The following is a 72089-nucleotide window of genomic DNA, read 5'->3' on the forward strand; positions in this document are numbered from 1 at the left end:
TTGCCTTATTGACCCTGTGATGACCCATTCTTGGTGAGGAGATTCTTTAGTGCATTGACATCTACAGGTGTGTAGATGTTGCATCATGGGAATTTGGGAATGGAGAGTTTGTGTAACAAATTGATCTATTGATTGTTTCATATTAGATACATTTAAATTTAAGTTTGGTTTGAAGTTAAAGTTAACAATGTTGTTTGGTTTTAAAGTTATTATGATTATATTTCAATTCTTAAGTTTAGTTATATGTTTTCCGCTGCAAAATTCTGTATAAGCCGATACGTTATCACATGGGCGATAATGCTTTGATGATTCTGTAAGTTTTATATTTGAAAATTATTTTTGGAAAAGAGAGAATTATCTACACAGACGTAGGATAGAACATGAAGATGTCTCCAAAATGTGTGAATTAAGTTAGAAACAATGGAACATTTATTCAAGGATTGCGAGTCTAAAAGAGTATGGGCCTTCTCAAATCTGGGACTGAGAGTGGAAATGCAACAACATATTCCATTACGATCCTGGGTAGCAAATAATATTTGCTACTTGAATGCGCAAAGGCAAGGCCCTTTCAAAGGTCATATAGCTAATTGTCATACTATGGGAAATATGGCATCAACACAATGATATAAGCTTCAAGAGAAGAGAGTGCAAGCTATGGTGGATTCTTCATCAACGGAATCATAGTATGAATAGATGAAGCGAAGGGAGGTGCCAAGGAAAAGACTCGGAAGGGAATACTAACAAAAGCCACGGACGCTTGGATACACTGAAGCAACGTGTCTGGCAATGTGGAGACGATAACAGGGCACGATATGCATTCAGGTAGATGGAGCGTGGAAAAAGGGAAAAATGGAAACACAACATGTCCACATTGAAGCCGCAAGAGGATGGTTAATTAGAGATAAGGGGACCACAATAACGGGAGGGGAAAAAGTTCTTGTGAATTCACCTGCGCAATCGAAGGTATGTGCAATTTTGGAAGGAATAAAATAAGCATGCAAACAAGGACCAAACATCCTCATTATCACGGATTCAAACTTATCTATCTCCTGGCTGGAAAAATCTCGCATAGCACCGAAGAATGTTTGAGGGATACTTGAAGATGTTAAATTTTGGGCAACTCTATGTTCACAATAAGTGAAGATAAGATAGGTGAATGAAGCACACATGATAGCAGTAGCCAGTAGGTTAAAGGAGGGGAGGGGTTAATAGCAGATAAAATTTAGTGATATATGTAAATGTTTTCAACTTTTACTCAATGTAAAATTAAAATAAAAAAAGCTTTATCTCTTGGTTTAATTTGTAGCTAATTGGGTAGGAAAAGTGGGTCGTTGGTTCCACTTTCCTACATTTACTTCCTAGTTTTTTGTTTGTTTTTGGGCCAACTTGTGTAGGAATGTTTTGTTGCACAATTAATTGGTTGACCTTGCAAACAAGTCAATACATACCCAATAGTTAGATACTGAGCATTATGGGAGTATTAGTCCCTTGAGCTTACCGGTTTTAATTAGTTAAAACCTTGCTAACGTACTTTGTTGTAATCTAAATTAATTAAACTATAACGCCGAATAAATTCAGGCGATAAGTATTAAATAGAATAAAAGACGCAATAATTAATCTATTAATTAGAGCTGAACATTCCCACTTATATCACAAACTTCTAGAAAGATTCTCTATAACACACATGGAGATAAACTAGGCTGGATAATTAAAGGGAAAACACGAAGATGAATACCTCCATGAGTTCCGGCTAAAACTAGAGATGAACAAACTTGTCACTTAGTACATGCTCTAAGTCTAGGAACTAAACTATAAACCCAGAAGGAGGTTGGCTAATCTAGGTTAAAGCTATGCTACAAAGGAAGTAAATTGCATGTTGTTGTGTGCTGTGTTTTGTCTTTCAATTGATCTTTCTTCTTGTATTTATACTTCATCACTATGCATAACTTCCTTGCCTCTTTGGAAGGAAATGATTTGAATCATTTATGATTCAAATCTTAACTGCTTTCTTCTGGCGCTAGAGTGACCATGTCTTAATACCCACGTAATTTGTCTGCTCCATGATCAGATTGATAGTTACCCGCGTCTTTGTCCGCGTCTTTGTCCACGTCTTTATGTTGTTTGGCTTCCATCTCCCGGTCATTCTTGACTTCTATAGACTTCCTTTTATGGGTTCTGGTCATTAACATTCGTTGACTCTTTATTATGGGCCTCTTAATATGATTAGGCTTTCATATCAACATAAACACTAAACCTTTTGGGACTTAATACAATGTATCGTAATAAATGTTAGCCACCATATAAAAATGGTAGTAACAAAATGGAACATGCAATGACATTTGAAGGTGCAACACTCGAAAGGAAGCAAAGAGCAAGAATGAACCAAGGATAAACCTGGTATCGATTTCAAAAGCATCAAGAGAAGCAAAGGACTTAAAAGGATAAAGAAGAGAAGCTCCAGGTGAAGAAGTGAAGAACAAAGCCTTCTCGAGGGCTCAGATTATATCACACCCAGGTAATTTGTGTTGAACAAATATTAGAGTTTTCTAGTAGTTAGCTTACCCGCCTTAGTATTTGTCAACACGAGCGCTCAAGTCGGGTGACTCGTCCAAGCGGCCTTTCTCCGGAAGAACCCTTTACACCTTATCTAAAATTGTACAGGACCTCTATGTAATTACAATTAGCTTTTGTAAGTAGTATGTAAGGAAATGTTTTGTCATTATAAGATATGAAATTTGCAAGGGTATATAATGCGAAAACTGTTTAATAATTAAAAAAGTAAAATCATACAAAAAGAAGATCAAAATTTTTGTGATTATGTAATCCTTTGTCGCGTATATATTAAAGATGCAATAGAAATTTAAATAGAAACATAAACTAACGCTATATATTACTTTCTTTGTATGGCTTATCTTGGTGAGACATGCGAAACACATGAAATGAAATATACACAAGTAAACACGTCGATCCAAGATAATCTCAACTCTGGTGATAGTCTACACTTATAAATAATTAACATTGTTGATGATTAAACTTATACGTTGGCAAATATGAACCAAAATATTACATCCTTTAAAAAGCGAAGGAATTAAATCAAAATCCTCACTGCCCCCAAAACACATGTAAGCCCTTTAGAACTAATAGTCCTCATTAGCACTCAACAAGATAAGCTATAATAACAAATTCTATATAATGCGTAATTCAAAGCCAAGGGCTTAACGCAGAACAAACTTATGAACCGTGACACAAGATCGACAAGCAAAAATCCATACAAAATCCAAAAACACCGAGCCACATGACACATGCCTCTACGAGAAAACTCAGATTATCGTGGATCATCAAGAACCCCACCAACAGACCAATTATCAATATAAGCAATCAACTTAGGGATAAATGTAACTTCCCAACAACCACATGTAATACTCAAATGTAACCATACAATTACATCTCAGACGAAACCAAGCAAAACCAACAAAGTGCTCCAACAAAATTAAGGCCGAAAACTGAACCTCAATGCAATCTCATGTACCTTGTAGACGAGAAATAGAGGACAAGCAAACCCTCCGCCTTTCACAAAACCAAACCCAAAACTTGTTACTTCCACCATGAGGTAAAACACAACAGAAACAATGAAATAAGGCCTCACCACCAAATGGTGAAGTGGAAAATCACTAACATCGACTAACAGTGAGAAGACAAGAATTGGATGGAAGGGGCGGGGAATAGTGGTAATAGAAAGCATGATTAGTCTGCCTCAAAACCTTCCTGTCACAAATAATACGAATACAGGAAAAAAATTGAAAACATCCACACATATTAATTCAATATACGCAACATGACGACCATAATCGCAAAAACATGAAGAAAATTGAACTTATAAATATACATATCAACTAACTATTTTCTGCTCAAGTGATTCACTTAGATCACAAACTTGTCAGCAAAATATTACCACTATATACCTTCAATCAATCATGTGTAGATTAATCTAAAGCGCATTTCACTCCAACATGATTATGAAAAAGAAAAATCGCTGCTAAAACTGTCCTTTCTAACCAGCCTCTGACCTCTTTTGTATATTAAGCCATCCCACATGGGACACTGCACTCTCGGGGCTATACGCTAGTAGACCAACAGTCAGCTCTAGCAATAACAGGAGAGTTCAGCCTGCTTCTTCCTATAATAGCAATTGAGATAAACAAATCACCATCACTAATAACCTCAATTTCAGATATTTCCTGATTTAGACAAATTGCTATGGTGATTTGTACAGACATTCTGTAAACAGTTCAGTTATGATATCAATTACAACACGATCATATCAAAGATCAAAGTTCACCTACATTTGGGTCAAAATAGAATATAGAACATTGGACAAAATTCTGAAACATCAGAGGAAATAATCCAGCAGAATATTTTACTCTTGCTACATAGCCAAAACAGGTTCATGCTACGCACTAAGCAACACGCTGAAACACACATCTTCTATTGCCTGATAAATCATTTCCTGTGTCGGCGTTTTGCTTCAACTCTCTGTCTTTTCTCATCATCCCAGTCACGTTCATATATTCTGACACATGATCATCAAGGAAAGGCAATTTGACCAGGTTGAGATAGTGTACATCATGAAAAAGTTAAAAGTCATTCAAGTATACAAAGCAACAGCATAATAACCATGCAAGCCATCTTGATAGTTGTCATTGAACTTTTTTTTTTTGGACAATGTTATGAAGTAACAATAATTATTTTCTGAACACAGTAGTTCAAAGTCAGATGTGACTGGCCTTCGCAGCAATTAAACCTATTGGGATAGTGGTACACTCGTAGCTTCAGACCATCTTTTCTTTCCACATCAGGATAGATCAAATGGGAACCCTATGCGAATCAAGAATCTCAGAAAGCGACTTCAGACTTATTGGGTTCTCCCCTTTGCTACGGGCTGATGTTACCAGGTTTTTGGCGAATAATTGTAACAGCGCTTTAACTATAGCTCACAAATTCTAAATTTATATAGGTATAGTTGCGGAAGACTTCAAAGGATTTGAGCACTTAAAAATGAACATATGCTCTCTTAACAGTCTGATATTATGCAAAGGACACAATGGCACAGATGGGAAGAAACTTCTTTCCATTTCCATTTGCTACTAGCGTGAAAGGCTGATCAACCATGAAAGTTATTTGCGACACAGTATCAAATGTCCAATCTACAGATACTGTCAATAGACACATGTCTCAGACTGGCTGTGTAGCGCCATATGATTGGGGTTCCACTCCAGACAGCCATTATAATTTTTACAGATTATACAAAAATAGGATGTGAAGAATATTATATATACATATTTACAGCAGATGAAAGCTGACCAGCCACTCCAAAATTATTCTATTACATTATCATGCTTCAAGCAAAATCACCTAAGCGCGAGTACTTAACACAAAACAAATAAATAAATCAAAGGCACAAGCATGCAGGGAAAAGGAAGCCGAAACAATCCTTCAGTGAGAACCACAGATAGACCCACCAACATGCAAACATAAATGTACAAAATTAAATCACAGAAACAAATCACCCAGGGCAACATACTTGACACAAATCACAAAAAAAAACCAATGTCACATGCATGCAAGGGAATCTAGCAGGAACAATCCTTTAGTGAGCACACATATAGACCCCCAACATGCAAACCTAAGAATGCAAAAAATTTAGGCAAGTGTTCCAAATCACTAGCATCTACATACCACTCGTCATAAACCACTCATAAAAGGATACGGGTCAACATCACGTCGTGCCATCTTGCTTGCTGGTTCTTTCACATGCATCCTCATAACTGGTTCCTCAAAGTATGTTGGACGCTGAATCATTGAGCCTTTCCTATCTCCTCTTTCCCTAGCATCATACGGCTGCGACATGCCAATGGAAATTGGGGGTTGTGGAGCAACAGGGGTATACTCACCAGGTTCCCCACCAGGAATATGTTCCCTTTTAAGTTTCCGTCGCTTTGACGCTGCAGTTGAATCTATTTCCTCTTTCGAAACGCTTGCTCTATCTCTCTCTCGTTCTCTTTCCTTTTCCTTCTCTTTTTCCCGTTCTCTCTCTTCGACCTTCAACAGTGACAATTCAAGAGTACAAAATTCAATAAGACAACAAAGTATAGCAAAAATAAGTTAGCAGCAACAGCTACATTATACTTCACCCGTTTCATATTACATGCAACACTTTCCTATTTGGGAAATGTCATATTAATTACAAACAAGTTGTTTCTGTTAAGTTTTTGTATGCAACATTAACACTATACCCTTATCTGATTACCAATTCCATCTAATTTAAAAACTGATCTACTTATTAATTACCCTTTATCTTACTAATCACTCCCCACCCCCACCTTTCTCTCTCCTCACTCCCTCGTCTCCCACAGTTGAAACCTCCCCACAACCACTCTCTCTTCTCATTTTCCATGAAATTCCCCCACTCTCTCTCTCTCTCTCCTCCACAAAGAAGCCCCGCCACCATTTTCTCTTCTCTACCATGGAAACCACCCCCACCTTCCCACTCTCTCTCTTCACACCCTCCTCCATCCATGGACACCCCTACTGATATGATCCTTGCCTGACCTCTAAGTAAAAATTTTCAATAGTTAAATCTTCGAAAGGTGTGGCCTTTAATTATAATGAGCACGAGTTATGTTCCTATATTGAATAAAACTATGACCCTATAAGGAATGGGAAAAAAAATCAAACCTACTAACCCCAACTAGAATTCTGATCCTACAGGGGATTAAAAAATAAAATATGATAAATTAAAGTCTTCTAAATTGCTTAAAACATGAAGAACCTATCAAAGAACAATAAGAGCATGTAAGCCAACTCTAGACATACTCTACTTAAACTAGGATATGTAGGATCCTAAAAAAAATTTACTCACAACCTGGAACGTAAAGTAACCAAAACGCACTAGATCAACTAATTCAATTATTTTGAATCGCTTTATTGCATTTATATCACCCACCCATTCCCTCTCCTCTGTGTCAGGGAACCACCACATCCCCCCACCTCTCTTCACTTCTCGGTCCCCTGCCGTGGAACCACCACCACCCTACCTCTCTTTCTTTCCTCTTCACGCCCTCGCTAGTTCTTCAACCCTGAGGATCCAAGATCGAAGACGACAGATTTAAGGTTCGATGGCTTCTCTTTCTGGTGCTTGGTTTGAGGACTCTTGAAGGACCCGCTGATTTGGGTGGTTTGAGCAACAATTATTTATTTTCTGGTGATGGTGGTGAACGTCCTTGATTTTATGGTGAAGCCGGTGGCGGTTCTCGATAATCTGTGGCAGTGCATAGTTTTCAGGGGATCTTAAGGATAGAGATGGGTAATTAACTTGGCTATGTAATGGGACCATGTACGCCTCTCACTTTCTCTCTCCTTTTTCTTGGAGATTCTATGATCCCAATGGTTGCAAGTAATATGAAACAGAGGAACTATATAGATACAGCCATAAACTACTGGGAAAAGTCCCCAGAATTTCAAGACCCACAGCATGGAAAAGGTCTTTGTTTCTTCTTTGCATTTGTTATTTGGGTACAACTCTTTTGGTTCCTGAAGGAAAACTGTTGAACAAGGTTTGGTGGTCTGAAATTATCTAGATCTGTAGATATATCACCATCAAGCTTGTAACAGAAACAATGTTCTTGATGACAATTTTAGATGATCAATATACTAAAAATTATGAGAAGGTTCTTGTGGTACTCCCTCCGTCTCATATTAATAGATGTCGATTTATTTGACTTCTCTATTGTACTGTTGGTAATTGGTAGAATGTTCTTTTTTGTAATAGTTAGTGAATTGTGGGGTGATATTTCTTTATTATTGTTGGGTTTCCCATAACCAAAGAGAAATAATATTAAATTGGTGGGACTATGCCATTTTAGAAAGTGTATCAATTAATGTGAGAAGGACGACAGGAAGTGCACCGATCAATAAGGGTGAAAGGAAGAATTTTTTATGATTTTCTTCTAAAGGAGGTTAATGCTTTTGCTTTCATCTTAAAGTGTGAGCTTTCGCATAATAACTTGTTTTTGGTGTGTGTGTGGGTGGGGTGGGGTTGAAATAAGCAATGGACAGTCATTTACCATTAAGATGGTAACATTAATATTCAATACCCCTTTTTCAATCCCTTCATAATCAAAACCCATCACCAGCTTCCTGAATCTCTCCACCCAACTCCCTTAGGGCTAGAGTACTTAGATAGTGTTTTCCTTTTTTCTTAGTGATTGGAGAGTAAGGCCATTTTGACTAAACGTCAACTTCCCTCAATCAAAGGGAGACCGTTTTCAACACTAGTTGTTAGGTTAAGCAGTCATTTTTTACAATACCATTATATAGCATGGCTGGGGCTAAGGTAACCAACTAGGAGAGCCAAGTTTTGTGTGGCATTATTGCACTGAATACTTTTATATGCGATGTTAGTAAACATGTACATCTACCACCCTTGGTTCCTTCTGAACTAGCCATCATCATTCTTAATTTTAATCATCATTATCTTTTTGCTTTGTCAACTCATGGCCATAGCACCCACTCCCTCCTTTATCTTCTCTCCTCTAGTACCATCATTCAATTTTACTGCACGCCAATTCATTTTTCATTGCATTCCTGCCACTAATATTTGGAGGTCCAGCCACATTCCAATTTGACCAACTAAGCTCAAAATCTGGAACCTTTGTGACCAAACTTGACCACTAACCAGTAGAATTTTAACCGCCTCCACTAACCTCTGACCTGAATTTGCAGGCCATGGTGATGAGGAGAAAGATGATGGCAATGTAGATTTTCGAATCTGTAATCTTCTAGATTTTGATATTAACAAGTTGATCTAGGATTAAATTATATTTCTGATAGTATATGAGGAATTAAGAAGCAGCAAATAAGGCAGAGGTGATGGGCTTTCACAGAGCATGTGTTGCGGCTGCGAAGCAAGAGGAGAAGAGGTCACACTTTTGTGAAGGTGATGCGATGGATGGTGATTCTGGGACTGACAGAGGGTATATAAGCATGGCTAGGGGACACAAAGGTGATTTTCAGTTAGTGAACAGCGTGGGTTGTGAATTGTTTTTCTTTTCTTAAACCTCTGAGAACAGGAATGCCAGATGAGAAATCATTACATATGAGTTTAAGAGTACCTAAAGATTTTATAATGGATAAAAGGGCTGATTTTAAAAAATTCACTAAAACAAGGAAAACATGGTTTTGACTCACCATAGGCCCATTGATTGTCAAACAAATACTCCTACTAGTAAGCATAATCAAAGATTACCAAATATCAAGAGTATGAAAGGGCACAACAGTTGTTTAATAAATGCACAATTACAGTTCATAGAACTCCTAATGAGAATACAACAGCTGCCAAGATTTATTCATCGCAAGTGGTCTTATAATGATAAAATCTAAAGAGCATGCAGTCATTACTCATTACAGTAAATTGATTGACAGCAGCTTTTCCCAGGATCAAAAAGATTCAATTTTGTTACATACCTTCATCGTCGATGTCTCTCGTTCTTCACGCTTTCTATCTCTAAGGTCATCTTCTCTTCTGCGCCTGGAATCATCTTGCGCAGTTAGCAAGCTTTCCTCTGACCGTCGACGTTCTTTTTCTTCATGTCTAGGAGAAAGCCTTTGAGCATGTCTAGCAGTCGGAAATCTTCTTTCAACATCTTCATCTCTTCGACTTGCATTAACAGATTGTGGAACCACATGCGGTGGCAAAGGGGGCGGAGGTGGCAAATTCTGACAATGAAATCGATCATCACTATGAGATTTTTCACTAGATACTTCGTTGTAACGCGGTTTAGTTCTGTCATCCTTGCTTCTTTCATCCCTGGCCTTATCATTAAGGCCATCAAAACCCCTATCAATCCTCCGCTCAGGTACTCTTTCAACTGAATGCTCTCTTCCATATCGCTCCATTGATCTGGCTCTTGACTTTTCAGAAGTATCATCACTGCGAAGTTTGTCATTGCGCTCAGATCTTTCTCTATATTCTCTCTCATATTTTTCAGTAGTTTTCTCCTTTGTCCTATCTGCATGTTTATCAGCAACCAAACTGAAAGCTAATTCCTCAGTCCCTGCCTTATCCACCTCGGAAGGGTAGGATTTGTCCAGTATTTTTTGCTCAACTGTTCTCTCTCGATCCGTCAATCGAACATCGACCTCAACATCTCTCATCTCAGGATCACCTTTTCTCCGTTTGTGTAGCCTATCTGGTTCTTCTGCAGGACTATTCCTTTTTTGTTGTCTCTCAATAGGCTTAGCACCAGCATCATGTCGAGGAGAATGAGCTGAACGAGAATGTGTAGGCCGAGATAAATCAGGTAGATCAGTACCATCATCCCTCAAAACACCCTTTAGATTAGAGGACTTTGTGGGCCCAACTTCTGACCGCAAATCATTAGCTTCAATCTCAACTCGTGTCAATGAAGCCAAGCCTTTAGACGGAGGAGCTAAATTACCATTAGTAACAGAGCCAGACGAAACATTAGCTTGCCCAATTTGTCTGCCCTCTGTAGGATGACTTATATGATCTCTCTCGCTTCCAGATGCACCACTTGTTCTCCCAACTTTAGCTGACTTAGTATCGTCTTTAGGCTCTTGTTTAAGTGGCTTTGAACCAACTGCAGCTGAACCTCGTTTTGCAGCATTTTTTTGCTGTATCAAAACCAAGAGACTAAGTATTACCTATCTACAAATAATAAGTTTTTTTCCCTTTTAAGATTCAAAATAAGTCAAATAACAGCATTAAGATTGGCCAATTTTGAGGGTAACCGTTAATGCATGACGGTAGTCGAGAGCTGTTTGGACCACATCATTAGACAACATGCCAATTTCAAGGGTCTGCTGAATTTCGTTAAAAAATGCTACCACTGTTTTAAAACACTTGCAACCAAGCTTCTTCGACCACATTTTTAAGAGGATGATAGATAGGGTAAACTGAAAATTACAGATACAGTTCAAAGACTGATGAGGAATGATTGGTAAATTAAATCTTTAATTAATGTTCCTTCATGAATGTGTTGCAAGTATTGTGAAATAGAGGAACTAATATTCTCTCATTCTAAAATCCCACAATTAATATAACTTTTATGTTGACACTGTGTCTAAAAGACCATAATAGCCACATGCAGTTACTTCAAATGGATACTATATTAAGGATGCTTTTCCGATTTAGAATTTTCTGACGGACTGTGCCTAAAGCAATAAGTGCATTGATGTGTAATACATGCAAACCAAGAGGGAAGAAATGGATTATGTAAACAGAAAATGAATTTCTCCATAGAGCATCTTAATTGACCAAAGGAAACGTTGATCCAGGGTAAATTCACAGAAGACCATCTGCCTTAAAATACTAAACATCAAGCCCGAAAGCTTCCAAACAAGTACATCTTCACTAACTGCCTGTGTTCAAGAGAGAACACGCTAACTCACTGGAGATAGGTTTTTAGTATGTCAATTGAGATTGAGAGACCATGCTGACTCATAGGAGAGAGTTATTTTAGTATGTTAGCTGAGGCAACCTCCAGGACTTAGTTCATCACTACTAGCTGTGTTTTCCTAACAGAAAGGAGGTACAAATCTTAGTTTGGTTGAGAGGTGGAATAGAGAATTAGATAGGAAAAGCGACCAAGATATCTGACAATTCTTATTAGAAGTAATATTCTATTACTTTGCCTTTTCTAACAAATGATCACCACAAATATTGGGTTTGATTAACATTAGTGCTAGTGGTATGATTCAGGGACAATATAGATAATACCTCACTGTCAGCAGACGACTTTGAGACTCCTTTTGCGACATTTTCTTCCACAATCTTGCTTAAAGACTCATCTACCTGCTTTTGACTCTCCGATAACCTTAATAATCCGACCTGTGTGCCTGTTGGCTGCAAATCTGGTCCATTAGCCATTGAACCACCTTTCTTAGCACTTCCTGAAACACTTTCTGGCCTCTCTGATCTCCCATCAATAGGCTTCGATCGGCACGCTTGATCTTTCAGGGAATTGCCTGAATCCAAAGGTTGAGCTTCAGAGGTAACTCTTCCCCCAGTGGGTTCACTTTGAGAAACACCAATTCCTGAACCATTACCTGTTGAAGACTTTGGAGCCACTGATGGGGCAGGTTTAAGTTCAAGATATCCCATCCCAAATTCATCTTCGGTGACCCAAGATGGCTGAAACAAAATGCATTTGGTATAAATTAATACAATTGAAAAAATTTAGACAGGCAATAAACTACTCTTTTCTCTTGCCCAAACTATTTACCTTTCTAGCAGCCAAAGCAGCCGCAACGCCAGTGGCTAAAACCTTCAAATCTTCTCTTTCATCACCTTTGATCTTCGCCACCTATAGAAATTGCAAGAAAGAGCACACTCAGGATGTAATACTTTAGTAGATGTTAGCTTAATAATTAAAATAGCAGTATTATACTCACTCGTTTCTCAATGTTTATTCCACTTTTCCTTGTAACTGGAAATACAATGGATATTTTTGTCAGCATTATGAGTGCATTTCGAATTTCCATATATTCTGCAGACTCCAAGCACTGTATCAACAGTCGAGTGATTCTTTGACTCCACTTCCAATGCACCTTTAAACATAATGGAAAAGAATCAACATGTGCTTGAAATTATCACTACCGTACAAACAACCAATTCATGCCTTTTCATGCCAAAGGTCAGTCACGACCTATTGTAGAAAGAAATAAACAAACAAGAACTAACGAAAAGCTACTTGCTACACGTAACGTAACAGGAATACAATCGGATACCCTAGCTAAACAGATTTACAATTTGTTTTACTTACCAGCTTCCTAAGTAAATGACATCTACACCGACAAACAGGTATACAATGACCAGTAAGGATATTATAATGATTTGACAAATAGAAATTCCATGTACATTAAGAAATAATATTACAGATCCATACTGAAACATGCAAAAATACGTGAACTACCAAAACATAATGATTTGAGATTGAATATGTGAAGACAAATTTTGTCGATATACACTTGCACTAGGAGCTAGTATGAAAGTCATAAGTGCATTGTTCAAATTCTTCGAGACCTAAAGTAGAAATAATATATAGCCTGTAATGACCCTCATCATCATGGTATTTCTGATCTAAAGTTATCGACAAATTAAGAACATAACAAGAAATTTCGCTGCAGAGATCCATATTCAAAGTATAATATCTGAACCAGAAAGGAGAATATGAGAAAGCTCAATATCAAACTAATAGCAAAATTTTGTCGAACAAGCAGACAAAAGAAAGCTGTTGAGAAAAAAATCACTGTTAATTGCTTCACATCAGCAGCAAAAGTATTCCGTGTGTTGTGCAAGCACGTATACAACTGTGCATGCATGTGGGGGCGGGGATGAGGGCGTGTACATATTGTGGCTTGTATTGGGGTTTGAAAGAGAGAAACACATTGAGAGAATGTGATAAGAACATAATACATTAACATGTAGATACAGTAGACTGGAATACAAGCATATTCTTTTAAGCCACAAACTCCGGAATTTGAAAATTACATCCTCCATTTTTTTAACTTGCAACATTTCCCATTTTAGGAAGTTGCATATTACCTGCAACATTAAGAAATTTGGCAATATATTCTCTCTCTCTCCTAAAACATGGAGTCCCTTCTTATAACTCTCTATATCTCCCTCTTCTCATAACAAAATTGTGCCATGCTCCAATGTTGGAAGTAAAAAGAAAAACCAATGAAGCACTTGACAAGAAAACCATCAGAACCACAAATCTCTTGAAGCTGACCTTAATGAATTGGCCGTATGTAACCCGTTGACTATTTGGATATCTGTAATAAACTGCGAATCCCGGCATGTTACCACATTCACGTTCATAAACTGATTCATCACTCTGAAACCACATAGTCAACATAGTAAGATCCCTATTACGTGCAAACAAAAAACTTATTTATAGCGATAATTACCTTCCAAAAGTAAGCAATTTTCAGCGTTTCAAACAAAAATCTGCCGAGTCTAGCAGCCTCATACTCAGTACAGCAGCATATCATTGGGTGCAACGTTTTACAAATTAAAACATCAATATGGTTGACTGTGTTAAAAAAAGGTGTCCCCAAGGAGTGAAGAGTATGAACGAACATTGCACAATAGACAGCATCTGGCATGCTGAAGATACATCGTGGAAAAATACATCGCTGCAGGAACTCCATGTTTATCTTCAATGTATCAGGACAAGAACTCAACCACTTATCTTTTTCATTTGCAAGCCTCTTGTGCACAGAAGCGACATTCTCCTCATGTTTTTGGAGCTCACTCATGAGCCGATCCAAGGACTCCTGTATCCGCTCTTTATCTTTCTTCCTTTTTGCAATTGCAGAACCTGAATTATCAGAGATCTCTTCCAGAGCCTTTAGAGCAGCATGCTGTTTAGCAATCTCAGACTCGTAGCGCCTCCGAGGAACATAAAGATCATACAAGGAGAGACCCCAAAAAGTTGCATATAGATCCGGCGAAAGGCTGTTCCATGCCTTTGATGGCAACATAGTTCTAATTGTATCAAGAAGATCAAGCCATCTGCGTAGTTTGCAAACAATAGATAAAGCACTGAAATTTCAAAATCTTTAGCATATTTGAAAAATCAATAGATTATTCTTTTGTCTCTTTTTTTTTTTTTTTTTTTTTGAGGTAAAATAGAATGGCATTCTAACATGAGAGTCAAACATCTGTTTAATAAGAATAAATGTTCAAACAAAGTCACAGGTGTCTACAACGAAGGCAGTAGCATATAGAAAAATAATAGCGCATGCTAATACTTGAATACTCAAAGGATCGATTCTTTGTTTTTCATCATAGTCTATGAATGAAACCCCAACAATATCTTATTATGTTATTATGATCCGAAATTCATCGATTCTAATTCTTTTTACTTCAATTTTCGGTTTTCTTAAAGCACACCCTTATTAAACAAATGCTAAAGGCAGCAATGAGAAACTCATACCTCGCAGAATTATGAGATGGTCCAAGATCCAAAACTAGGTTACCAGCATCACTTGGCTCATCATGATCACATAAAGGCCATGAGATGGAGCTATTGTGATGCCTGAAAAGCCTCATAACTGGTCGATAGATCAAGAAGGCCACCTACCACATGAAAACAAGAGTAAAATATAATACACAATATCATCTCTTACTGCCAAACACTCCCCCTGACACCCCCTGCCAACTTGTTAAAGTGAGCATACCTCAGGATCAAGGTGGTATTGATGAACAAGATCATCAAGAGTGGGTACTAGTTGTGCATAAGCAGTTGCTGGACTGACAGCACTACAAAGGAAATCCACATACTGAAGAAGAACCCCATGGCATCTGTCAAACTGCTCACTTACCATTTTTATATAAGGTGCATCCGCATTGATAACAACCCTACAAAAAAATAACACACAACTTGATGAACATATCCTTTACATAATTTATATGGTCATGAGTAGGAGAGAACATATAAGCCTTGTGTCAGATAGAAAGAACAAGTAGCAGGTGAAACACAGAGGCTTCAGCAGCCATAGAATCAGTTGCCGCAAGCAAAAGTGATATAAGCTAAAGAGGAAGGGGCGTCAAAGGCCTTTCCAAGGGAAAAGTTTCGAATATATAGTCAGCACACATTCAACTAAAGATAGATGTTCCAGCTTTCAATCACTACAGGAAACACCAAATAGGGTACTAAACACTATGTTTGTACTTTTATTTAAAAGGTGGAACCTAAAACAAGCATCTAATGATGACGGGGTATAAAACCAAACATAGAGAAGTCGTGAAAATACATCACTACAGAGAAGAGCAGCTTACAAAGAACGGTATTGTGCAATTAGCAGCAGAAGAGGAATTGCCAGCTTTGGTTCTTCCTTTGGAACCAAGGAGTCTCTCAGTCTATTAGTGGATTTAATAAGTGCCTGCAATATGACGGGTAACATGAAAACAACTTAGCATCTCAAAGAAGCCCCCGAAGGTAAAAGAATACGCTTCGCATAAAGCCATTAATAACAATACTGTTTTGTGGGAATGCCAATTTTAGAGTAAAAGCGGAAGAGTGATAAAACCATAATGAAAAGAAATATTAGCTAGCAGTTTCAAACAGCAAAATAGTGACATTATGCAAGAAAGTCTCGCCATATTTCATCGTTCAATATACGTTATAAGGAGTTTTCCCATCGAAACTAAACTCTCTGCTTTGTAACCAAAGGCTGTTTGGTTTGGCCCAAACCAGTTACTTTGGAAGTATGTGACACTCTAGTTGTCCAATGCACAATTATTTATTATACTCACTATGGTTATAGATCGATGCTCTATTTTGGCTTGCACACTTGCGATACACAACTTTGACCATTGATATCTTTAATTATCTATTACCATAAATTATAAAAAATAAATATTTTAAAGATCTATATTGACACAAATTCAACATCTTGTATGCTAAAATTGCGTCTAATACGCAATTAAAAAAAGAAACGGTTTTTTTCACTATATACCTCCGACAAATTTTTTTGTTCACCATATAGACATATATACTCTCACTTTTCTCGGAATTCACCGTATACTCCAAAGTTTCAATAAAATGCACAAAATGCTCATAATGACTAACGATAGTTAACTCTATTAGTTATTAACCCCTGACCTCTAATCAAACTTATTTGACCATTTTCTCTCTCTTCCTTCATAACTATACTACTCCTTTCTCCCTCCACCCATCCCCCTCCCCCTCTGGCCACCATCACCGGCCACCCCTCCCCCTCTCATGCACCCTTCCCCAAACACCACAACCCCACCGCTTCTAGCACCCGGGCCAACACCAACCATCACAACCACCTGCCGCTTCCACCGATTCTCCCTTCCTTTCTATTATCTCACCCTTTCCTCCTTATCCTTTGTGTCGCCTCCCTCGGGCCTCGCTATGAAATGGTTTTCTGTGCCGAAATTCGCGGAGGTTTTTGGGACTCGGTTAGCTAAGACTTCCATCACGATTCTTGTGGGGGTGGGGGGGTTGCCGACTTCCATGTAGAAGAAACTTTAGAGTTTGACATTCATGATGGGCCTTTTTTTCTAGATTTAAGGACTTAGGGAGTTTTTTAGCAATTGACTTAGAGTGCTTATGTTTTCATGAAGGAGTTTGTATAAAGGCATAAAGTTGTTTTAATTGCTGAAAAGGGCAATTATCTACATTATACCGACCTAGAACCTTTCTTGAGGAACATATAGTATACATTCTAGAAAAGTGAAAAGATATCGAATTAAAGATCTATCGTTAGGTCAATTGTACCTAATTTGCTAGAACCCTTGCGTTGTACGATCTTGAAAAAGGTGATTGTGTACATGTTAAGTCCTATGCTTTTGGAATGATATAACAAAGCCAATTACGTTCTTCTACGAATCTATATCACAAAATAGTTGACACTGGTTTAGTCATTAATTATCTTAATTGACATTCCAAACCTAAAAAACAAATTATAAATAATAGAATAGGACTATGTTACTCCGACACGGATACGGGTGTCGTATCAAGTAGGGATTGGAGGATCCGACACCCTACTTCAAAATTTTGGCCGATACTTCGACACGGTCAAGAGAGTGTGTTGACCAATATTATAGACACATCCATCATTGAAAGTGTCGGGAAATTCCGACACCTTATGTTGATAAAAAAAGTTAAATTGTAATAACTGGTATATATTAAAAAATTATGAAATTCAAAAAAAAAATATGATTTATTAACTAAATTGTTATTAAAAGGGTTGAAAAGTCAAAGATTAGATAAAAAAGGAGTGAAGAAAGCTAACAAGTACACATGAGTTTAACCTAAAAAAAAGAATTTGTGAGAAAAAAAAAGGAGTAAAGTTGTCACCTACTCACCTTTTGCCTTTGTTTAAAAAAACAAAATACAGCTGTCAAAACCCTTCAAATGTACTGCATCTCCTTTTCTTTAAAATTAAAAATTAAAAATCTAGTATAGTACATTAAGTGAACAGAAGGAGATAGACCACAAAAAGTAAAAAAAAACCCTGCATCTCCTTCTCGCATCATCTTCTTTCTACAGCGAGGACTTCTCCTTTCATGGCAGCCGAAGATGGCGGTCGACGACGGTGGGCGACTTAGTTTCTCAGTTTAGGTTAGAGAGTCCGAAAATTTTGACAAAAAAAACCCTAGATCTGATTTTTTTCCCCCTTTTCTCTCTGCGTTTCTTTCTCACTTTTGCCAAATGAGTGTCCGATAGTCGACACTTTTTCGATAAGTGTATCGACGCCCATTTCCAAGCGTGTCGCGCGTTGTGTCGAGTCGACACGCGACATGCGGGGTGCAAGATGGTGTCGGAGTAACGTAGGAATAGGAGACTATAAAAACAGACAACGAAAAAAACCTTAATCCCAATAAGATAGAGCCTATTGCATGAACAAGTATTTTAGCTCTGATGGTCGTCCACCAATCATATCCCAAATTTTCATATAGTTGCTAACACCCTCTATATCAGTAATATCTACCCTCCCCCTACTTTCCTATAAAACCTCCACTATTGCAAACTTCCAAAACCCTAACCGGTCATCATCTAGTTCGCATTGAGGTAAACCCAAATAAATCTTGAAGCTATACGAAAAGATATCTTAATGTAACAAATATATTGGTCATAAGCAAGAAGAATATGATGTTCAAAAAGATACCTATATGAATCAAGACCCTAGGTAATGAAAGATTCGGGCCCTGTACTTTGTAGTCCATACCCTAGGTAACTAAAGAAGCATAAAACACCTTTGCATATGAGATCCCTAGGTAACTAAAGACTGACGAGGAGGGATATATATATGATGAAAATCATGAAATCACTGGAGACATTAATCACAACCCACAAATTCTGATGTCTGAACATAAACAACAATACTAAGCTACGTAATAATTTAGATCGGTTACCATTTCTCACTGTGCAAGAATGTTATTCCAATCACAGATTTCGGGAGCTCAAAGTTCGACAATTAGCTACAAGTTACAAAAATCACTGCCTAAAACAAGAGTTTTCAGGAGGTTTGAACTTTCAGAAGTCAGAATGTTTTCCTCTGTATTTCGTCTCCAAGGTTAGATTGTTTATCCATTTCTTATCAAAAAAATAGCATCCCTTTATATATGTGCACCTTATTATCTCGGCCCGACGATACTCTAACAATATCTATTTGCTATCAATAAAAAGCATATATTTATGTATGTGCACCTTATTATTTCGGCTAATGCCATAAGATGTGGCCAGATATCGCAAAGTGTCACCACCAGCCATTGAGTCCAGCTGCTCCTCTGTCATGTTTTCCGTGTATTGAACATTCGCCATTTGTTGTATCAACTCCTAGAGAGTAAACAACTGAACAAATGAGAACGGAAGAACTTCAACTTGATTGATGTCCACGAACATGTGTGATACATTAATTATACCTGTAGTAGAAGAAGTTCAATTCCTTGACCCCTTTTTAATTGGTTGATAAGATATTGAAATAGTCCCCTAAGCTCCATTGAAGGGTACTTCTTACACCTGTAACAATCAACAAATTGATGATGGCTCATGGCAAAATATTACATTGACAGGGAAATCAAGATTCAATTTATGCATGAAAAATAACGTAGTAGCTTCATAAAACCAAATTCTGAAAACTAGAAGCTAGTGAGTGATCAAGTGAAACCAAGACAATCTCAGCGCATAAACACAGACTGTTAGAGAACATTAAAAAACAAGTTCTGATGGTAGACCTGGCAGGCAAAGTCTTACATTACGTACTAGCTAAAGTCTGGTGTGTCAACGACGATTTATTTTTGTCCTTCTGTCAATTGATAATACTCACAATAACAAAAATTCAGATTTCAAATACGTTAATCAATGACAAATTGTTTACTGAAGGGTTTTACTAGATATAGCCCTTAGGGCTACAGAGAAGCAATGAATACATTTTCAAGGATGGTATATGATTGGGACAATATGAAAAATTAAAGCGTTGTTCCGGGTTCTTACATGCTAGATATTTCAACTTTTACGTACTTATCCATATCCCTAAGGGCTCAGTTTAGCAAAATCCTTCACAAAATAATATCCGCCCTAGCAAGAAGAAAGAGGATAGTATCCAGATGCCTAAGTAAAAAGGATACAAAATATTAAGATAATTTCACCAGACTTTCAGTAGCAATGTAACACACACTCCCACTCGGATCAGGTTTGCACCAGAACATAGAATATCAGAAGAATTAATAACCACCTAAGTCGTTTTCTTGCAGTTGTTGTCCTCACCGTTGTTATGTTGCTTCTATAAAAGAACAAGAAAACAGTATATCCTTTAACTTGAATAATTAGATTTTTGTTTTGTTGATGATTCCCGAAAATTCCAACTCTTTCCAAATTCAGATAATGATAGCATACAGCCAGTAAACTTCAGCTCCTAATTCAAAGAGGTAAATATCTGGAAAGAGTAAGAACAGATGAGAGAGCGATGAAAGACCCACTGATTAGCACCACCGCTGTCCTTCTAAGCCAGAGCAACATACAATCCCCACATACAGCAACAGACCAGATAATACAATATAGACGAAACTTTGAAAGCTGAAACCATCAGTTCTTAAGATGCATTATAAATCCCAAAAAGAAACTACTCTTCTATGCATACCTTTTCAATCAACCAAGTACATGGAGAGTTTCAGACACAAATGAAAATTATCTATAGTGAAAAAGAAAAGGGTATTACTGATCTTTTCCATTGTTCCCCTTCTTCCAAACAAGGCTTCAAGTTTATAGTATAAAAGTGCAAGTCAAACCCCCCAGGCTTCAAGTTTAGACTTATTCATGTGAAGGCTTCAAGTTTAGACTTATTCATGTGAAGTGCTTCAAGTGAACAAAAACTCCAAATATAGCCACATTTTGTAGTTAATCACCAAGATCTCGAAGCTTTTCGTGAAATGCTAGCTACTTGTAGAGAATGATTGACACGAAGCATGCCACTCCCATAGATAATACAAAGTCAGCCACCCAAATGTGCAGTCATACAGTAAAGTAATAACCATCATTGCTACCCTGATTACCGAACCCTTAAAAACAGTTTCATTCCTAGGCTGGCTCACTTACAGCTGAACAATCTCTCTATATCCATGACTACTGCATGACAATGGTGTTCACAGATCACCACAAAATGCAGAACAAGGAGAACAGACTTGAGAGCTATATCTTTTATAGAACCACTTCTCCACACAACTAGCCTGATTACGGTTGCATATAAGATAACAAAATGAGACGGCCATTCATCAGAAAAGGCAGAAACAATTATGTCCTTGAACAAAAGAATGTTCTTTCCTGAGACCTAACCACGATAATACAACATACAGATCAAAATTACAAGCGACGAAATACCCTATTGAAGAGTTGTTGCTTCCTGCTGTGAGTCCACACGAAATTTACCAGCACATTTGCACCCAGTCGCTAAAACTAAGCTGTTAACCACCAAGTCTCTATGTCAACTGTATGATGCTTAGCAACTCAGTTTATCATATGACCACAGGGCACCTTAGACTGGCCAAATCATTTTGCAGTAACTCTATTGTCACTCAGGAGAAAACTCCAAGCCATGATATCCAGAACTCGAGCAAAACTATGAAAAATCCAATAGATCTGACACTTTGTAACCAGGTCATACCCTGAAGCAGAGAGTCTAAAAAGCGCATTGAGACGATGAAGTCCAAACATTCCATTGACCCAAACTCACACATCTAACCACAAAGAAGCAAGCCAGTAACATCAATAAAGCAGGTTCACAGGCCAAAAAAAGCTTGATTTCTCCTGCCAAGCAACCATTAAAAACCCTGACACCCTTTGCAAGAAATTTTATGCAATCCAAATAAATTTCTGATTGAACATTGTGTTAGACCCCATACTTCAGATACGCCTAGAAGCAAGCATTTAAATGATATCAGCCAGGAAATGACACAGAAAATCAGATTCAGCAAGATGTCACACTGAGAATAATCCAGTATAATTATCTGACTGTATAAACCATAATCACATGAACAGTCTGATGCTTCATGCAGATTTAATAGGTATACAGCAAAACCCAAGAAATGTTTTTGTTGACAGGGCTAATATGTTTCCACAAACAAGTGAAAAAAACCGACATGAAGAGAAAAGTAATCAAACTTCTATTCTCTATTCAACACCAATGGGATTCTAGAACTCTGACAAGTTATTAATCTTCCACATAGCAGAAAACCAGAGGAAACAAGAAAAAGGCTAGTTAGCTAGGCGTGAGATATAAAGAATTAGTTAGCTATGTGCGATATATAAAGAAATCAGACTAAAAAAGCTGATGAATAAATCTCAACACACGTACAGATGCCCCCAAAATGAAGCCAGGGATTGAAGCCAATCTGACAAGTTAAGCCCATCATCTTTGAGCTTCTCACGACCACTTTGAGCCAACCGCTCTATCACTACATATTCCAAGACATCATACTCCAGCTACAAGAAAAAAAATATATCAAATAAGAAACGATCTGAGCAATAGAGGCAAAATCATACATTGAATTCATAGATGTACAGGTAAACAAAATGAGAACCCAGTGCCTTAACCAACCTAAGTTGTTACACACACGCCACCACATACACAGATACACAGATAGAAAGATCCAACACTAGGTCAGATGTTTATAACTATTATCTAAAAGTATAAGTCAGACTCGGGCAAAATGACTAGTATCAGAGATGCTACTTTGATTTTCAAAAAAAAAAAAGACCCTACTACTTCTGTAAAATTCAAGCTTTATCTCGTGGTCCTTATCAGAACTAATGTGCTCCTTTGCTGAGACTTCTGGAAACTTGCTTGTCAAGTGCCTTTCATTGTTTGCTAATTACATAGCTCAAAGCAGAAACTACCATCAACAATAAAAACTGGTTGCTACAAACCTCAGGTACATATCCCTGTTAGATGCAGGCTCAAGATAAAGCTAGGAAGGCTTGGACATGCAGTATGGCTTGTAGGAGATCACATCAACAAAGAGCAAATATTCATAGTAGCTCCGTAAACTTTGGCTCTTTTACCATGACAAGGATAATATATACATACTATATTACTTGGACTTTTCATATTTCATCAAGTACTCATAACACATCCGACAACATTCCGACATAGGCATAAATACTTGGACCCTTCATTTTGGGCATTAATCAGAAATCCTACTATATATATATATATATATATATATATATATATATATATATATATATATATATATATATATATATATAGAGAGAGAGAGAGAGAGAGAGAGAGAGAGAGAGAGAAGTTCATGTGATATGTACTATTCTGTGAAAAATAAGAAAAGTTGTGACTATGACTCCAAGCTTTGAAAAAATTTTGTGACTCTAAGTGAAAACTTTTGTTACTTTAATGAAAATTTGATGTGACTAAGACCTTAATGAGACTCTGATGAAGAAGTGTCGTAACTCCAACCATGAAAAAAAAAAATTTAGTGTTGTAACTCCAACCATGATTGCACGAAAACAAAAAAAGATTACATGGTCTAATTTGTTAGTTGGAAGATCTTCAATAAGAACATAAGAAAAAGTCAAAGTTTGAAAAATACATAGTCAATCCCTTCCCCCACATACCATAGTTAAAAATAATTTAATCTCGACAATAAGAAGATATAAAGAGCAAAAGTCTTCAATCACATGAGTTATACCTAACCCCTTTTATTCCCAACCCAAACTTTTGCGAACCGAGTTTGACCGTTTCAAAACCGCTGGATTCAAATAAGCCGAAATTTCGACGGAACCGACCATGACAATGCAATTTATCCAACGTTTTTCCATGTTACCCGTAACATGACGCTACTTTTCAGAGAACAAGAGATCCATGGTGGTTCTATACTTTTCATAGAACGCTCCCTACACCTCCCTCCAATTATGACATAAATCAACACAAAAAGTTATAAAGAAAGATAGAGAACAAGAGGCAAGCAACCAACAATCACGAGAACAATGGTCGTTCTAAGGGGGAAAACAAACGTTATATAAGTTAATTTTATAATATATAGTGCAAATAACAGCATGATAAACCGTAAATGGTCCGTCTTACACTTGGTCCCACGAAACCTCGTGACAGTGACCAAAACCGTATGTTCAAACCATGCTCCCACACTAATCCATAGAAAAATTGAGGTCCCACCAATAACAACAAAAAAACATGTCACACTACCAAAGTCCTACAACTTTATGCCGGTCAAAGTGTATCGAATGATATGGGAGGAAAGAGAGTATTGTAGAACAATACTCAAGAGAATGGCCAAGCCTTATCGATGCTGAAGAAGACTACGGCAAGAGAATCTCCGATGAACAGCACATTATCCTGTTCGGCTCCACCTTATTAACAAAAGCCCTAACATTCAAACCAAAAACAAGTATATTTCGCCTTTAATTAGGCTTTTTCTTCTAAAACCCTTATTATGGAAACAATTCTAATAATGGCTACATCTTGCATTTATTCTTTACATCAACGATAGTAAGCAATGCCTAAGGGTTTAGTGTGCCAATTTCGGCATTCTAGCTCAGTAGCTCTAGCACCACAACTATTTGGAACGAATAGCGTGAGGGAACAAGCGAACTCAAATAACATTCGTGCAGGTGTGGAACAAATTAGGTTACATTGTAATGTTCTCCAAAATTGGGGATATATCCTTATCATAAGTGTTCCATATCATTTTGAATGCGTCATTTTTCTAAGTGTCATTTTCCAAAAATAAATGACAGTTATCAACATCTAGTTGTCGTTTCATTTTGACACTAGTGATTAGTGTAATTGTAAAAGTGCCACTTTTCACAACTTCAAGGATTTTTTTAATATAGACAACGAAGGCCCTGTGTTGGAAAAGCCTAGATGCTCATCCGTTTTCCAAAAATGCCAGTAGTGGCCTTGAGTGACTTCTAAAATTTCAACAAGGATGATCACCATATCATTCTAATCCCAAACTACATTAATGATGGCAAAATCAAGGAGCACCAAGTGGAAACCCTAGGCTCATGAAGATGACTCTATCAACAGAAGATTGATGAGACCCCTCACTCGATAAGAACAGTGTTGATCCCTTTCAATTCAAAAAAATTAGCCTCGCCCCACTATTTAAGATAGAACATTAGAGTAGGGAGCAACAACATCAAAATTTTGAAGCTCAATAGCAATTATGAGGCAAAAGATGTTAATTGTGGTTTCCTTTAAGAGCTTATTTATGCTTGTTTCGTCATTAGGTGATTGGGATGCTTGCATTGTAGTGGAATTTTCATCAACTACTTGCCCTTCATCAACCATTTCCTTAATAGCTTAATTATGCTTGTTTCCTCATTAGGTGATTGGGACGCTTGCATTGCAGTGGACTTTTCGCCAACTACTTGCCCTTTATCAACAATTTAGTATTTCAGTCTTGATTTGTTCTCATTAAAATTTAATAGTTCAGTGTTACATTCATGTATTGGCCCCTTTATATATTTTCTTTTAGGTTCTTAATTATGCTTACCTCCCCTAGATTATAGACAGCTCATTAATGACTGTCGTATACTCGTATGTGATCAACCAAAACAAAGCACTTAGCCACTTACTCTAGATATTAGTACTATGATGCTAACAAAATTTCTTTTCACATATGACATGTCTAATAACTAGATATGTGAGTACATTCAGACTAATTAAGTTCTACTACAACAAGGATAACCTGGCAGTTAACGATATAGAAAAAGAGATGTACATGTTATGTTGTTCAATAGTAAATCTAAGAAGAATTAGTAGGTCGATAATAACAAAATACCAGACAAAAAAGTTGTCTCGGCTCCAAAGTTCCTATCAATCACATTCCTAAAAAAAAACCCTTGCTTTTCCATTTCCTTTTTACTTTCGATAATTCTCGAAGTATATTGTTTTTGAAATGAAAAAAATAATTATAGAAACCAGAAAAAGCACTTTCAAATAAGCATAATTAATATAGGTATGACTAATATTAAGTTCATTACACAACCTATATCATAGATTTTCAAAATCTCTACACCAAAGACAGAAAACTGGTATTAATGCCGAAAGTGCCCTTAATAAGTTGTTCTTGTTTGCACTAACATATCATAAAAGCCTCTCATGAGAGATCCTCTTTGCACCTTTATATGTATAATGTAAACATTATTACCCCTGTTCCTTTTATTGTATTTCTTATCTCAAGCAAGAGCTATCACCCACTGAATAAGTTTTGTAGGATAAAATACTACTCAAGCATGCAATGTGAAGAAAGAGAAATGAAAAACTGTCGAGAAGAGGATGTAATAGACTAGCCTAGGAGGGCATGGGCACTTTTGGTAGTAAACACTAGTTATTATGTTAGCTTGGGGAGTAAGGTAAGTAGCCAATAAATAGAGGAGATTAGGAAGAGAAGGGGTCATGAAGAAAATATTTGAGTGTTCATTTTAGTGGTTAGCTTTGAGAGTGTGTCACGTCACTCGAATTCTTGGCAATCTTTCTTTATTGTATGTAATTTCCATTTTATAAATATCAAAATCATCATCTTCTTCCCTTATTTCCTGCCAAGATATCCATTTTTATTAGAGGTGAACAGAGAAGAAAACAATTCCCTTCGACAAAACAATCAAACTGTCTCGTAGTCACTGGTTAATGAAATTTTCAGCAAAGTTCCTTCTGGAATGGTCTTCCAACACAAAGTTGTCAATGAGCAAGTTCTCAAAAGTATATTCATAACAACGCTCACAATCACACAGATGAAAGAGATGTATCAATAGCATATGATATCTGCAAAGGGAATATCCTAGCTACACCATAACCACGTAAGAGTTGCGCTTTGTTCGCAATTATCAGTAAGTCAATGATGACCCAGTTCAGAGAAGAAAATGAACAAAAAAAAGTCTTACAACACAACGATCATCAACCACACCTGTGTCAAGTATTTAAATGCATCCACAACTGGCATGATCATATCTCGGTAGGCCTCAATCTGCACAAGCAATATTAGTGAAACTCAGCCAAAATGGAAATATGACTAAATATGATGCAAGATATGATTAACGAGATACCTGCTGAACAATTGTTCGAAGTACAGTCAAGGGATTGGCATGAGCAAGCTTAGCAACCATACGACCCAACTGTTTTAAATTTTCCTTTGCAAGCCGTTTCAGGATCCTCCTAGTGTCCAACTAGATATACATGAAAAAACTTCAACAACTTATAAAATTGTTCACATTAGCTTTCAGAACACGTCTCAAATTTGGCATACCTTAGCAGTTTGTCTTGCTGCCAAAATCATAGGTATCCGCTCATCATCCTTTTCCCATTCACCATAAAGACGATATCTCGCCTAAGCAAAAAAGTCGTCATTGATTTGCATAATTCAACCATTTACGCAAAAAGATGTCTAAGAAAACGCCATCAGCAACTTATGCTGCTGAATTATTCACACCTCGTATGGAAGAAGACTCATCACTTCCCAAATCACTTGGCCAATGGCAGGATTTGCAGGTACTAGCTGTAATGAAGGAAGCAGACATGATGCCAGTGCTTCCTCAATCCTTGACCTTGCTTCTCTTAAATGCAACCGAGGAACAACACTGACATTGCCAATAGATACTGGAGTCCCATCCCCCTTGCTAATGAGTTCAAGAGCTGACAGGTAGTAGGCTTTCAAAATTCTACAAACCTTCCCAAGAGAGAGATATAACAAACTGTTATCAAGCGTTCAAAAAAAATAAAGACCTTAAAGAATGGAAGAATGGTTGCTAAAGGAACTCTCACCTTCTGCAACAACAAAGTATCACGATATAGATAAGGTCCAGCACAAGCAAGCATTTCAAAAAGCTCTTTGGGCAGCAAAACTAGAGAGCTACTCAAAATATCTGTCGTCTCCAATGCTGTGGGGCCATTCACGGAGTTGACTAAATGCAGTTTACGGACACTATCATATGCTGAGGACATTGATTTTCCAATAAGCCTAAAACACAACAAAATTAGGAAGTTATCAGCAATTTGAGAGCTTAATTTTTCTACAATTCACTTTTAGAAAGAGAAAAGATCATTGAATGTCTTTTTGAAAAACCCTGAAGCACGTATAGACCTGGCAATCGGACCAATCGGATCGGATTCGGACCGGACCAATTCAGATCGGACCGTTTTCGGATCAAGTTACATTCGGACTGGGATCGGACCGGATCGGACCGTTTCGGATTGGGTCATCGTTCGGACTATAATTTCGGACCGGACCAATTAAGATCGGGCCGTTTTCGGATCAAGTTACATTCGGACCAGGACCGGATCGGATCGTTCCGGATTGGCTCATCGTTCGGACTATTATTTCGGATCGGAATCGGACTATGGTGGAATGAATGGAATACTTATGGCAATGATATTTTTTTATATAAAAAAATGGGTAAGTTTCGGGTATTTCGGATCAAATCCTAATCGAAACCAATAATTTCGGATCGGTTTACCTTCGGGTCGGATCGGTTTCGGATCGGGTAAGATTATATCGGATCATTCGGATTTCGGATGAGTTTCGGATCAAGATTATTTCGGATCGGGATTCGGACCGGATCGGGACCGTTTCGGATTCGGATCAAGGTTCAGACCGTCTCGTTCGGACCCAGATCGGACCACGGATCAGATATTTCGGACCGGATTTTCGGATCAGGACCAACTTTGCCAGGTCTAAGCACGTACAACTACTCGTTCACTACTGTGGATACAGGAGTATGTGTACTAGGGTTACCATCTTTATGGCTCAATATATGAGCGTTTCGACGCACGAGGGATTCAATCCTTTCGATCATGGAAGCACATCCCTCTTCCCTACCAGTATTATAATAATGACAATGGTGATGATAATAATAAGAGTAAGACAATCATTACTACCACAAGCACTACAGCAAATGTTATTGACATGAGTATTACTAGCCTACCAAGATTAAGTAAAAATAGTATCTTACGCTCATGACGGATCCATAGAAAACAGCTTCTATTCTTTTCTGGGGTGAGGAATGTATATTTAGTGAGCCAAGGTGCTCGAAGTTATATAAATATAAACTTATCGTAAAAGCCTATGTAAGCTCCAAGGACAAATAGAGAGAACATTTGTAACAGATAGCAGACTCATTTTCAAGTTAGTATGTCATAGTAAGCTTCTTCCAAATCACTCAACATGCAGGAGTGTAGAAATAGTGAGATAGACTTCAAGATCACATGAGAAATTAAAAGAATTTGGGGTTACGAGGGAGAACGAATTCCAAATAGCATACGACAAAAGCACTGTGAGAACAGTCACAAATCACCAATGTAGCTCCTTAGTTACCTAGATGATCCTAGCATATACTATAATAATTATATAAAGCAGAGGACACGAGTCTGGGCCATACATGCACACACGCACTCATACATATATATGGTCTGGGGCCCCTCTCAAGGATGGATACAGGATGCACACCTTGTATATATAGTCTACCCGAAAAGCTGAAGACAAACAGTTCTGTGATACAGTGAAATAGAACAGGTTAACACCAGGCCAACACGAACTTAGTAGCTGCTGTGGGCCTAAGCCCAAACATTAATTAGCAAAACCCATACCAGATTCTGAAAGAGAGGACTGGAAAGAAAGAGGTAAGGCATGCTGCGACAGAGGAGAGTTAAACTTGAAGTCACATCAACAATTTTGTTACTGACAATGGTAATGATAAAGAGATGGATAAGTGGAGTTAAAACATATGATAGTGTTGAATGTCTCGGTGTGAAAAAGTCAATTCTACGTATGGTTTGAATTAAGTTAGGATTGAACATTGAGCCGTCTGAAGAAAAAACAAAAGGGTCACTTTTAAGTCAAAATGGGTCACTTTTCAAGTCGAGAGAGGTCACTTTCAAAAAAATGGAAACTTTTAACCTTTAATTGGTCACTTCTATATAAGTACAAGTGACCAATTTAGGACAAATAGTTACCCCTGTCTCGAAGAGTCGAAGGTAACTTTAACCTTAAAGGGGTCCCTTTATAGAAGTGACGTATGTTACATGGAAAAAGGTACAGATTCCAGTGTCCAATACGGCAAATCCAAAAATTTCTGATACAGGGACACAGTCCTAAAGTTGGACACGGGTATAAAGATACGGCTTTTTTTTGGATATGACACTTATTTCATTTTTAGATAATATTCAGCTTTGCAATGAGATGAAATTGCGTAGAGTAAAGCAAGTAATAAGAAAGATTGGATAAAGTTAGAAAAGAAAAGAAAAATGGGTTAGCCGGTCAGGTTACAAATCCGGTCAGGTTACAAATAAAGAGAAAAGGCATTGACATGTATTCACACAGATCTATTCACACGTTGATTCCCCTTCCCTATTTGAGCCATTTGAAAAAATGAAAAAGAAAAAAAGAAAGGAAAATTGGAATTTAATAATCCATCCTTTAACCGATCTTCTTAAAACAGTCCCACTTATAAGTTATTTTTTGAATAACCCAACCTTTTGATGGTATCTTCTCAAAATGGTCCCAAGTGACTTGCAACCTAAACTTCAGGTAATTTTTTTTGCCTCCTCCTACTCATTTCTCTCTCCAATCTCCTTTCACTCTCCTCTCTACTCGCCGGGAAACTCCTCTCGACATCTTCATCGTCCTCAACACTCCTTTCTCTCTCCTTCTCGAGATTTGTCCTTCTTCGTCAGTCGTTCAATCAGTGGCAATCGTCGGCCATTCTTCTTCAACGGTCGTTCATCACTGTCGAAATTCTCTCTCCCAAACAAGTCACGCGGTAACTTTATATCTCGCCTTTTACTTTCGCCGTCATTGAGGATAAAAAACGAGTGACTAAGGGGTTAGTTCCGGTGGAGGCGCGTCGGCACAGGTGGGTTGAGAACATGGATGTGTGTGAGACAAAGGAAGTGCGGGGTTGGAAAGGTGGCTGAGAAGGCGGAGGTCCGTAGGGTGTTCGGTGGTTGTATGAGTAGCATCGCTGCGGTGGTGAAGTGGTGGTTCGGTGGTTGTCTGGGTAGCGTTGCTGCGGTTGTGAAGTGGTGGTGGGGTGGGTTGTCGCGGGCTGGGGTGGGGCTGCAGGGGCTTGGGGTGATGATGGGGTTGTAGCAGGTTGGGGGTGAGAATGGGGATGGGGTGGGGCTGCAAAAAATTAGGGTGGGGTGGGATGTTGCGAGCTGGGGTGGGGCTGTAGGGGCTTGGGGTGATGGTGTGGTGTGGTGTGGTGTGGTGTGGTGGGGAGGGGTGGGGTGGGCTTGGGGTGGGGGTAAAGGCCTGGCGTTGGATGGTGCTAGTGGTGGCTAAGTGGTGCTGGTTGTGAAGGAAAAGAGGTAGAGGAGGGAGAAAATAGGCTGACCAAGGATAGTGTATGTGACGCGTGTCACACCTGACTTGTTATACCGGTCACAACAAGTCATGGACCATTGTAAGAAGATAACCCCAAAAGGTTGGATTATTCAAAAATAACTTATAAGTGGGACTGTTTTAAGAGGATCGGTTAAAGGTTGGATTATTAAATTTCAATCTTCCAAAAAGAAATGACAAAGGAAGAGTCAATGAAACAGTGACTTTCAAGTGTCCTCTACTTCCTTCTCTTTCACACCTTCGCCGGAGAAATAGCCGCCAACATGAGTAACGGCCATGGGAAAAGTCCCATAATCAGTCCCGAGTTTACATCCCGAGCAAATGCCGCAACATCTCATGAAAGAATATTGAAGATTTCGCCTCCAGGCTCCAAGTAATATATCTAGGATTTGACAAACTCCACCCAAAAAATTTAATGGTGTAATCCGTCTTCTCTCTCTATCTTTTGTTTCTCTCTTCCAAGATCAAGCAATATATGAGTGCCGATTGACGTATCCAACCCGTACTCCATACCCAGATCCGTGCCGACTGCCAAGTCTATTGACATTGATATGCCGGCCAAATTGCCATGTCTAAGTACCATAGTAAGTGAACCCTGTTGTACAATAAAGATTGTACACTCATTTCCTATAAGAATTTCTGTTTGATGATTTTGCTGTTGATTATGCTTGCGACGACGAAATAGGTTATGCGAGCAGAAAATGGGACACTTTTGCACGTTTTGGTATGAAAAGTAACAAACTTCTACTCTATGTGAAGCTAACACGATGACTGATCCCAACTTTCACAATATTTTTTTGATATTATTCGGAAAGGATAAAGTTATCAGCAAGGTCGTATATGTCCTTACTTCAAGCGTGATGATGTATTCAAAAGAGATTTCCTCCATAGAAGGAGAATGATGTGGGAGAGTTTGATAGTTATTGTCGCTACAAAAACAGTTGAAAACTTTCAGTGCAAGATTTAAAAACCCAATTGTTTCTCAAACCCTGAAGTGAAGTTTTAGAAATAGAAAATGTTCTAGAATTTTCCAAACATTATTTCTTAAAATTATGTACATTGTCGCCCTTGGGCAAACCTCGAAGACAAAAACAAGATAATAATGTCGTTTTATACCTGAACAACTCATCACAGATCTGGCCATATGCCACTGGAGTAAGAGGTGAGAGACGCTCAAATAAGATACTCGCATGATACCTGAAATACAATGACCCAAAAACCGATGGTAATCAGATTTGTGCTACAATAAAACACAAGCAAATTATCACTCAGTGCTCAAATTCATACCACAAAGACATCTCTGTACCAGTAGTTCTATTATTTGCACTGAGTGGAAAATAGTAAAGAAGAAGATAACAAGAGGGTTTCACCAATGTAAACATGGCTAAAGCCAAACAGGCTTTCAAGTATCCTGTAAGTTGTAACATTCTATATAGACTCAAGAAAACTCAAAGCGCCACTCAGAACCTAAGAATTGACTCCAGCTATGGAACTACCTCAAAGAAGGTAACTTCAACCCTTAGTGCAAGCAAACTCTACCCTCGAAAATTTGCTGTGCTCTTTCTTTCAAACCAGATTGCAACCAAAACCATCCTATGATTCAGCAATTCCACTCCTCTATGTCCCTTTCGATGACATGAGAGCATCATAACCTTACAAATTTTAAAGAGTGGGAGATGATCGACCAACTTAATCTGCACTTCATAAGGTATAACAAACGGGTAAAGAATAGAATTTCATCTCCCGAAGTACAACCTGTGGTAGGACCTTCAACTACTGTGCATCCCCTGAAAGCAATCAAACAAGTAGAAGAAGCTTGACGAACCGTCCTACTTCAAATATCATACAGGTTTCTAAATTCTAGGCAAAAAATCAACTTTATCATACAGTTCAATCATCTCACTACTAGATATCATCAACTATCATACAGGTATAAATTCTAAACCTGTTCTTTGTGGAGCTAGTTTCCCCACTATATATCATCAAAGTCTCTATATATACGGCAGGAAGTAATTTGAACACCCATACTTTGGGCAAAGAAAATAACCCACCATGAGCAAGAGAACAATAACAGAAAAACATATATGTGATGTGTTTTTATAAGCAATTTACTTTCACAAATTATACCATATTGAGCAGATTTGAGGGTTCTAAAACAAATTTTATGATTCCACCAGTAAAGTTTTGAATCAGAAGGTCTTGTAGATCTTTTAAGTTATCTTCACTTGCTAACTATATTCATTTCAATCAAGTTTCAATCGTCTAGTCTAAGGTTTCCCAAATTAATCTTACTCACTAATCATATAAAATATTTTAGTTCAAGTCACTTTCGAACAAACGATAACTGATTCCCTCAAAAGAAAAAAAAGATCAAGTGAATTTAAACAATCTTTATCATAAACTCAAGAAAAGAAAATGGATTACATCTTAAGCCATCATATAGGCAATGAAACTATCAGCTGAAATGGAATGAGAACAGGAGTCCTAGAACACTTCTTAGTGAAACATAAAACGCATGCTATCCAGTATCCACACTCCACAGTAGATCAGTGGACCTCATTACACTTGCAAAAAGTTCCTAGCTCCTTCACAATTAGGGATCACATATACTCACAAGCAGGGTAATTACAAATATTGCTATACGAGTAAGGCAGCTTGGAAAGCAAGCTGATTCTACCAGCCTAAATCAGCTCCCCAAAACTCTGAAGATCAAGTGTGTGTCATGACAAGTGGACTTACAGGTCCAGCAAAGCACAAAATTTAATGGATTAAACTAGTTATTAGCCCCGGGCAATGCCCCGGGTAAGAAAAAATTTCATCTATTAATATAATACTTTATGACAATAACACTAAATACAACTTAGCCAAGTGGTTAAAAGTTTAGTATATGTACTTGAGGTCTCGGGATCAAACCCTATATTATGCAATTTCTTAATTTTTTTAATTGTATATGATTTTCATGACTAAAAACTCCCTAGGGAGAGCGCCACGTGGCGCAGTTTCTTGTTTTCGCACGCCTTTTAATATATTTGTATAGATAGATGCTGCAAAATAAATTCAAAGGGGCATAAAACCACTTTCTGAAGTCATTACCATTTTCTGCTAACGAACCCGTTATTATTAGCTCAATCATTGACCATAATACTCATAAGTCATAATGAATTGAAGGACCCTACAAACCTGCTTGTTTTCTCATTAACTCACAACAAACCCATTAAACATCTTCCTGCAATTTTGTCAACAGTACAGTCCGGCACAATCATCATTCCCAGTCCATATTTCCACTTTAAATTATATAAGTCCACTTAGCCACCCTCACATTGAGAGAAAATTTGTGCGAAAAAGAAGTCCAAACATAAACAGACCATCCATTGATTAGATCAAATGGACGAAGGAATTGTGTCCCAAGGAAACCATAATTAAACCTGTAAAAAAATTCATGATATGTAATCCATATATAAATCCTTATGCATATAAAATTTCCCCTTGACCAAATGCTAAAGCGGACAACCTCCAGTAAAAAAATGAAACCACTACCCGTTGATGATTGAGGATCCTACGGCCCCACCTACGAGATTGAGATATGTAAACCTCACTTCTTGGTGACCAGAGCTCGACATGTTATGGTCAGAAACAGAGAAAAGAATGGATCAAGTAATAGATGTGTGGGTTATACTAAATCAAAAGAAGGTTAGAAGATTTTAGGAAGACAGATATGCGAGCAAGTTAAGGCTCAGATAGATTAAATGAAAATAAGAATTAGGAGAGACCCCACAAGAAAAGGAATCAGCTAGTTTCAACCTGGCAAGTTAATTTGGGTGTATTTCCATTTCCTAAAATTTCATTACCATCCATGACCACTTGAGTGGTAATGGAAATCTATAAAGGAAAACTCATGTTTTGTCATAAAATTTCATTACCATGGGGCACTGATATTAGAATTTTGTTACAGGTTTACATAGGGTCGAATTCTTTACACGGGATCAGGGTCCAAGTAATTTAATCAAGTCCCATAAGCTGTCAAATTTAGCTCGTTTGCACATGTGATTAGTTCACTTAAGAGAGCTAGGTGTTTGTCGACGTCCTATTCAAATTTTGATCTTTGATCCATAAACCTTACTCTTTGAATTGTTGACAACTTGACATCTTAAACTTCAAGATCATATCAGTGCGAATAAGGAGTAGTTAAAGTGCACTGCCCCCAGCATACACAATCATATGCCTAAGGAACCACCATATTGGACACAGAAACCTGAAAAGGGAAAAGTGCAAAAGCTGGAAGGCTTTCCAGGGAACAGATGGCTAGAATAACAACAAAGCACACCAGCAACCATAAGGAAGAACGTAACAGTTACAATAGTTATCATAAAAAAGTAATGAAGCAAACTACAAACTAGAAGTCACTTATTATCAACATAAATGCCAAGAGCATCAAGTAAAATAACAAAGTAGAGCGAAGAGAAAAGCAGTTTTCCCTCTTTCAAATTAAGGAAGTCATGATCAGTAACATACCAATCATCCACAAGAAGGAAACCCGTGAGCAAGCCTAAGGTCTGGCTGTTCTCTAGCTCAGAGACTGATTCATGGACAGCTTGATTTTCCATGTCTATCGCAGCATAAAGATCAACAGTCACGTCTCCTTGCTTTTCATCATCCATAAGGTCCTTTCCCGTTGCAGCAAGATTTATTTTCCCGATCTTGTTAGCCTGCAACAGTGAGCCAACACTGTGAGACAAATCCTGGAAGAACCATAAAGTCTAACAGGCTGTATAGGAAAAAAAAAATCCATTAATAGGCCATAAGAGCATCCCTACTTCAAACCTTACAAAGTAACTTGCTAATAGAGCATGAGACATGAAAAAACATGGAATGCTCATCAATGAGTGGTTGCATATTCAGAATGGTTTGTTTAGCATGATTCATGCACTACAGTTCACCCTATTTATCCACACAAAGACAATTGTTCTAGAGTATCACTGCAGATCACTCTATAGTTGATTGCTTAATCTTCCTCAAACATCCTCTATCCTCATTTGGATTACAGAGTTTCATAGCAGTGAAGGCCTTTTTGTTATACTTACCTGCAGCCTGCAGGCATCCACCAAGGCTGTATCACCACATGCAACCTATTGGCTGGCGGTGGAACAATCATCTTTTTCTAACTTGAAAGTAGGGATTGTGCCAACTTCAACTAGGCAAATTGATGAGCATAGAATAAGAGTAACAGGTATTCCCGGGGCTATGCTATGTGTCATTTTGAAGTAAGACATCCAGGTGTCCATCTAGGTGTCCTGAAGGAAAGAGCTGCATATTCGATAACAAGCTTTTCTATCTTTCTACATATAATAGATCGACACCCGAATATTTATATCCCATCACGTGATATGAAAATGGTGGCCACCATGACATCCTATTGGACAAAAGCATCTCGCACCTAACACTTTCTTTCTCTGGTCACATAATTGAGGATCGGCAAGGTTACTGCATCAATTTATTTACTCAAAAGACATTTGGTTCTCCAAAGCTAATGGTACTTGTTTTATTCCACTTCTCCAAAAAGGAAATAAAGGAGAACAAGGGAGAACACAGAAATAAATAGCGTATATGTGTTACTGAAAGCTTAACTGAAGGGGCATAATAAAAAAACAACGTACTCAATCTGCCAGATATGTAATACTATCAGGAGCTAAAGATATACCTTTCAGTCAATTAGCTATTCTCCCAAGTCAAAAATAACAAATTATCAGATTCACATCCACAACTAATCTGATGATAACTTACCGCTCATCCCAATCAGTGGCACATTGATGGATTTCAGGAGTTGGGAGGTTTGGTGGGAGGGGGGGAGGGTGGAACCTTTCATGTAACCATGTAAGTAACTAACCTCATCAAGACGCTTAATTGAAGCAGCACTGAAATTTTCAAACGCTTGCTCATCCTTCGGAATTAAATGTGCATATCTGCAATCATAAAATCATTGAAATTATAGTAGGAGACCACAATACAAGATTCAACTAAAGTTTAACAAATCTCAGCAAAATCACAACCCTGATAGCAGAAAGCCCCAGAAAATCAAGGATCTGACCCTGAGTATCTAAAGATGCTTTTTTCTAAAATATTGAACTACTGATAAAAAGAGGGGGGGAGAAACAACAAGCCAATCCATCATATACCATAACTAAAAATCGCCATAAAAAAGATAAAAAGTAACTAAATGACTATAATTTATCATCGAAACTAGTACACAACAAAGACCGGCTTTACGCAAAGAAGAATATTGACCCAAGAGAAGATGCATAGCATTCATCATTATATTTACATGACCACCAGAGTTAGACTGTCATAACCTTAGTTTTAAAAGGCGCTGAGGCGCACAAAGGCGCAAGACAAAGACGCGCGCATCCTAACCGAGGCGCTGGCGCACTTTTGGTGCAAAAGACCTTTAAGATCAATTATAGAATATAATATATGCTCAAAACAGCATAATAATTTCTAAAAATATAAGCTGGTGTAATAAAAAATTATAAGCTACTGTAATTAGATACATTAAAAACAGTATATTTTATTGTTAAAAAGAAAAAACCAATCTGATCAGAGGCTTTTTTTGGGAGGAACCGGGAGGGAGCCTCATCAGATCAAGAAGAACAGAAGAATAAACAGAGAGCAGGAAAAGAAAATATAAATTGAGGAAATAGAAGGAAAAAGAAAAGGCAAAAAGGAAAAAAGGAGAGCACGAAACTTCATCAGTCATTATTTGAGGAAAAAAAAAAGACAGTGGGTCCCTTCTACAGCTATGGAAAAGAAAAGAAGATCGACAGAATTCCTTAAAAAAAAAAGAACAGAGAGGAAGACACGGGCAATACAATATAATGCGGCCTTGTTTTGATACCATGTCGGAGATATGGTGCCGGAATTTATGGTAGATGGCCCACTAGCTTCCTTAGTCCCCTCCGATGAGGTGGTGACAATCAATTGCCACCCAGTCATAAATCAGGGTTTTCTCCCAAATAGCGATTCATTCAATTTGACAAAATTTAATGCAATTAACAAAGGGATTTTGCTCGAAATGGTAAATAAAGCCAAGTGAGTTTGAATTTGAAGAAATGTTTGCCTTTTTTCCAAATTCTCAACTCAGATCTACTTTTTCCCCACTGTCTTGCGCCTCAGAAGCGAGGGCCTCTGCTCGCCTAACGCGATAAGCCTTGCCTAAGTTTGATGAGGTTATTTTCTCAAACGCCTCCCCTAGCGCCTAGGCACGCCTTGGACGCACTTTTTAAAATTAAGGTCATAACAATACCAAATCACAATCGAAGCAATACTGAATCATTCCGCATCATATCACTGTTGCACAAATTTGTATGCCACTACCCTGCGAACTACAGTTTAGTACTTTTAATTATATCTTCATTGTACTCTCTTTAGTTCCATCGTCATGCCTTACTTAATAATTATCATGCACTCTACTACAATATTATTAACATCTGAAAATAAACATTAGCTTTTGATTTTTAACGCCAAGATTTGGGGACTCATTTAACTACAGAACTGTTAATTTGGAGATTCATTCAACTAAAAACTGTTGATTTAGCTTTCACATTTGACATATTATATGTTTATACCAATCCCACCTCCTTGGAATCATCATTCCAAGAAATCGTAGATTTGAAAAAAGGATTTCATCCTCATCCAAGCATATGTTGCCAAAATGGAGTCATAGAGACAAAAGTTAGAATCCCTAACTAAAAGGGTTGTTGTCTGTATGGGTGTGGACTATTGCAGACGGGAATTTCGGGAAAACAAATCGCAATTCTATAAGGCAACCTGAAATGCTAAAACAAAATAGTGCACTTTCCTATTTCTAGCCCACAATTTCAGCTAGAATAAATTGGGTAAAGCTATGAACCAAGCTGCATATTTGGAACTCTAAAAGGAAATATCTGACTCTGTTCAAAGATAAAAGGTTTAAAACTTCATATAGCAATGTGATTACATGAGCAAACGATCACAAGCAAACATCACAAATACACTTTCCCTTTACCCATTCTTTTTTTCTTGTATGAATAATAAATCAGAGGAATTAAGCTGCAAGACTTCAACAACGGTGATCATATGAACTGAGAGGCAGACAGAGAAACCCTACAAGTGAAAATACATAAGCAAAACATGAAAGCTCGGCCTAGAAGAAACACTCACATGCTATCAAGATCGACAAGGTCTTCCTTGACAAGCAAAGCTGCAAGCTGATACAGCCCAAAAGGTATAGAATTTGGAACTTCCAGTCGCTGGTAATATTGAAATTTGAAGCCTAGGATTTGAGAAGCATGTGACTGCACAAAATTGGAAGTATGTTAATTGCAAGCCTTGACTCTTGACCCATAGTGCAAACCAACCCTACCCAACCAATATCTAATTGACTTAATAAATACCTTGGGGAAAAGTGGAATCAGATCCAAAAAAAGATCATTTTGAGGCTGCATTTCAAAACACTCCAGCACCTGGCAAAAATGTTTAAATAGCATTAAACAATACAAGGAATCAAAACTTTGCATGGTCCAATTCCAGGTGACAAACGAGAAGGGCTTACAATGTCAAAAACACGATTCGGATCCAAGTCGAAGTGCCCAATCAATGACTGCAGAATTTACGAGGTTAATGCAAGCAGGAAAACAAGATGACCACCAATTGCAGGAAACAGGTAAAAATCAAGACCTTAATAGTGCCAATCGTTGGGGATGATGAGTTAAAAGCCCCAGAACCCTCACAAAGAAGGGTCACCTACAGCATAAGCAACTGTGAGAACTGACAGCAATGAACATGCCATAATCATGCATTCATAACCTTCTCAAGGATAATCCTCAACATGAATGAATCAAACACATCCGATAACCACAATATACTGACCAAGGAATCCTTGATCCTACAAAAAAACCAATAGCCAAAAAGAGCATGGCAGCCAAATTTACTTAGTATCACTTCGTAACTGACCACTGGTAATTTCTTTTAGAAACATAGCAATTTACTATTAACAATTTACTAACTTCATTGAACTATTGAAGTAAAATTAACTTCAGTAATGCCACTAGAAATATACATCTCAAAAATAACCTTAAGGCAAGGTCAAGTTCCACATACAAAGTCCTCTTTGACTTTTTCTACAAGACCTCAAAATTAAATACTAACATTAACTTGTCGGTATTTTATATATTTAATGCAAAAAAAATTACCATTCTCTCCAAGCTTAAAATATTTCTACAACAGTCTCAATTGGATTTTCGAACTAATGTACCTAAACATGACATAATCATCAAAACTAAGCTTGAATTGTCCGGAAAAAAAAAAGATACTTTTATAGGACAAAGGTACCTAGTAGTGTTGACAAAAGGGTACATCAGTCTTATGGCACTCTCTCTTGCCAGGGCTCTCACTTAACGTCGGCTCATACAATGAAAAAAAAATTACAAACATTGTCGATACCTCAAACGCACAACCCAAAAGGATTTATGAAAGGATTACCCAATTATCCAATCTTATGGCTTCTATACTCAAAAATAAAGATGACATTATCGGTGAGTAGTGGAAATTACTTGTTCCAATTACAACGATCTAAAAGCTTAATCAAAATAAAATTACAATTTCTAATTTCTACTAACATCTTTCCGCACCAAATTGACACCACACAAAAATATATCTCAAAGATCGTCCATTATTTACCAATGTAGGACATTTTAAAAAATCATAGAATTTATACAATTTTAAAAAAGAATTTAGAGAAAGTGGAGGTAAGGGAGAAAAGGAGGGTCGCTAGATCTTTCAAAACTTAAGACAAAATATATTTTTTTCCCATCCTATAAGAATTTCAATCACCATAAACGTAACCAAATATCAGCCTCAGACTTTTAGCTTTATAGAGTAAAAAGAACGAAGATCAAGAAATTAAAGCCATTCGTTCCAGTTTTTTTCAGAAACTCTGACCAATGTGGCCTATAATCCAAACCAAGCATCATGAAAGTTAATATTTTCTTCAAAGGATAAATACCAGCTTGGCGTAGCCCTCGCTCTCTTCTCGAAGAAGGTTGAACTTTGTCTGTTGATATAGCAGACGGGTGTTTACTCTAACCTGAAACAAACAGTGACAACATCATAAAACAATAGAAAGAAGTTACACAGTGATCTATATTACAACTGATTGCACTAGCATTGTACTCCCTGTGCCCTTACACTCCCTCAGTCTTCAAATAGATGCTCCATTTTAACTTTAGCACTACTCACATACTCTACTTTGACCGTATCTATCTACGTGTGTGTATAAAACTCAATGTTAGAATATAAGATGTTGAATTTGTCTCGACGATATTCTCAAAGTATCACTTTTTTAGAATTTTTTGGTAATGGATAATTAGAGTTATTGATGGTCAAGCATAGGCAAGTGTGCAAGTCAAAATGGAACATCTATTTAAAAACTCAGAGAGAGTAGTATGCGTTTGACACAAGGTAGTTGGTGAATGAATAATATGGTGGGACCACATGTCATATTTGTGAGAGTAAGTAGTGGGGTCCATACCCAATAATGGGATGGAGTGTTCTTTTAGGGACATGCCAAAAAGAAAATTGGTGCATACTATTAGGGCAGAGAAGTATGGAAGAAACTCAATTGAGAGGTTTAAGTGAAGATAATGTCACAACAAGAAAAAGTCAATTTTGTATTCAACTATATACCCTGGGTTCATGAAATATGAATAGAAGAAACAGTTCCAATTGCGGATACCACCTTATAGAAATAGAGTATTTTGACCATAACACTTCAGTTTATTGTTTGTTTAAACTATATGACATTCTAACTGATGGAGGTCCATCCATTACTCGTCCACTCATGCATATGATAGCTACGACCTTAAGAGATGTTCTTAATTCTTTCATTTCATGTGATTCTTTTAGTGAGTCCTTGGTTAGCTTAGTTAATTAATCCTCTATGATTAGCTAAGTTAATTACTATCTTTATTTGCTTTGTTATTAAAGTCATGTAAGCTTTGATTAGTTGATGTTTGCTCGACTAGTTAAAGTAGTTAGAGTTGTTTGTTTGTTTTCCCTAAAGTCCGAAATGACTATGTATAGTAAACTAAGTTTGATTTAGTTTGAGTTGTAATGAGGAGGAGAACGTGCAAAAGGGACGTGCATGAAGTATGGAAGCAAGGCGTGAAAATAGCTGGAAATTAGGATTTGTTAAGCTCCTCAATCACACGTCCACAAGCAACAACTTCCCTATTCTTTAGGCGTGCAAGAGTCGAGCCTTAGCTTGCTTGGAGTGTTTGAAGTGCTACAACAATACGCGGCCAACATAGAGTAGAGACGCCACATTCTTAGGAGTTAGTTGATGCACGTTCAAATAGAGCCGTTTGTGGCTTAGTAGTGTTAGTTGGTTGACGCCACTTCTAGCATGTTTTATCCCATGTTCTAACATGCACGAGTGGTAGTTACCTAGTTGTTCTTTCTTTCAATTAAGACATAACTTGTATAAATAGTGGAACAAATGCAATGAAAGGATATATGAATTTATGAACAAAAATGTGAATTATTACTTTGCTTTGATTAATAGTTTCATTAATCTAAGTGCCTTTGCTAACTTAACTATTCTAGCTTGAGTTAAGTAGTGATCTTAGGAACCTTATTTCTACTTAGTGGTGTGTCTATATCTAAGTCGAATTAAATTAAACTAATATCAATCATTTCCCTTCATATATTTCGACTTCTCATAGTGGAAATATAATCAAGGCACAGTGCTATTCTCTGTGCTATTGTTTTCGAATTTTGAAGCTTGTTTATGTTCTGTCCAATTATATAACACTAACCTAATCATATTATTTACATAGCAACCATATGGCTGTTTCCAGCAAAAAATGACAGAACATAAACAATTATACCTCATGCTTACTTCCTGATTAACTTGTCTCCTCAGCACAAGCCAGCTTAGGTGGTTTATAATGACAAAAACCACTTGTTATATTTTTGCTAATGGATAGTTATTTAATAAGCTCATATACCTAACCTGTGGAGAAATTCTGTCAAAGTAGGTTGTTTTTCACCCGGAACCAATAAGCTTCCATGGGGGAAAAAAGATTTACATATTGTTGTTAAAACAATTTCGAAATGTCGATTTACAAGGTGGTTTGTAAGTTGTAACTAATTACTCTAAAGAACCAGAACAATCCAAAAAAATCTAATTCCCTTTGGGGAGCTATTCTAACTGCAGATATGTAATTGAAGATAGACACCTACTTTAACAACTATTTCTAGTCTTACTGTTTGCTTGGCAAGCAACATTCAACCAAAAAGCAACACAAAAGAATAAAAGAACTGCAGTCTCGCAATACATTAGAAAGGGGCATCTCAAGGACTGCCCCATGAGCAAGAGGCCAAGATGAAAGAAAGTGAAATGAACCTATAAAGTAACTACAGAAGACTCCTGACCAAGAAATTCCTATAATTCCTCTCCAACCAAAGCACCAACAACATGGAAAAAAAGTTATAGGAAAAAATTCTGCCAGAAAATCTTATGCCCTGGTCTCTTCTGAGCTCAACATTTTTTATTTGTAAATGACCATGAAAAATGGAAGGCACAATGCAGTGGATCCCAATCAAAACAATAAGCTCTGCCAACAGACTTGAACAAAACATTACAATTATGATTGTTCTTTGGCCCTCATGACCTCTTTCTCCACATTTTCTATCAATTTTCATCACCTACCACATCTTCATCTCTCACTCTTTATTCTTCCAAAATCTAATATTGTATCTCTTTAACATAATTATTGACCTTAAGACAGCATATCCTATCAGTGTATCCTAATTTGCTGATCCCATCTGCCATCTGTACTGTAGATTGGTACATGCAAATTAGTGCATTGGTACACTTTTGATCCAGCGTAACAAAACTAGACAACAAACTGAGTTTCAGTACCGATTCGTGTACCGTGAATTAGCTTAGGTGAGGGCATCCTAGCAATGACATGTATTCGTCAGATGATGTTAACCACTATTCGTATCAATGTATGGACATATTAGACCATATTATACATGCTGTTTTCCAAATCTAAGAGTAGAAAGCAATAATTTCTTGATACATTAGGCTCGCGCTACTTAACAAAGCTCTTGACTCAGAAGCAACCCAAAATGAAAATAGAAACGGGGTAAACAAAGATTTCAAGACAAACATCGAAGGAAGCCAACACGAGAATAAAAGAGAAACAGTTTCACGTACTACAAACCTCTTTAGATTTCAGTTCTTGAGCCTTTATCTTGACCATTTCACACTCCCAGAGAAATTCTTCCTGATGTGCAGGAAATAACAGTCTTTACTTCAAAAATATACTCACAACATAAAAAAAAAGTATTTAACAAGTCAAAAACGCAGTATGTGACAACAAACCTCACACCGCTCCTGAAAGAACCTCACTGGAACTAAAGAACACTCCACAAGCCAGCTTGCCTAGGTCAGAGCAAAAACAGACAACAAAGGTCAATGCAGCAATAAGATCAAAGTCAGATGCATAACGGCCAGATGCCAACTATTTATACAAAGAGAGATCTGCAATTGTAGTTAAGTAATGCAAGTTCCAAAAAAAACCATTCCACTAATCAAGGTGTCGGTTGTCTGCAAAGCTCCAACTGCATCTCTCTCTCTCCCCCTCCCTCCCCATCTCTCTCTCTTCCTCCCTCCCCCTCCCCCTCTCTCCCTCCCTCCCCCTCCCCCTCTCTCCCTCCCTCTCCCTCTCTCTCTCTCCCCCTCTCTCTCTCCCTCCCTCCCTCTCCCCTCTCTCTATCTCTCTTTCTCCATGTCCTTAAAAAGTTAGCTCTACATCCTTTCGGATTTTCTTTCCCTTGTATGATACCATGTAAGGATGATTAGCTGGCATTTCTGATGCATCATGTTCAAATGTTACCACATAGAAAGCATGCAGCAATTCAACAAGGAGGAGCAATTTAAAAGCTGGCAATCTGCATAATCTTCAATGGACATACTTTTTAGTATAGAGATGGAAACCCTGGGAAATAAGCATCCATGCAAGAAATTAAATCACAGATGCAACCACATTCACAACAGCGGTCACAATCTCACGGAAGCAGCTAACGCAGAGTGAATATTTTGACATAGTATGATCAAACCTACCATACGACTGGGTTATATGTTTTGTGAATGAAAATTACTTAAAACCATGATTGGCTTACTGCCCTTTGTATCTTAAAAATAATATAAACAGACACAACTGATCTCATATACAATACCAACTCGAAAGCCCACACCGCATTCTTCTCCGTTCTATGGTGTGCACATATTATTTTTCTAGTTGCAATTATGTTTTCCTATTGCCCAACTCTGACCAGGAATGGAGATAACAGGAAATCAATCGTTTTTCTGCAGCGAGTCAGTGTTACGTAATGGCGAGAAGGTCGTAATTTCTATTGCAGTGTTATGTAACGACATTACGCGGAACAGGTAGTGGAAAATCCGTGACATAACGACAATGTCCGTCCATGTGCGTAACATAAGAATACATAACGGTGCCTTAGCATAATCAAAATACATAAGAAGGTCGCAATTTCTTTTGCAGTGTTATGTAATGAGTAATGACATTAAGCTGAAAAGCAGTGTTATAATTTTATGCATCCATGTGCATAACATAAGAATACATAACAAAACTAACCAGTTTAATTAGGCGAGCACGAAATTCTCCAGACATCGTTAGCTGCAATGCCAAGAAGTTCATAAGCACAAATAAAAGCAAATTGCATCACAATGACTAGTAAAGCAAAATGAGCAATGGTATAAAACTATGCCTTAGCATTATCAAAAGAATTGAGACGCTTCATAAAAAAAATATCCTTTACCATTATATGTTTAGAGCAGCAATTGATGATAAGAACAAGCTAAACTTAAATTAAACCACGCACAAAAGTAATCAATCACAAAACACATATTCATCACACCATGAAGAGTAGAGCTACAACAAATCAAGTATGTTCTAGAAAAAGATGTAGTATATCGAATTGCAAATGTCGTATATAGCAACCAAAAACAGCACCGTATTAATATAGCAAATAACTAGGTGATAGTTCGTGGACTATATTTTTCTAGTCAATATACACTTTTTTGAGTGAATATACTACTACTCTAATTCTTGAATATACCACCAAAAATTAGAGATGAAAGCATTTCTCATCCCAAATATCCATAGACGTTCGAAATAAGAATAAAGGAAATAGACCACTCACATCAAGAGCCATTTGAGTGACAATATCAGCAAAATAAGAACCTAGTTCTTCCTCGGAAACTGCAACCGAAAACTCGACCGCATCCAATGCTGCTTTACATTTCTGAAACGGCAAGGTAGCATGAACCTGCAAAATCCAAAACGCAGATATTGTGAATTGACGAATATAATCAACTAAACGAACGAGAATATAACCAAGACCTGGGATCGAATCCCGTCTACTCTCTAACACGAAATAAAGAAAAATAAACAGGAAAGAGCAGAGAAATACCATGGACCAAACGAGCTCGTAAAGGAAGCGAAGCACAGGAACAGGATTGGCCAATTTCAAATTAGGGTCTCCATTTTTCAATTGATGGAGAAAATCATCCGATATATATGTACACTCTATTGAAGAAATAGACATGGTTTTTTATATCTTATCTGTGAATGAAGACGATTTTCGAGGGTTTATCAAGGAAATTGAGATTTAAGTGAGAGGTTTTACAGAGTTCACAAGTGGAAAATCGCAACGCCTGCATCCATACATGAAAATTTTGGAGGAGAGAGAATTTAATTTTATTTGATTTTTTGTTGGAGGAGGAGAGAGAATTAGAAAGAAGGCAGAGGAGTTTATTCTACTAGACAGAGAGACCTCCAGGTGATTGATTGGGGAAGCTGGTTTTAGAAAGGGAGGGAAGGAGGAGGGTAACGCTTTATGCCGATTTACGGATGGACGGAGCAGGACTAGAGATTTTATTCTACCAAAATCGTGATTTTATAGGTTTATATTGGTTTTTTTAAGGATTTTTTTACAATTTTCCCTGAGTTTTCTTAATATTCACCTTTTATTCTTGTGTTTTTCAAAATTCAATAGGTATTTATGTGATTTGGAAAAATCATTCAAAATACCCTTAATTATTAAAGGTCGTTAACTCTATTAATCATTAAGGTTAAATCAATGAAATTAACCCCTAACTAACCTAATTAATCATAATTAACTCTAATTAAACCTAGTTAATACTTTTACACCCTAATTAATCTATCTTTCTCCCTAACCTCTAACCCCACCACCTGACCCCATCTCACCCTAATGTTCTAACCACCCAAACCCCACCACCCTTGGCTCCTTCCCACCACCCCTACCCCTCCCCACCGCAGCCCCTCCCACAACCCCTGCCGCTCCCCACCGCAGCCCCTCCCCCCACCCCCTACGCGAATTAAGGGATTTAACAATGGAGCCCATAGACTTGGAAACAGTCTGCATCTTAGCTGTAATCCCCATAATTTTAAAGGATTTTATAAATATATTTTAGTATTTATATATTTATATTTAAACATAATCTAGTTTTAAAATGATTCGACTATTTTAAAAGTCAAATGAAATTATTTTGAGGATTTAAAAAAGGTAAAAATATTTTAATTAAGCATGCTTTGATAAAAGTTTTAAATATTAATTTCTATTGGAAAAGAAGTCTATATGGACTTGAGGAACCCAATAAGGAAAAGGAGTCATATTGATGATAAAAGTGCTAATTTGTTTATCTTATTCATCATTAATTTTCATTAAGCCTTATCTCCTAATACCCAATTATTTTACCCCACACAAGAATTATTTTATCTTTCCTCACTTTCAATTCTCACGGTTCTCTCTCCTCTCTCTCTCTCGATTTTCTCTATCCTTTTCTCACGTTCTTTTTCGTTCTTTCTCTCAAATATTTTCTTCTTGTTCAAGTAATGTTTCTTCTTCTACAAGAAACGTCACAAAATCTTCAAAACCACCAAGGAATACCCCCACTGCTGTTGTCGTGCTTCCCTATTACCGGCGTGTCCTTTGTTCTCCTTCTTGTTGGTTGTTTTCTTTTCTTCTTCCTCAAGATTCCATTAAATACTATGTTTTTATGTTTTCTTTTAATGTTAATCATGATTATTGGGTTTAATTTACTGTTTTAATAAATAATCTTGATTCATATATTATTATATTATGAGAATAAAAATTCAGATTTGTTTATTATGTTAGATTGAAGTTTTAATCATTAAAGCATGGATTTTTAGGGTTTTAATTACTAGAAAACCATAGTAGCATGTTAGATACTATGAGATTGATTTAGATTATGATTTTAAACATGTTTATATACGTTTAAAGAAGGTTTTATGATTTTTAAAGTTGCTGGAATTTCAGAAAGGATTTTATTTGTGGAGTTTTAAAAATTTTAATTACTAGTATGGTAGTACTATGCTAGGAATTAAAAGTAATTGAAGTTTTGATATTAAAATCAACTTTTGAATATATTTAAAGGGGATTTTAAATATTGTAAAGTTGCTGTATTTTTTTATTTAAGAGTATTGATTTTTGTTATATTGATTTCTAGGCGGAGAATTCTGTAGGAGACTTTTAAGAAGTTAGAAGTGGCTTGCCGACTAGTTTACACAAGGTACGTGCATACTTATGTGCTATGTGATTAGTATCATGATTTAAGTAGAAGGAATTTTAGTATCATGTATAGGAACTTATTATGTTCATATATGACTTATAGTATTTGATTTTACATGTTTTATGCTTGTGTGCAAGCATGTAATTTGAGATTTATTACGAGTACTAGATTGTATGTTTGTATGGAATATTTGATGCAAGCATGAAAAAGGGAATTTTATTTATTAATTCGCATGAGGAATTAATATATGTTATAGAGATTGAATCATGTTATTATGTATTCCCTGACAAATTTATTTTCATTATCTTGTGAGGACTGTGGGCCTTATTTGGTAAGTTGATAAGTTATGCCTTTTTAAAGGTAAGATTATTGTTGGATAGGTTCAACAAATAAGAAAGTTGAGATTAAAAAGAAAGTAAGTCTTGGATTGTAAGTTGTGATCACTTATTAAATCCTAAGATAAAGGAAGTTCAGTTGTGACTATTGTTATTATTCATGTGTTGCTTGTATGTATGTCATAACAAGTGATAATTGTAATTAACGTAAAGTGTAACGAGAATAGTTATAGACTTTAGACTGGTGCACGTCTAGAGTTGGACATTAGGGTTGGAGTACATGTGGTAGCCCATGGCTTTTCTAGGATATGGATTGATCACCATCCCTCTTTTATTTTCAAAAGTTCCTCGATATCGCAGGTCATTCTGGAATACGGAGTCGCGCCCGTATTTCGTCTTCTTAATGAAGGCATTAGTAGATAAGTCAACTCAATTCCAATAACTATTCCATGTAAGTATTAAAAAGATGTTTAGAGTTTAGTTCAGTTAACGTTATCTGCAGATTATTATATGATTATGTTATTATTTATCCCTGCATGTTATTTATTAGTATCATGTTAGGAATGCTTATGTTTAGTATGTAGTACTCAGCTTTGCTGATTACATGTTTTGTCTGTGTGTGTGATCCTGGCTTTGCCTTATTGATCCTGTGATGATCCATTTTGGTGAGCGGATTCAGTATAGCATTGACATTACAGGTTCGCAGATGTGCATTATTGGGAATCTGGAATGGAGAGAATGTGTAACTAGTATATTTAATTTTTGCATTAATAAGAACATATTTTATTATGTTGTTTGAGTAGACTCATTTAGATTGGTTGTTCTAAATACTTATTTATTTATTTAGAATAAAGTTTAAAGTTTAGTTATATGTTTTCCGCTGTAAAATTTTGAATAAGCCGATACGTTATCACACGGGCTATAATACTTGGGTAATTCTCTAAGTTTTATATTATAAAGGTATTTCTAAAAAAAGAGAATTATCTAGGTGTTACATTAGCCTGAGTATCAAGGCGAGCAACAACAGCATCAAGTCGAGAAGAAAGGAGGAGATAATTCATCTGTTCGTTACGCTTTCGCGAGGGGTGGGGGTGGGAGAGGCGCTCCGCAAGGGGTGGGGGTGGAGGAGGGGGTGCGGTTGGGAAGGGAAAGGGTGGTAGGAGGGGCTTCAGTGGGGAGAGGCAGCGGTGGTGGGAGGGTTAAAGGTTAGGGTTAAGGGTTAGGGTTAGGGTTAAGGTTAGGGTTAGGGTAGGGTTAGAAGTTAGGGTTAATTAAGTTCTTTTAGGGTTATATTTAACATAAAGTTGACGGTAGGGTCACATTAGGTATTTCGCCAAACCACGGGGGTACATAGTAAATTTCGAAAAACGAGAGTGTAATACTCCGTATTTTTGGAGTTAATTCCTTATAAATAAGAATAGATAAATAATATAATTAAAATATATTTTAGTACTATTTACAAAAAAATAATAGAATAATCATAATATAGTTCGGTTTAGTTGATTTTGGATTAAAAGATCGAATTCGAATCCTACTAGACCTAAATATGCCACACTATAAATAGAGAGAATAAGAAAAAGAAAAAAAGAATAATTCAAAAACCCTAACTCTCTCTCTCAACCGTCACTCCCAAATTCTCTCTCTCTCTCAGATTCTCTCTCTCTCTCAGATTCTCTCTCCTCTCCCTTCCTCTCACTCGCCATTCTCTCTTCTCTCTATCCTTCTCTTTCGTCACCTTCGACGAACTGGTGTGCGAGCAGCAGTGTGCTCGAGTGTGTGTGTGTGCGTGGTCGTTCGAAGCTGACCGACGAAGGTGGGTTTGTGCGAGCGTTGGACGAAGGTTGAAGATTTGCGTGAAAGGAGGGTGCGAAGTCGAGAGGTTTGTGAGAGCGTCGAACTATGCGACGAGTGCGTGGTGTGTGCGAACGAGCGTAAAGCCGAGGGTTGTGCGACTAAAGTGTGGTGTGTGCGAGTCGAGCGTGGTCCGTGGCTCGAGGGTGTTGTGCGAACGCCGTGTGCGAGGCTACGCGTGGTTCGGGTGTTCGCGTGGTTGTGAGGGAGCTCGTTCGAGCGACTAGGTTCGTGCGAGTGGGGGGGTCGAGCGCGAGTGCTGCCGGAGGGGGAGTCGCGGTTGCCGGTGCAGACCAGCCGTCGTTCGTGGTCGCCGGTGGTTCCGGTCCCAATTTCATAAGCGGAACGTTTGGTTAATACAGCAAAAATTCTCCGTTACAAGGTATGTACGCGTACCAGTTTAGTTGCAAGTACTAGTATCATGATTAGGTTGTAATTTATTCTATCGGAACCTGGAATCATGATATATAGGGAACATTTCGATTGTTGAGATTGTTTGGTAACATGTTTATGATTGGAAATCGATATATGGCATTGAAATGTGTGATTCTATCGTATTATGAACACGAGCATTGTATTCATATTAATTTGATCCATAGTGTAACAAGATTGTTACAAGAGAAAAGAATTGAGTATTGTAACTAAGAGAACATGTTAAAGGATTCTATGTTATTGTGATATGAATGGATAGTATTAAGAATGAACTATGGTAATAAGCTTGTAGTTGGACTCCCTACAAGTGGTGAACAATGGGGGGAGTGTGGGACTTGTTCTACACTCCTACGCACGCCTACTGTGACGACAGTAGTGTCCTTATAAATTTTGATAACTCAAGTAGGCGGAAGGTTCCGTACGATCTTGGGGGTATGCATATTAAGGTGATGGGTGTGAGACGGAACGAAACCGCATTTGCATTTCATCTAATAGACCAAGTTGTCTATTAAGGATTAAGTAACCCGTATGATTCTAGTAAGATGACGGTCCCCGTTCACTGCCAACTAAATAAAGAGTAAAGGATGTAACGTATTGTCGTATCATGCTTAGGATTGTTCACTATTGCTTTTTTTATGTTTATATGCATTCAATGGTTCATTCTGTATTCAGCATAGCTGATTGTGTGTTATTATGTGTTTGTTGACCTGTGATGAACCATTGATGCTACAATAGGGAGCAGACTAGGTGTACTGATGCTGCTGCATGATATCGAGCATACTAGGGATTAGTCATTAGTATTTGAATTTTTAAAGCATTTTAATTAAGTACTATAAGATTACTATGATTTACGATTTGGTTTGTGGTTTGAATAAAAGGGGTCGTTGATGATTCCCGAGTTGTAGTTACATTTTTATTTCCGCTGCATTTCAGTTTTCGAGACAATGATTTGAGTTAACATTCTTTCTTATTAAGCCTGTAATACTCCGTATTTTGAGAATTAATTCGTATTAATCAAGAAAATATAAAGAAGTTAATAAAAAGGTATTTTAATATTATTTACAGATTAATAAGAATATAATAATAATAATATGAGTCGGTTGTGTTAATGTCGGATTTATAAAGGTTAAACCGAGTTCACCCGATCTAGAGTTACCACTTTTAGAAGGCTATAAAAAGGAAAAGAAGAGGAGAAAAATTTCAGAAACCCTAAATTTCTTCCTCTCCTCCCTCAGCCGTCATCTCCCTTTTTTTCTCTCTCCTCTCTCGCTGTTCTTCCTTCCTCTCTGTTCTTCCTTTCTCTTGTTGTTCTTCCTCCCTCAGTCTCTCTCTCTCTCTCGCGTCGCCTCACGCTTCACCTTCGACAGTTCGAGGGTGCGTGGCGAGTGCGAGGTTGGCAGAGCGTCGCTGTGGTGCGAAGCGCTGCGGGGTTCGAGGGCTGAGCGACGAGCGAGCAGGACGCGAGATCGAGACGAGCGCGCGACGAAGCTGCGAGTCGAGGGCTGGTGCGAGGCGTGCGAGCGACGAATCTGTGCGAGGCTGCTGCTGCTGTGCGAGGCTTGCTGCTGCTGCTACGCGAGGCTCGTGTGCGAGTCGAGCGCTGTGGTTGTGAAGGCTGCGCGACGAGCGCGAGCGGTCCGAGCGCAAGAGTGATGTGCGAGCGATCCGGGCCGTGAGACTGCTGTGGTGGTGCACAGCTAGTTGGTCGCCGGAGTTGCTCCGCCGGCGAGCTAAACGGTATAAAACATTTTATATACTGAATATATTATATTAAGTTTAATTATAATTTATGTTTCATAATTATGTTAAATTATAATTAGTTAATTAATAATTCAAGTTAATGAGTTTATTTTACTGATCTGAGTATAATTGCGGATCTGACTTTCGGACATAATACTGGATTGGACCTAAGACTTTTGGACATAAGATTTTGGACATAAAACATGGTTGGACTTATAATTTAACTGATTTGGTAAAGATAGTGGACTAATGACACTAACTAATATTAGTATATTCACTAGCTTTGACTCCTAAAAGACGTTAAACTCTTTATAATAAGAAAAGTAACGAAAATTCTTAAACAAGGGGTTTATTAATCGTTTATTTCGAATTATTAACCGTATAGTCTTACGTAGTAGTTGTAAATATTACCAACGACGTAACACTAAAGCTTTTATTTAACGGTTTAGGTCCCAATTTCATAAGCGGAACGTTCAATTAAGACAGCGAAAATTCTCCGTTACAAGGTACGTACGCGTACCAGTTTAATCCCAAGTATTAGTATCATGATTAGGTTGCAATCTATGTTATTGGAACCTAGAAGCATGATAGGGAACGTTTGATTGATTGAGATTGTCTGGTTAGACATTTGTAATTGAAATCGATATGTTGCATTGGAATGCATAATTCTATCGTAGTATAAACAAGAGCATTTTTAATCTATCCATAGTGTAACAAGGTTGTTACAAGAGATATGATTCGAGCATTGTAACTAAGAGGACAGGTAAATGATTCTATGTATCCATAGTGTAACAAGGTTGTTACAGGAGATACGATTTGAGCATTTTAACTAAGAGTACAGGTAAATGATTCTATGTATCCATAGTGTAACAAGAGTGTTACAAGAGATACGATTTGAGCATTGTAACTAAGAGAACAGGTAAATGACTATATGTGGTTATGAAATGAATGGTTAATATTAAAATGAATTATGGCAATATCTTGTAGTTGGACTCCCTACAAGTGATGAACAATGGGGGGGAGTGTGGGACTTGTCCTACGCTCCTACGCAGGCCTACTGTGACGACAGTAGTGTCCTTATATTTTGACACTCAAGTAGGCGGAAGGTTCCGTTCGATCTTAGGGGTATGCATACTAAGGTGATGGGTGTGAGACGGAACAAAACCGTATTTGCATTTCATCTAATAGACCTAGTGTCTGTTAAGGATTCAGTAGCCCGTATGATTCTAGTAAGATGACGGTGCCCGTTCGATGCCAATTAAAGATTAAAGATATAAAGGTTAAAGGATGTAACATAGTGTCATCATGCTTAAGATTGTTCATGTGTGCATCATTTATGTTTACATGTATTCAATGGTTCATTACGTACTCAGCATAGCTGATTGTGTGTTATTATATGTTTGATGAACTGCGATGAACCATTGATGCTAACAATGGGGAGCAGACTAGGTGTGCTGGTGCTGCTGCATAATCTCGAGCATACGGGGACTAGGCTTGGGTATTTACATTTAAAGCATTTTGAAATAAGTATTATTGGTTTTTCTAAGACTTATAAATGGTTTGTGGTTTGAATGAAAGGGGTCATTGATGATTCCCGAGTTGTATTTATATTTTAATTCCGCTGCATTTTAGTTTTCAAGTTAATGTTTTAAGTTATCGTTAACCCTTATTATGCCTTGCGTTCCATCGCGGCGGTAACGCCCCCTAGGTCGACGCGACGCAGCAGTGGTAGGCGCGTGTGGATTTTGGGGGTGTTACAAAGCCTTGTATTTCATCGCGGTGGTAACACTCCCAAAGTCGATGCGACGTAGTCGTAGACGTGTATGGATTTTGGGGGTGTTACAAAATTGGATTCAGAGACAGAAGCTCCTATTTTCAAAGACGTTTTAAAAGGATTTTAAAATGGGTAGTATGGGATAGGAACATATAGATTATTATGTGCATTAAATCATAGGAATGATTTCAATGGCGATTTCGTTTCATGCCTTGAATTCGTATGTGTTGTTGGTTGCTCAATTGAAGTTGTGAAAAATTCTAGAAATCTTCAAATGTGAATAGATTAAGAGGATGTACAAAGATGTTTGAAAAATGGTGTTGAACTAAAACCTTATTTTGTGACAAAACTATTTACTTGATTGAAACGATCATTTTATCTCTTAAATACCTATATATATACACTACTACAAAAAGAGCAAACATAACACCCCTAAATTAACTCTTATTTAAGCAGATGTTATGTAAAGTCTAAATTTAACATTTTAAGCGTGTAACTATTATCTTAGGTTGTATTGAGAATATTTCACTTAACATTTATCTTGATGTGTGTTATCTTTGCTATATAATGTTTTAATTTTTTTTGATGAGAATAATAAAAAATGTTATCTTTGTTTTATTATTAATAATAATAAATTTGTGAAAATAATTAAATTGAAAAAAAAAACTGCCACATCTAAAAATTAGGAGCACTATACGTATCCTTGATTTTTTTGCTCAACACCGCCTTTTTCAAGTTCAGTTAACGGTGCCAGTTGCTGTGTTCCCTCACCATTGCTACCTCCGGTTCCCCTCACCATTACTACCTCCTGTTCCCCTTTCTACCTTCGGCTCTCATCTCCGACGACAATTGGCAATTCGCACATTCATTCGGCCAGTGACAAATTTGTGTTTTAATGTAATGCCCAGATGAGTATTATAGTAGCAGTTTTGATCATAATGATAAAAATGGTGTTTTTTCTTCTGTTTTTGGATCCAAATTTGGGCACATCAATCGGAGGCAAAGGCGGAGTAATCGAGCTATACATTCAGGTATATTAATGGTTTTTAATGGGTTTTTTTTATTGTTCTTAAAAATTGTATTTTTGGGTTTTTTTTGCTGTTGATTTTGCTGCTTTTTTTGGGTTGATTTTGTTTTGTAATCATGGGTTTAATTTAGATTTTGTGTTTTAATGCTGTATGGAATTGAAGATCATGAATTAGTGTTTGTTTCAGTATGGGCGGTTTAAACGAGGCAATATTAAAATTTGATATCAAGTATGACTTTGTTTTTTTCTTAGTATTTAAGTGAAGTGTGACTATGTTGCTTATGTGAAGTTTGTTATAAAGAAGGAATTTCAGGGGTATATGGATTTTGTGACACCAATGTTCTAAGTCCTTTGACACCAACGACAACAGAAGAAGGAGAGCCACGATCAGATTATTTGGCCCGTAACTTTGCATCTAATGATGGCAAAAATATCAATAAACTCTTTTTTGCACCATATAATGAGAAGTAAGTGTTGTGTTAGTCTTTATGAATTATTATTTGAGTATAAAAGTTATGGTGTTATTTAAATTTGTAATGATTTTGTTTTCTTCATCTTAACTTATTCAATTATATAGTAAACATTGGATGTTAGCTGAGTAGAAAATGAAGTTCGACCATTTGCTAAAAAGATCATCAATGAGTAAGTCTTGAATGACTATTTAATATTTTATTACTAATATACTATTTTATTATTTGCCTAAACTTGTTATGAACACATAGGGGAATTATCAAATTTAGCACGTACCATCAAAAAGATATCAAGAAGATCAAAAGAATCCCGAAATTAGATGGAATCAAATAGAGGTATCTGACTTTCATTTCATTATTTTGATAACACAAAAATATTTTTCATTGTCTATATTAAAGTATTTGTGATGTCTTGTGTATAGTGCCCTCGTCAACCGCTTGGTACTCTAGACTGTGGATATTATGTGTGTCGCTATATGCTTGAGACGGTACAATTGAGACGACTAGTTATTCCTGATAAGGTACTTGAACATTAGTTATAATTTGGCTTTTTTTAATTTCTACATGATTATGAATTTTTTAGACTGTAGATTTATATCTATATTATGTTATAGATACGAAGAGCAATTTGGATAAATTGGTTGAAACTACTTGATTATTATTCCTGATAAGGATGAAGGTTAGATGATGAATATTATGTGGTCGGTGATGAAGATCATGGGCGTGATAATGTGCGGGGTAGGATTTGTATGGAGTATAGGCGAGATTATCTCTATTATATAAGGGAAGGGGGAGCAATGGTGTCCTTTTTTGAAATGCCTATTTTGCCCCCTTTCCCTTTTTAACTTACAAAAGAAATGTCAAAATCAAAATCGACGCCCAAAGAAAACTACCAAAAATTAATTGACAACACTCACTCACAAATCCTTCACAAATTACTTAAAAGAAGAAACTTTACAAATCACTATAACAATCACTCACAAGTCAACTAAAATCATAAAAATTGCATAATTTACGTTATGCAAATCACTAAAATGAGAAAACTTTAAAAACTTAAAAATTCACTTACAAACTACAACCTATAAAAAAATTGACTTGAAATCAAAGTGTCCACTTTCTTTACAATATGTGAAGTATTGTACTTAATTCAAAAATCAACTAAAAATTTATAATATTAGAAATCATAAATAAATTCAATAAAATTTCTATTTTGTTCATATAATTTAACTTTGAAGAGTAAAAAAAAAGAATGGTGAGAGACTTAAGTGACAGAAACTAAACCAATCAAATTTTGCAACTAAAAACAATTATATTTTGTATATCTAATGTTTAAGTTTTAACTCTTATGCCGAAGAAAATCGAGTTTATGTTTCGGAAAAAATTCAAGCACGCATCACGCGCAAAAAATTCTAGTTGATGAAGATGCCAACTGATGTGGCGTGGGTTTTTGGATCAGGTGACTAGTATGTGATGATGTGTCGCTGTAGCTAATAGGTGATGCTGAAGGATGATTTGGTTTGAGAGGTGATCATCGTGTTGTAATTGCATGTTGTAGTGTAGGGAATAGGGATTAGCATGAATGCATGCATGATAGGTCTCTAGAAATTAAAAAGTGAGAGGAGAGATTTGTGATTATGATATATATATATATATATATATATATATATATATATATATAATATATATAATATATATATATATATATATATATATATATATATATTAATTTGTGCATGATTACTTATAAAGTTTAATTACTTTTCAAGTTTTTGTATATGAGTACTTATTTTGTAATTACCTTTATTGTAGTACTATCAAGGCATTGGTCCAAACTATTCTCAGGAGAAAATTGATGAACTCAGGGAGTTGTGGATTACATATATCGGAGATCAACACGAAGCACAAATGATGAATGAGTTATAACTTTTCGCCTAATTTTTTTAACCTTAATCCACTTATGGAGATACATTATATTTTTGGATCTGTATATTGATATCATGTGGATGTGGCTATATATAGGATAGATTTGGATCTTGTTTATGATTTAGATTAATATTGATATGTATATATAGTAGTTTTTTTTAGAAGTTTAGATTTATGAATATTAGTTGAATTATTTTGTAATATAAAGAATTTTGGAAGTTTTGAATATCAATTCAATTTATTGGTTAAGATCTTATGGGTTGATTATTATCATACAACAGATACAGGTATTGTACTGTCAATGTCTGCTTGCTGCCTACGGCCAATAATATATGCGTGAAATGATAATTTCATTATTTTAAAAAAATATAATAGATAACAGTTATAGGTAGGGGTGTGCAAAAATATCCGATCCGAAAATCCGCCGATCCGATCCGAAATTTCGGATATCCGATCCGATTTTAAGATTTCGGATATTTCGGATCGGGTATCCGGAAAAAATTTCGGGTTTTCGGATCGGATACGGATCGGGATTTTTCAAAAATTTCAACGGACCCGATCCGAAAATCTGGTGATCCGATCCGAAAACCAGGTATCCGATCCGAAAACCCGGTGATCCGATCCGAAAAGTTCGGATATCCGAAAATTTCGGATCGGATTCGGATCGCAATTTCCCCGATCCGAAATTTTCGGATATCCGAATTTTCGGATCGGGTCCGATCCGATATCCGACAATGAACACCCCTAGTTATAGGTAATATATGTTATATATATTATAGGAAAACACAACAGTTATTCAGGATAAGTGTTGTATATAAATAGCAAACATAACACTTATTTGTAAAATGTGTTATCTAATGGCATAACATGTATTGTAAATAACTGTTATGTTTTCTCTGGCAAACATAACACTTTCGTCAGGTGTTATGTTTACTTTACATTACATTAACTTGGATAACACCTCAAAACTATTATGTAAAGCCTTATTTAACGGTTATCTTTGCCCTTTTTTGTAGTAGTGATATATATAATATGTTTTAAAACCTAAACTCATACATTATGTTTTTCTCTATTATTAGTTGTGACGTCTTAGTTGAGATGTTTGTGTGCAAGTCAATAAAGACTTAATATTTGTTCGCAACAACTACTTGTTATATGTGCAATGTGTAATGGTTAAGTAAGTAAATGATGACATGTGTGTCACTAAGATAGTTATTATGTTATTTTCAGCGTAGATAGGTTCGGTCGGGAGGCACACCTCAAACCTCTCTGAATATCGAGCAATCGATACGTGACTTGGTACAAATCACAGCCAACCTAGCCCAAGGTCACAACCGTGATGGGGATTTATCTGAGAAGGTTGCCCGTAGAAACCCCCCGATACTGAATGGGAAAGGGGGGCCCGAGGAATTAGAGAACTGGGTTGGGGAATTCGATAAACTTTTCTTCATCCTATCCTTGTAATACCCTGTATTTTTAGGCATTTATTGAGATTATTTAAAAAAATTTTAAATTTTATCTTCAAAACTCATTTTAAACTATTTTAAAATCACATTGGAGGGAATCATTTGGAAGGAAATATAGTTTGAATTTTAAAGGTTATTTTAGTAATTTTTAACAATAGCTGCTCTTGTCATTATCTGATTTATTTAATTAGTTATTTAAAAAAATATTTGATAAATAATTTTATAAAATCCAAAATTCATTTTCGGGTAATAAAATTAGATGATACATTTTAGTATGTAATTTTCGGATTTTTTTATAAGTGTTGTTTTGAAAAATCGATTCTTTTAAATAAAACCAAAAACTTTAAATATTTAAAATATTTTGTTAAATCTTATAAAATCAGATTTTTATGAGATTTATATTGAGTTAGAAAGTATGGGATTTTAATTGATTTGGGAAGATTTAACAATCTCTTTAAAATCAAACAAAATTGATTTTAGGAAAGAATTTTTACAAATAAAGGGAAGAGTTATTTTTTTTTTTTTAAAAAGAAATTCTTTTTTTTGCTGCATTACACAGCTGCTGCACGACACTTTGTAATGTTGCAAAAAAAATTATAAAATTCTTTTGCCCTAATTTTAATAATTTAGGAAAGTTTTACCTTTTTTCTACCCTAGTTTACACTATAAATACCCCTCTAATCCTTCACTTTCTCTTCACTAAAAAAAATATTGAGAGTTCCTTATAAAGTTTTCCCTAAAGTGAGTGGTCTCTTTGAGTAGTTTTAGTTTTTCACCGAGGAGTTTTAGCGGGAGGTTTTGTAAGTACTCTATTTTTTTTAAAGTTGTTTTAATTCCTAGTTTTTGATCTTTTTGAGTTTTATAAAAACATGTTTTAATTGTTTGAGCATGAATCATGTCTATAATTAGTTTGTTTAGCATAATTTTCTTTTAGAGTTCATATATTGTTCATCATTTTGATTAGAACTAGTTTATAATTAATAGGAGGATTTCGTTCGTGAACATTCCCTTACTAGTTGATTTTCTTGTTTCGTGAATTATCAAGGTATGTTTACGTGGCTTGATCTTATATTATTATGTATACATTAGTTATGTGTGTTTTAGTATAAATTATATGAGTTGGTATATACAATTGGTTTAATCAAACCTTCTTATCATTTAGGCTAGATAAAATTAAAGCTTGTATTTTCTCTTGCTTTTTTGACTCTTAGATATGCTAAAGCAACCAAATATTGTTTTGTTGTTTTAGAAAAGTAAATAGAAAAATCAGTTTGCATGTATAATCCATTTTTTTTATGAAGGAATCCACTTTTGCGAACCAGTGGCTTTGAGTAACTCAAAAATATTAGCATGAGTTTTAGTTTTAAAAGTTTAAATTATCTTTTTTTTTCAATTCCCTATAATTAAGTTTGTTTATCATAATTCTTTATTTTAATTAAATGAAAGGTTTACCCCTATGTTATTCTTATTATAATTACCACTTGACTTTGTTCAAGAAGGGTTCTTCCAAGTCCACTAGTTGGCATCAAGGTTACTCTAATGTCTTTGTATTTATAAAGGGATACTAACTTGGGGGGGGGGTGCACACTTAGGATCCGCGGATCAAGGAAAGGGGTTTAAGTTAAGTTCTTATATTATTATTTTCCACTTTTAATGGAATTATTAAAGGAGATATATTCTTTGGTGTTAACGTGAATTTAATAATGGATTGATCTTATCTTTTGTTATCACTAGAATTGTGAAATAAAGCATGTTTATGAAAGTATGTGAATTATATATTTACAAGTTTACAAGTCTTGCACGTAATTGTACTCAGCATTTCAACTGACTCGTATTTCCTATTTGTTTTGGCTTTGCCCTACTTTCCTTACGGGAAGTAGTTTGCACTTTGCAGGTCTATTGATGATTCATGATGCATGGGAGGAACCTTTTGGGATCATTAGAATTAGATCACTATTTTAGTAGTCTTTAGACTTTTCATATTAGTATTATGGTTTTCGGATAATAATATTATTTTTATAAATAAAGTTAGAAGTCACCGCTCCATATTTTGTGTATCAAGTTATAGTTTGCCAAAATATATTTATATTTGGTGGTAATACCCTTAAGTTTCTCCAAGTATTTTACGAAAGTATAAGTTTTTAAAGTGGAGAAATTTGGGGGTGTTACAAATTGGTATCAGTTTAAAAGCCTAGGGATATGAAACTGGAATCTAAAATTAATGGGTAAACTTAAGGATAGGCATATAGGTTAGAGAGTTTCGCATTCTTTTCATATTTATATTATTTATGCATAAAAATCTATTTTATTATTTAGGAAAAACGATTGATTTGGTTAGTTGGGTTGTCAATGCTTCTGGCAAGGAAAGGCTTGGGCTCTCACCAACGTTGCGTGTAACCAACCCTTTCCTGGGAAATTCATTGGCCCGACTATTCTTTGTCATGAATCAAGTACTCATTATAAAACATATTTGGAAAAACAAAAGGTTGTAAAAATAATTTTGGTAAGAAAAGTTTTAGCATTTTATGTGCATAAGTAGAATAAGATGATAGACTTTGATTTTTTTTTCGAGTACCTAAATAGTAGGCCGATTATTATCAAGTTGCATTATTATTTTTAGGACTATTCTTTTATGGAAAAAGGAGAAAGAAATTGTGTTATGCAACTTTATTTGGTTAACTATTTGCAAATTAAATGCTTACTTTTAAAATTTAAATTTCATATGCTTGAGTTTGTAAGGGATACTTACTATGATGCCGCTTATTTTAAGAGGCATTATCACACTATAGCATTCTTTATTCAAGGAATTCATCTTTATGCCAAGTTCTTAGTTTCACAAGGAAGAAGAGAAATGAGGGCTGACCCTTGGAAAATTCTTCTAACTCTTATTCACTTATCTAGAATTCCAAAGTATGAAAATCTTTTTAGGAAATATGAGGATGTACTATTGAATGACAATGAGTGGAATAAGCATGAAAACGTGCATGAAGGGGTATGGATAGCTGATATGTTGACATTTGAGGGAGACTTATACTATGCAGAGAAGACATGGGAAAGGAACTTAGAGTCTACATCTAATGCTACCATAGAAGTTCCGATAACTGATTCGCTTATGTTTGAAGCCTCATCATCTCATCATCTTATACCACCATCTGTTCGCTCTACAAGTCCAGAATATACACCTATAACTCCTAAAGATAACACTTCAAAGGCACAATCCAACCCTCTTAATAAAGAAGTGCCACCGAGTCCTGAATACTCACCCATGTCGTCGGCCGCCTATGAAAGAGAATTCGAAGGGAGGGAGTCTTACCTATGATTTATTATGAATAGGATCTCCATGTTAGGCTTAAATAATTGTCAGTAGTTGACAACTTAATGTAGTAACTTTATGGGGTTATTATTACTATTATCATTTTTGTGTTGCTTTCGAATAAAGAAACCATGTATGCAATTTGATTATTATTAATGAGATGGTTTACCTGTTATCTGTTCATTATATGTTCGTTTAGTTAAGATCTATTGTTTTCCACTCAGGAAGATGTCTCAAAGGCATAGGGGTGGAAATAGTGCCAAATTGAATTCTGCTTTGAAAAAGTTGACTGAAATAGCAACTGCCTTATCCCAAGTTGCAAACGCCCCACCCCCAAAGTCCAATGAATTAGATGCATTTGGAGAAGTATTTAAGAGGGTGTCTGCTTCAAAACCCCCTCACTACAATGGGAAAGAGGACCCAGTTAGTCTTGAAAACAGAATTAAGGAATTTGACAAGTTTAAGGGAGGAAGCGAAAGAAGAGATGGAAGAAACCATGGGGCTAGGACCAATGATCAGACTTCACGGAATCAATCAGGCGGAGATAGCCCAAAAGGGTGTTCCATTGTAAGAAGTGTAATAAGAACCACCCAGGAAAAGACTGTAAAGGGAAGCCAGTGACTTGTAGGTATTGCCAAAAGCTAGGTCATCGTGAGTATGAATGTTACTAGAAATCTGAAGGAAAACCACCTATTCCTGCCCAGGATAACAAGACCATAGCTTCTAACCCGTCAAACCCTACTCAGCAATCTGGGAGTGTTAAGCCGGAAACGAGAATGGAAATAGTCAGACCAAGGGGCTCATCTTTGCAATAAATGGTCGTGAGGCCGAGGCCACATTTGATGTGATAGCTGGTACTTTTTCAGTTAATTCTATGGCTGTTAAAGTTCTATTTGATTCAGGAGCATCATGTTCATTCATGACTAGGACCCTAGGTGAATGTCTAGGACTAGTCAGTCCAGAATACATTTATGTTAGTTTTGCATTACCATCAGGAGAAGAATTGCATTGTTCTAAGTTGTATAGGAAGGTACCTCTACTTATAGCAGGAATAGAATTCCCGTCTGACTTGATTGAGTATGAGATGAAAGACCTAGATGTCATCCTTGGGATGGATTGGCTTGGAAAATATAAGGGTCATATCAATTGTGAGGCTCAAAAAGTAATTTTAACCGGACCAAACAAGGTTAGGGTGACTTACAGGAGGGAAGGGAAACAAAAGGGCCCACGGATAATTTCTGCCTTATAACTACAGTCTTGTATAAAGAAAGGGTATACATTGTTTATGTGTAGTGTTCAAGAAATAATGGAAGAGGTTGAACCTAGCAAGGTACCAGTGGTGAGTGAGTTTCCAGATGTTTTTCCTGACGAAATTCCAGGAATGCCGCCAGTGAGAGATCTTGATTTCACCATAGACTTAGTGCCCGGAACAAGACCAATCTCTAAGGCCCCATACCGAATGGCACCTGCAGAAATGAAGGAACTAAAAGTCCAACTGGATGAGCTGTTGGAGAAAGGCTACATCAGGCCAAGCTCTTCACCATGGGGTGCACCGTACTGTTTGTGAAAAAGAAAGATGGGAGTTTGAGGCTATGCATTGACTATCGGGAACTAAATAGTGTAACTATCAAGAATAAATACCCATTTACGAGAATAGATGATCTGTTTGACCAATTCAAGGGGGCTGAAATCTTTTCTAAAATAGACCTGAGGTCTGGTTATCATCAATTAAGGATTGCGGAGAATGATATCGCAAGGACAACCTTTAGGACTTACTATGGACATTATGAGTTCACGGTGATGCCTTTTGGTTTGACTAATGCACCTGCAGTTTTCATGGATTTGATGATAGAACTTTCAGAACGTTCTTGGATAAATTTGTTGTTGTTTTCATCGAGACATTTGGTTTACTCTAAGGATAGGAAGCACATGAGGAGCATTTAAGACAAGTTTTGTCAAAGTTGAGAGAGCATCAGTTATATGCCAAGCTTTCTAAATGTGAGTTTTGGTTGGAGGAAGTTGCATTTTTGGGCCATGTGATCTCGAAAGAGGGTGTTTCAGTGGATCCCCTAAGATTCGAGCTGTTATGAATGGCCTACTCCGAAGAGTGTATCTGATATAAGGAGTTTCTTGGGTTGGCCGGATATTACCGAAGATTTGTGAAGGACTTCTCTAGGATTTCGAGGCCTATGACTAACTTGATGAAAAAGGAGTGTAAATTTATTTGGAGTTCAGAGTGTGAGGAGGCATTTCAGAACTTGAAGAACAGGTTAACTTCAGCACCAGTTTTAGCATTGCCAGATGAAGGTCAACAATATGAGGTTTATAGTGATGCATCGAAATATGGCTTAGGGTGTGTACTGATGCAAAATCGAAAGGTGATTGCTTATGCTTCGAGGCAATTGAAACCTTATGAGGTGAATTATCCAACTCATGATTTAGAATTAGCTGCCATTGTGTTCGCCTTGAAGATTTGGAGACACTATTTATATGGAGTAACTTGTAAGATTTATACAGATCATAAGAGCTTGAAGTACATATTTACTCAAAAGGAGTTGAAATGAGGCAAAGGAGATGGTTAGAACTCATTAAGGACTATGACTTGGATATCCAGTATCATGAAGGGAAGGCTAACGTTGTGGTTGATGCTTTGAGTAGGAAGACTAGTCATTCGATTAACGCAATAATATTGCTGATCAGTTATGTATGGAGTTTCAGAAGATGAACTTGGAAGTCATGGAGCTAGGAAGCGTAGAAGAACTACTAGGTGCCATAGCGATCCAACCATTCTTGATGAGATCAGGGAAAGTCAAGCTGGGGATGATAAATTGGAGAAAATTAAGGTGAAAATTCAAGAGGGCCAAGCACTAGACTTCAAAATATTTGATGATGGCAGTGTGAGATTCAAAGGAAGATGGTGTGTGCCTCAGAATCAAGGGGATCTTAAGCAGAAATTGATGGAGGAAGCTCACAACTCACCATACTCAATGCATCTAGGGGAGATAAGTTGTATAAGGATTTGAAGAAGATTTTTGGTGGTCAAACATGAAGAAAGAAGTTGCTGAATTTGTGGCTAAGTGTCTTACTTGTCAAAAGGTAAAGATTGAACATAAGAGACCTCAAGGGATGGTCCAACCTTTGGAAGTGCCTAGCTGGAAATGGGACTCTATCTCAATGGATTTTGTGGGAGCCTTGCCCAAAAGTAAGAAAGGAAATGATACTATTTGGGTGGTAGTGGACCGTTTGACTAAGACCGCAGTTTTTATACCAATGAAGAATACTTGGTCGATGGATCAATTGGCTATAGCCTATGTGAAGTTCGTAGTGAAGTATCATGGAGTACCAAAGGACATCATCTCTGATCGAGATTCTAGGTTTTATCGAACTTTTGGCAAAGTGGTATAAAAGCAATGGGACCAAGCTACTGATGAGTACCGCTTTTCACCCAGCTACTGATGGGAATACTGAGAGAACTATTCAGACATTGGAAGACATGTTAAGATCTTGTGTAATGGAGTATCAAGGATCATGGGAAGATTACTTGGATTTGACTGAATTCTCCTACAACAACAGTCATCATGCAAGTATTGGAACGACACCGTTTGAAGCTTTGTATGGTCAAAAATGTCGAAGCCCGATATGTTGGAATGATATAAGTGAAACGATTGTACTTGGGCCAGATTTTATCAAGGACACCGTGAAGCAAGTCAGGTTAATTCAGAAAAGATAAGAGCCGCCCAAGATCATAGAAAAGCTATGCCGATTTGAAGAGGAGGGATGAGGAGTACGAGGTTGGAGAAAGCGTCTTACTCAAAGTTTCTCCGACAAAAGGGGTAATGAGGTTTGGAAAGAGAGGCAAGCTAAGCCCAAAGTACATTGGACCCTATAAAATTTTGACCAGAGTTGGCAAGGTGGCTTATCGTTTAGAGTTACCTAATCAGTTAAGCAAGGTACATAATGTCTTTCATGTGTCACAATTGAGGAAGTATATTGCAGATTCTTCTCATGTGTCGCAGCCTGAATCTATCGAATTGGATGAGACCTTAACCTATGAGGAAAGACCGATTAAGATCCTAGATAGCAAAGTCCGTAGTACTAGAAATAAGGATGTAAAGTTATTAAAAGTTCTTTGGTCCAATCACAAAACTGAGGAAGCGACTTGGGAGCGAGGCTGAGGAAGAAATGCGTAGAAAGTACCCAGAGTTATTCATTGAGGTTAGTAGAGTTACGGGGGCGTAACTCCCATTTTAAGGGGGGTAGAATGCGATAGAGTTTCGCGCGCTTTTACATTCTTAGAGCATATAGAGTCGTTATATTGCATCTTACATGTGCATTCATAATTTTAGCATGAAAACAAATATTTTTAAAATCTTTGTAAGTTTTGGGACGAAACTTCTTTTGAGGGGGGTAGACTGTAATACCCCGTATTTTTAGGCATTTACTGAGATTATTTAAAATAATTTTAAATTTTATCTTCAAAACTCATTTTAAACTATTTTAAAATCACATTGGAGGGAATCATTTGGAGGGAAATATAGTTTGAATTTTAAAGGTTATTTTACTAATTTTTAACAATAGCTGCTCTTGTCATTATCTTATTTATTTAATTAGTTATTTAAACAAATATTTGATAAATAATTTTATAAAATCCAAAATTCATTTTTGGGTAATAAAATTAGATTATACATTTTAGTATGTAATTTTCGAATTTTTTTAAGTGTTGTTTTGCAAAATCGATTCTTTTAGATACAACCGAAAACTTTAAATATTTAAAATATTTTGTTAAATCTTATAAAATCAGATTTTTACAAATAAAGGAAAGAGTTATTTTTTTTTTAAAAGAATTTTTTTTGCTGCATTACACAGCTGCTGCATGGCACTTTGTAATGTTGCAAATTTTTTTTTAAAATTCTTTTGCCCTAATTTTAATAATTTAGGAAAGTTTTACCTTTTTTCTACCCTAGTTTACACTATAAATACCCCTCTAATCCTTCACTTTCTCTTCACCAAAAAAATATTGAGAGTTCCTTATAAAGTTTTCCCTAAAGTGAGTGGTCTCTTTGAGTAGTTTTAGTTTTTCACCGAGGAGTTTTAGCGGGAGGTTTTGTAAGTACTCTATTTTTTTTAAAGTTGTTTTAATTCCTAGTTTTTGATCTTTTTGAGTTTTATAAAAACATGTTTTAATTGTTTGAGCATGAATCATGTCTATAATTAGTTAGTTTAGCATAATTTTCTTTTAGATTTCATATATTGTTCATCGTTTTGATTAGAACTAGTTTATAAATAATAGGAGGATTTCGTTCGTGAACATTCCCTTACTAGTTGATTTTCTTGTTTCGTGAATTATCAAGGTACGTTTACATGGCTTGATCTTTAATTATTATGTATACATTAGTTATGTGTGTTTTAGTATAAATTATATGAATTGGTATATACAATTGGTTTAATCAAACCTTCTTATCATTTAGGCTAGATGAAATTAAAGCTTGTGTTTTCTCTTGCTTTGTTGACTCGTAGATATGCTAAACCAACCAAATATTGTTTTGTTGTTTTAGAAAAGTAAATAAAAAAATCAGTTTGCATGTATAATCCATTTTTTATGAAGGAATCCACTTTTGCAAACCAGTGGCTTTGAGTAACTCAAAAATATTAGCATGAGTTTTAGTTTTAAAAGTTTAAATTATCTTTTTTTTTTAATGCCCTATAATTAAGTTTATTTATCATAATTCTTTATTTGAATTAAATGAAAGGTTTACCCCTATGTTATTCTTATTACAATTACCACTTGGCTTTGTTCAAGAAGGGTTCTTCCAAGTCCACTAGTTGGCATCAAGGTTACTCTAATGTCTTTGTATTTATAAAGGGATACTAACTTGGGGGGGGGGGGTGCACACTTAGGATCCGCGGATCAAGGAAAGGGGTTTAAGTTAAGTTCTTATATTATTATTTTCCACTTTTAATGGAATTATTAAAGGAGATATATTCTTTGGTGTTAACGTGAATTTAATAATGGATTGATCTTATTTTTTGTTATCACTAGAATTGTGAAATAAAGCATGTTTATGAAAGTATGTGAATTATATATTTACAAGTTTACAAGTCTTGCACGTAATTGTACTCAGTATTTTAACTGACTTGTATTTCCTATATGATTTGGCTTTGCCCTACTTTCCTTACGGGGAGTAGTTTGCAGGTCTATTGATGATTCATGATGCATGGGAGGAACCTTTTGGGATCATTAGAATTGGATCACTATTTTAGTAGTCTCTAGACTTTTCATATTAGTATTGTGGTTTTTGGATAATAATATTATTTTTATAAATAAAGTTAGAAGTTTCCGCTGCATATTTTGTGTATCAAGTTATTGTATTGCCAAAATATATTTATATTTGGTGGTAGTACCCTTGAGTTTCTCCAAGTATTTTACGAAAGTATAAGTTTTTAAAGTGGAGAAATTTGGGGGTGTTATAATCCTGCCCTGATGAGAAAACTATTCCCTTAGCTAGCTATTACCTACAGGGAGATGCCCATTTCTTGTGGACTCAAGCTAAGAACAACCTCCTAATCAGCCTCGTTTTGGGTGGGAAACTTTAAAAAAGGCCTTAAGGGACAAATATTACCCTCCATACCTTAAGAAGCAGAAGACTCAGGAATTTATGATGTTAGAGTAAGGGACCCTGTCTGTTGAGGAGTAGTACCGCAAGTTCATTGAGCTGATGAGATTTTCCCCGGAAATTACCCCTACTGAGGAAGCTAAAGCCTCACGTTTCGAACTAGGACTTACCCTTGACCTGCAAGAAAGACTGGGGGGGAGATACATTCACCTCTTTAGATCATGTGTTTGGCAAAGCTGCTCACCTTTATGCCATAAGGAAGCGAGAGGAAGGGGGTAAGCAGGGTGAAAAACGGAAAGATAATTCAAATCCCGAGGTCCAGAAGTTTGAAAAGAAACATAATGGGAACCAAAACCACCAAAACCCTCAATGGAATTTCTGTAAGGGACCCAATAACAGCAACTCTAATCCCAACAACAATAACCGCAATAATAACACCAACAACCGCAGACCTGAGCGTGTGTATAGGTGTAGAAAGTACCCTAACAACCATCCCGGGAGAGACTGAGGGTAATAAGGTAGAGTGCCATGAATGCGGGAAATTGAGGCATAGAGCATATGAGTGTTACTCGAAGAATAAAGCTAACCCCAATGACCAAAAGAATGGGAATGGAAATGGAAATGGAAACGGGAAAGGAAATGAGGGAAGTGCTTACAGTGGGAATTCTAATTACTCCAAGCCTTCAACCAACACCAACAATCAGACATCTAGGAACCATGCACCAATTCCCAAGATAATAAGGGCAAGGGGAAGTTATATATGATAACGACTAGTGAAGAAGAGGCTCGTAGAAATGTCATCACAGGTACATTTTCTATCAACTCTACTACTATAAAGTATTGTTCGATTCTGGAGCATCATTGTCATTTATTTCCCATTCAACTGTTAGAACTTTAGCATTGATCGAGTCAGAGTCGATTTCTATGCCTATAGTTATTCCGTCTGGAGAGACTTTTAATTGCTTTAAGAGATTTCTACAATTGCCATTGAAAATAGGGGAGGGTTTCTTTCCTTCTTATATGATAGAGTTTGACTTATCGAACCTAGACGTCATTTTGGGGATGGCCATTGAGACCTGAAGATGTGCCAATAGTCCGAGAGTTCCAGGTTGTTTTTCCTGAAGAAATACCTGGTATGCCTCCAAGGAGAGATGTAGAGTTCACCGTTGACCTAGTACCTGGGACTGGACCGATTTCGAAAGCCCCATACCGAATGGCTCCAGCATAAATGAACGAGTTGAAAAACCAGTTGGAGGAACTACTCAACAAAGGATATATTAGACCTAGTATGTCATCATGGGGAGCTCCAGTCTTATTTGTGAAAAAGAAGGATGGTAGTTTGAGGTTATGTATAGACTATCGTGAGTTGAACAATGTCACTATGAAAAACAAATACCCATTACCTAGGATTGATGATTGTTTGACCAAGTTCAGGGTGCAGGGATGTTCTCCAAAATAGACTTAAGGTCAGGTTACCATCAATTGAGGATTGTTGATCATGATATACCTAAGACTGCCTTCAGGACTAGATATGGTCACTATGAGTTTACGGTCATGCCTTTTGGGTTAACTAATGCACCTGCAGTTTTCATGGACCTCATGAATAGGATTTTTCGACCCTACTTCGATAAATTTGTCGTTGTGTTCATAGACGATATAATGATCTATTCTAGAAGCAAGGAGGAACATGAGGGTCATTTGAGAGTCATTTTACAGACACTTAGGGACAACCAACTGTATGCGAAGTTTTCAAAGTGTGAATTTTGGTTGGAAAGAGTGTCATTTTTGGGTCATTTCGTCTCCAAGGAGGGTGTGTCAGTAGATCCTGCAAAGATCAAAGCCGTGAGTGAATGGCCTACTCCAAAGAATGTCACAAATATAAGAAGTTTCTTGGGTTTAGCAGGTTACTATAGGAGGTTTGTGAAAGAATTCTCCAAAATAGCAAAGCCCATGACCAACTTGATCAAGGAGGATTGTAGGTTTAACTGGAATGAGGAGAGTGAGAAAGCCTTCAAACGCTCAAGGAGAG

The 72089-nt window shown here is 36.7% G+C and overlaps 2 protein-coding genes across 3 annotated transcripts; one reads left to right on the forward strand and one right to left on the reverse strand.

Annotated features, from left to right (window-relative positions):
• Positions 1 to 4276: 4276 nt before the first annotated feature.
• Positions 4277 to 47429, reverse strand: LOC104896859 (THO complex subunit 2). 2 transcript variants are annotated; one of them, XM_010683648.4, is made up of 33 exons: positions 46973 to 47429; positions 46703 to 46828; positions 46135 to 46176; positions 44859 to 44918; positions 44698 to 44760; positions 41472 to 41552; positions 40145 to 40210; positions 40020 to 40067; positions 39862 to 39930; positions 39629 to 39762; positions 37320 to 37395; positions 35948 to 36141; positions 32552 to 32632; positions 27859 to 28054; positions 27527 to 27763; positions 27344 to 27424; positions 27144 to 27263; positions 27005 to 27064; positions 22414 to 22541; positions 19487 to 19583; positions 19272 to 19400; positions 15869 to 15972; positions 15268 to 15448; positions 15024 to 15166; positions 13993 to 14599; positions 13815 to 13919; positions 12472 to 12627; positions 12303 to 12383; positions 12127 to 12211; positions 11798 to 12045; positions 9523 to 10692; positions 5768 to 6099; positions 4277 to 4570 (listed from the first exon to the last, which is right to left on the reverse strand). In XM_010683648.4, the coding sequence occupies exons 1-33, from the start codon at positions 47105 to 47107 to the stop codon at positions 4501 to 4503; spliced, it is 5505 nt and encodes a 1834-aa protein (XP_010681950.2). In that variant the 5' UTR covers positions 47108 to 47429; the 3' UTR covers positions 4277 to 4500. The 2 variants fall into 2 exon arrangements, with proteins under 2 accessions (XP_010681950.2, XP_010681949.2); XM_010683647.4 differs by having other exon boundaries at positions 11798 to 12211.
• A 16891-nt stretch (positions 47430 to 64320) lies between these two features.
• On the forward strand, positions 64321 to 65013 carry LOC130591819 (uncharacterized). Its single transcript, XM_057395752.1, has 2 exons — positions 64321 to 64608; positions 64714 to 65013. The coding sequence occupies exons 1-2, from the start codon at positions 64321 to 64323 to the stop codon at positions 65011 to 65013; spliced, it is 588 nt and encodes a 195-aa protein (XP_057251735.1).
• The last annotated feature ends 7076 nt before the right edge of the window (positions 65014 to 72089 follow it).

This window comes from Beta vulgaris, chromosome 6, assembly GCF_026745355.1.
Source record: "Beta vulgaris subsp. vulgaris cultivar EL10 chromosome 6, EL10.2, whole genome shotgun sequence".
Classification (NCBI taxonomy): domain Eukaryota; kingdom Viridiplantae; phylum Streptophyta; class Magnoliopsida; order Caryophyllales; family Amaranthaceae; genus Beta; species Beta vulgaris.

Excerpts from the sequence above, each read along its gene's own strand:
- LOC104896859 (XM_010683647.4), bottom strand. The coding sequence starts at position 47,107 with ATGTCTATTTCTTCAATAGAGTGTACATATATATCGGATGATTTTCTC. Across the intron at positions 27,065-27,143 it reads TTCGAACAATTGTTCAGCAG|ATTGAGGCCTACCGAGATAT; the intron begins GTATCTCGTTAA and ends TTGCTTGTGCAG. Across the intron at positions 13,920-13,992 it reads AAATTGCTTACTTTTGGAAG|AGTGATGAATCAGTTTATGA; the intron begins GTAATTATCGCT and ends ATGTGGTTTCAG.
- LOC130591819 (XM_057395752.1), top strand. The coding sequence starts at position 64,321 with ATGGCTGTTAAAGTTCTATTTGATTCAGGAGCATCATGTTCATTCATG. Across the intron at positions 64,609-64,713 it reads TCAATTGTGAGGCTCAAAAA|AAAGGGTATACATTGTTTAT; the intron begins GTAATTTTAACC and ends TCTTGTATAAAG.